We start from the raw sequence: 71,795 nt of genomic DNA, 5'->3' as shown, positions 1-71,795 counted from the left end.
TAATTGATCTTTTTTTTAAGTAGTTGTTAAACTGTTGCTGTTGGACACATATAGAAGAGGTTAGTGAAAGTAATGCTATAAGTTTCTGTCAGAGGTGATTTAAGTCCACTTCTAAAAGTCACATACGAGATTTAAAATAATATTCGCATCTCATATAATTTTCACAATTCTAACAATCCTTTCTGTAACCCTCTCTATTCCAACGACCCTCTCCAACGATCATCTCTATTCCAACAGCCCTCTCTATTCTAACGACCCATTAGATTAATCACACCCTAGTATCATCCTTCTGCATCAGCATCATAAATCGCCTTTGATTTTGTATCTCAAGGTAATTTCTTGATTTAGTTTTTGTAGGGTGATAATTTTTTAGGTATTAATGATGATAAAATTGTAATAGATTAGGGTTTGTGTTGGGAGATAGATTTGTAAATTTTTCCAATGAATCCTTTAATTTATGTTTTTGTACAAGTTATTCGTATTATTTTCAAATTTATTGTTGTATTTTACTTTTAGCTTGTCTAATGCTAAGCTTCATTTTCACTTTTTTTTTCCTCTAAGTTGAAAATCACGGATATCTCATAAGGCCATTAATATATGTGATTTTTTTCATTTGAATTTGAAATTTTATATTTAGGAATTGTATTTTATGTTTGTTGGATTCTTTAAAATTTTATCTATGAAATTTCTTTAATTTAGATAAATCTTGCTTCATTGTGTAAACTTTTATACATTATTGAATATGATCAAATCATGTAGACGAATTCATGGATTCGTCACCAATATTTAGAAATTTAAAAAATAGTTTTTTTTTTTTTTGGCAAAATCTTATATTGGATTGTCAATATTAAGTGATCCGGTGGCAAGGAGCAGGGGCCCACAGAGGAAGGGGTCAATGGTATGAAAAAGTCAGGTTCGGCCGAGCAGGGAGGAATCTCTTGGCCGACCGGCCTGGGTAGACCCCGGGCCGGCACGAAGATAGCTTGACCTCGGGTCGAGCTTCCGACGCTCACCATCTCTTATAGAGGAACCGCTATGCCGAGTAGCTGGGCTGCTAGGCCGAGCGGCAGAACAACTAGCTGGTGCCCCCATCCGAGTATATGACCGATCGGCCGGCTTGCCCGATCCGGGGCACGTGCATACCCGGGCGTTCAAGAGGCCGAGCGATCTGCCCGACCGGCCCGGTTAAAAATAAAGAGCTTAGAAGAGGACAAAAGGGGCAGCTAGTGATGTCATTCTCGAGACGTCTGTCGCCGACAAGCAGCATGTCGGTAGTCGGACCGTACCAAGGATCGTACGAAGGAAGTTTCCGCTGCCATGACAGAGATATGCTCGGACAATTGAGGTATGATGTCAGGCATGCTTTTCTGATACGACCATTCCAAGGTATGCTTGGAGGAGCGTGCATGCCTTGGGAAGTGTGCACGCTCCTCTTCGGGGTCCTATATAAAGACCCTCGGACTTCGACGAAGGTATAATTTTCTCCCATTCTACTGTAGCCACAGTCTCTGTTCTACTTGTGATTCTTCTCGTCGTCGTCTGACTTGAGCGTCGGAGGGTCGTCGCCGGGAACCCCTTCCCGGCCCGACTTGATTGCAGGTTCATCGGAGGCTTACGTCGCCGTGAAGATCACCGGAGAGCAGCAGGGAGCGCCACGTCCCCAATTTCTATCGACTCAGCGCACGGACAGGATCATTAAGAAATAAAAAAAAAATTAACATTTTTTTAGCAAAATCTTAGAATGTTACGACAAATCTATGAATTCATCACAACATTTACGATGAATTATAAATTCATAGAAAATGTTTTTCGACGAATCCTAGATTCGTTGCAGATGTTTGTGACAAATTGTTTTTCATCATAAATTAGTAATTAAAAACAATGTTCGTCGATACTTAGCAACGTATTCTGTGATGAAATAAAATTTGTTGCTCATCTGCAACGAAAATTTTTTGTTGCTAATTTCATTGCTGATTTATGATGATTTCTCGTTTTGTCACTAATTTTGTTGAAAATTTGAGACAAATATTTTTCGTCGCTAAAATTCATCACTAAATTAATATTTTTTTAGTAGTTCTAAGCATTCACATAACTAAAGTCAGTAATATTGCAGGCCACTACTAAGGATGTATGTCCAAATATTCCGGTATTCATTAAAAACTTCAATCAAATGATCAGGACAGATTAGAAACATATAGTAGGGTGGGTTCAACATGAGCAATGTCTTTGTTTTTGCAAAATTTGCTTTTTAATGGTAATGCGTGTGTGTCTTATTTTTGTCTGCTATGGAAGAGCTAAAAACAAAACAAAACAAAAAAAAAAAAAAAAAAAAAAAGGACATCGGTATAAGAAAATTAACAGTGATCGATAAAGCTATTGTAAAAACAGAATCAATAAAATTGGTCAATGTTAACCACTCCTAAAATGATCAGTTGATCTTTTATTGAACCGGTTGTTAAATCATTGTTGTTGGACACATATAGAAGAGGTTAGTGAAACCAATTCTATAAGTTTCTTTTAAAGGCAGTTTAAGACCACTTCAAAATGTCACATACTAGATTAAAAATACATGATCGCATCTTATATTATTTTCACAACTCCAGCAACCTTTTATATTTCAACAATCCTCTTTGTTCAAGCAACCCTCTCTTTTCCAGCAACTATCTTTGTCCTAGCAACCCTCTCTTTTCTAACGATCTATCAGATTAATTGCACCATAGCATCTTCCTTTCATATCAACATCATAAATTGCCTTTGATTTTATTTCTCGAGTTAATTTCTTGGTTTAGTTTTCGCATGGTGATATTTTTTTTAAATATTAATGGTGATAAAATTATAATCGATTAGGGTATGTGTTGGGCAGTAGATTTGTAAATTTTTTCAATGAATCCCTTAACTTATCTTTTTCACAAGTTATTCGTATTATTTTTCAAGTCATTGTTGTATTTTACTTACAACTTGTGTATGATCTTAAGCTTCATTTTCATATGTTTTTTTCCTTTGAATAATATCATGCATTTCTCATACAGCCATTATCATATATGATTTTTTTTCTAGTGAAATTCTTCTATACATATTTGAAATTTTATATTTAATAATTATATTTTATGTTTGTCGAATTCTTAAAAATTTATATTTGAAGTTCCTTTAATTTTGATAAATCTTACCCCAATGTGTAAACTTTTATAAATTATTGAACAGGATTAAATCATGCATAAGGAATAGATTGGCGACTTATCAATGGATTCGTCACAAATTGGTGATGAATCTATGGATTCGTTGCCAATATTTAGAAATAGAAAAAATTAGTAATTTTTGTAGCAAAATCTTATATTGGAGACGAATCCATGGATTTATCACCAATATTTAAAAATAAAAGCAAATTTAATATTTTTTTAGCAAAATCTTATAATATTGCGACAAATCCATGAATTCGTAGCAACATTTGCGATGAATTATCAATTCGTCGCAAATATTTTGCGACGAATTCTAGATTCGTTGAAGGTGTTTGCTATGAATTTATTTTTTCGTCGTAAATTAACGACGAGAAACAATGTTCATCGCTACTTGACAACATATTCTGTGACGAAATAAAATTTCTTGTCAATCTACGACGAAAGGTTTTTGTTGTTGATTTGCGACAATTTCTCGTTTTGTTGCCAATTTTATTGGAAATTTACAATCAATATTTTTCATCGCTAAAATGCATCGTTAAATTAATATTTTTTTAGTGCTCTAATCATTCACATAACTAAAATCAGTAAAATTGAAGGCCACAAATAAGGATGTATGTCCAAATATTCCGGTATTCATTAAAAACTTCAATGAAATGATCAGCACAGATTAGAAACATATAGTAGGGTGGGTTCAAGATGGTCAATGTCTTTGTTTTTGCAAAATTTGCTTTTTAATGGTAATGCGTGTGTCTTAGTTTTGTGTAGAGCTAAAGAGGCTGAATTCATTAGTTATACAACAGTTTGTTATGATTATTTTGGCAATGGAAGAAACAAGTGCGCTCTCTTATTAAGAATAAATTATTGCAATCTTTGAACTACTTAACTAGAATATAGATCTTAACGTCTCATGTACTAGAAAAGTAGATCATATGCTGGTCTCCAAGTTAGTACAGATCACTATATAAATTAAGTGTTTCGTTCTCTGATCGCAGGCAGTGTCAAAGTACCTGCCAGTTTCTTATGAATATCTTCGTATTAGTGGCTATTAATATCATCGCCATATTGTTCCTGCCTGATATCATTGGAAAGTGAGCCGTTAATGAGGTATCGCTGATCTTAACTAAGTTGACATAATCTATGAGATCGTATACCCGAACTGAAACGTTGAGATGGATGACACCGGTATAATCACTATGATCTCAGAGGATTTCAACAAATCCGTTGTTGACACGTTCAAAATTTCTTAGCCATTATTTTCATTCGTATCAGAAGCTCACGGAACTTCATCTCGGTGAGATTCTTATTCTCTAGATCCTTGATCGGTGAAGGAGGTCCAGATTTAATCAAATTTCAAACATCAAGTTTATATATCTCGGTCTGCCAATCAATGTCATTTTTAAGGATTGACTCAGTGTTCACCTTCATTGTTGAGCCTGATTTTTTATCTTATTCTCTTCCTGACTCAGTGGACACTTGGGATTTGAGGGATCAAGCTCATCATATTTTCTATCTGATTCCGTGGACGTCAAGGAATCGAGGGATCAAGTCATTCTCTCCCTAAGCATGATCGAGTCTATTACATTTTCACTCCCCGACTCCGCGGATGTCCGAGAGTTGAGTGATGGAGCATATTATATTCTCTCCCCAACTTCGTGAGAATTCAGGAGTCGAAGGATCAAACCATTTCTCTTAGTAGGATCATATTATTTTCTCTCTCAGCGGGATTGAGTCTTATTACATTTTCTCTCCTTGCTCCGTAGACATTTGGGAGTTGAGGGATCGAACATATTATATTTTTTCCCTTACTCTACAGGCATTTAGGAGTCAAAGGATCAAGATTTGATTAGTAGGATAGGGTTATTCTCTCCCTCAATGGGATTGAATCTTATTATATTCTCTTTCCAACTCCACATATGCTCAAGAGTAAAGGTATTGAGCTATTCTCTCAATAGGATCGAGGTATTCTCTCCCTCAACGAAATTGAGTCTTATTATATTCTCTTCCTGACTCTGAGGGCGTTCGGGAGTAGAGGAATCGAGCTATTCTCTCAGTAGGTTCAAGTTATTATCTCCCTCAGTAGGATTGAGTCTTATTCTATTCTCTTCCTGACTCCACAGACATTTGAGAGTCGAGGGATTAAGCTATTCTCTCAGCAGGATTGGGTTATTCCCTCCCTCACCGGGATTGAGTCTTATTACATTTTCTCTCCCCGACTCTGTGAATGTATAGAAGTCAAGGGATCAAACTCATTATATTATCTCCCCGACTCCCCAAACATTTGAGAGTCAAGGGATTAAGGCGGTGTTTAGTTTAGGGGTTTGAAAATGAGGGAATGAATTCATTCCTAAACCTTATATTTGGTTAATGAAAATGGAATTAAAATTTTAGAATGAAATCTAAAAATTTGGGATTGATGAAACTCACCTTCTTCCTTGAGTTTTGATGGAAATGAGAATGAGAATTAAGTTTTGGACGAAAATACCCTTAATATATTTGTTCAATTTTTCTTTCATATCATTTTCTGTCTCCTTATTCTCTCTCATCACACTTTCTTTCTCTTTATTCTATCATCACACTTTCTCTCTCATCATACTTTATCTTCCTCAATCTCTCTCATCAGATACTCTATCATTTTCTTTCATCACACTTTCTCTCTCCTCATTCTCTCATCATACTTTTTCGCCCATCACACTCTCTTTTCTTATTTTTTTCTCATCATTATTTCTCTCTCAGCATACTTTCTCTCTCCTCAATCTCTCTCATTACACACTCTCTTTCCTTATTTTCTCTCATCATACTTTCTCTCTCTTCATTCTCTCCCATCATACTTTCTCTCTCATATTTTTTCGCTCTTCTCATCCTCTCTCATCATGCTCTCTCCCATCACACTCTCTTTCCACATTTTCTCTCATCACACTTTTCTTTTTTCATTCTTTCACATTATATTCTCTCTCATCACACTTTTTCTCTCATCATATTTTTCTCTCACATTCAACTTTCTCTCACATCTAATTTTTTCTCTTATTTTCCTCTAAGGGTAAAAAGAAAATTTTGATTTATTCCGATAGAAAATATTCAACTAACTAAACATTATTTATAAGAGTGATATTCATGCTCATACTCATTTCCATTCCACAATACTATGATTCTCATTTCTATTCTGATTCCTAAGAAAGAACAAAACATCACCTGAGTGTATTATATTCTCTCTCCAACTCCATAGATGTTCAAGAGGCGAGAGATCAAGCTATTATCTCCAGGACAGTGACAAGGTCACCTTAAAACTAACATTAGGTTCGAGTGCATATAGTTATATCTTTCGAAAATGAATTATAGCTCTTCTTCGCAACTTTACTTGAAGATGCCAATAAGCCTCTTCCAATTTGGACATAGTCACGGATCGAGCATGATAACCCTTGTCTCGAACCAACGATCTCTATCAGCAATTGTCCTTTTCATGACCATTCTCTTCCTAGCTCTGACATAATCAAGATTGAGCTTATATTTGCCAATAACCCTCCCCTAAGCATGATGTTGGTAAGTCTCACCCGACTCAAACATACTTGTGGATCAAGCACGATGACAATGGTCTTAGACCAACAATCTTTATCAGCAATTGTAATTTTCAGGGTCCACTATCTTTTCGACTCGGACTTAGTCAGGATTGAGCTCATATTTACTGATAAGCTTCTCCTGAGCACGATGTCGTTAAGCCTCTCCTGACTCAGAAATAGTTGCAAATCAAGCACAATGACATCTTGGACCAACGAAATTTATCAGTAATTATCCATTTTAGGGCATAATCTCCTCCTTGTAAGTACCCCGTGGTAGTTTTGATGTAATAACTCAGACAAGTTAGGTCCTGTTGTGTTTTAATCCTTGTGTCTAAGTGTGCATAAACTTAAGAGCACAAGAAGTCGAGCAAAAGACGCAGCTAATGAAAAGAGTCGACAGGCTCAATGCGTCCAAGGGACAAGGTGTTGCGGAACAGTGTTCTGTCGAATGAGAAGGGAACGTGTAGCGTTTCCGAGGGATGAGAATCTGGAATAGAAGATTGCTCGAGGAGAAGGCTGGAAGATGGGCTTGAGTGAGGCCAATTCTCGTTGGCCAATATCACCCAAGCGACCGAAGAAGGTGCCTGGTCCGGGTGCCCGAACCACCAAGGTGCCTGAATGGGCCCCTCGACGTTGTGGATCAACTTCTGGGTCCGCATCAACAATGGTCTGGGCGCCCGGAGCGAGTTCAAGCACTCAAAGAAGGATAAAACTTTATCCCTTATCAATTGCATAGTCGTTTGCAAGAAGATGAGATTTGCCAAGCTAGGGGCACCCAGAGAGGATCCGGGTGCCCGGATCATGCCTCGTCAGCAAATGACCAGTTTCGACCAGTGGGATATAAATACAGCCATGGTCTTTTCATTTTGAACAACATACTTTTGTACTTCGAAATTCGTTCTATTCTTAATTTCAGAGTTTTATTTTCATGTACGAGCCTTCTCTTACGACGTTTTATTCTAGAAGGAGAATTACATAGTGAGCTTACTTTCTACGGAGTAGCAATTCTCTGATTGCAAACTCAGTAAAAATTGTTTGTCTCGTACTCTTTTAATTCTATTATCCTTTTGATTAAGTGTATAATTATTTTAAGCCCAATAGTTTGAGAAAGGTATTTGTTATTTTTATTATGCAAGGCAATTTACCCCCCCCCCCCCCCCCCTTGTCGACCGCAAGGGACATACAATTGGTATTAGAGCTCAACCGCTTCAGAAGGACTAATCGTCAAACGAAGCATAAAAGACAATGGCTGAAACAAGCATCTACTCACCGAAGTTCGAGGAAGACTTCGCCCACTAGAAGAAGAAAATGGAGGTATATTTCAAAACCGATTTCGATATATTTCTAATTTTAAAAAATGGTTTTGCAATACCTACCAATAGCAACGGGGAGCTAAAGAAAGAGGAAAATTTGACGAAGAATGAACAAGCAAAATTTATGGCTAACGAAAAAGTAAACTTCTATCTGCTAAGCGCGCTGCCACCACAAGAGATCAACAAAATTGGAGTCTACAAATCTGCAAAAGATCTCTGGAAAAAATTCCTGAAGCTTCATGCCTCCGAAGTCAAGCTCACAAGAAAAGATCTACTTTGGAACCAATTGACGAATCTTCGACTAAAGGAAGGTGAAATGGTCCCTCAACTGCACTCCAAGCTAAAGGAGCTAGTCACTGAACTCACGAATCACATAGAAAAGGTAACTAATGCGGTGATAAAGGGGGACCCGCCCTGCGTGGGTCAACTATAAAGTGAAGGTCAAAGTCAAGGTGGTCAATGTCAGGGTGGAAAGGGCATGCCTATGGTGGACGAACGGAGGATGATTGCATCAGCCGATCAGGGTAGTCAGTGTCCGATCGGCAAGAACCATATCTAAGTAGACCACCTGTCCAGCTCAGGGTAGTGCGGTGAGATGGCTAGACATTCTGTGGAGCAGCAAGATGTTGAGACTGAAGAGCTTGTCCGATCAGGAGGGGCCGACTACCGTACCCAGCCATCGTACAGAAGAGCAGCCTAAGCTAACCGAGCGAGGGAGTCTAGGCCGAGCGGCTACCCTACTCGGCCAAGCAGTGAGACTATTGGCATATCTCTCGACATTGTTTTGGGAGATAGTGTCGCTGACACAAGGCAAGTCGACAGGCAGATCGTACGGCGGAAGTTTCTACTGTCTTGACAGGGATATGCATGCCCTATTAAGGTATAGTATCAGACGCACATTCTTGACAAGTCCTTTCATAGGGCACATTGGAGAATCTACCTATGCCTCGAGGAGTGTGCACATCGCCCACCAGGGCTCTATATAAAGGGGGGTCCAACACCTGCGGAGGTATGCGTTATTCACTATTTGTGCTAGTTCTACTATTTCTCCGCTTCCTTCCACTATTCTGGTGACTGACTTGAGTGTCGGAGGGCCAACGTCAGGGACGCCTTCCCTGGCTCGACACTGACGTTACTTATTTTGTAGAGCGAAGCGAGGTCTACAATCGGTTAGTGAAGTTGCCACATCCCCAACTTTCCACCTTCCCACCTTCGAACAGGATCATTTTGGCACCGTCTGTGGGAATGTAGCCTGTATCTGAATGAGAACATGGAGGATGTTGGACGATTCACAATGGTGACACTGATGCAAGAGGAGCTCAACATGCTGATACAAGCCTGATCAACAAAAATAGTGGAGCAATAATAATAACAGGAGCTGGCCGAGTGCTAAGCATAGGAACTCACAGCATCGGCCACAAGTCAACCAGCTGAACACGGAGACCGAGCAGACCAAATATCCGCTCAAGGGAAGAATAAGAAGCCAACTAGCACATATGTGGAGACGCCTAATGCACTGATCCCCTTCTATCGGGTGTTGTTCGAGACTCCATTGGAGGAACGAGGCCGAGCGGACAAGAATCAGGGATCTTCCTCGGATGACGTACTCATTCAGGATGCAAGGAAAGGGAAGGCACTAAGGGAAAATGATTTGTCTGAGCGAATTAATCAGCAATTGTCCGTTCGGCTAGACTATCAGGCAATAAATAATGAAACCGAATATGAGGCCTTGATAGCCGGCTTACAGGTAGCTCGGCACGTCAAAGCAACAAGAATCATCATCCACTCAGACTCTCAGTTAGCTGCTCAGCAACTATCTGGGGCATTCGAAATAAGCAACTCCTAACTCAAACTATATGCAAAAGTCTTCAAGAAGTTGAGGGTAAATTTCCAAGAAGTTATTATACAGAAGATCCCCCGACCGAACAAACAAGTCGTGGATAAGCTGGCTAAATTAGCTAGTTTATTATCGTCGGTCGTGATAAGCCAGTCGATCGAGCAGGTTTCACTGGTGGCGCACATCAATCGGATGGAAGGAATAGACTTTCTGAGCGACTGGAGGGCGTCGTTAATAGAGTTCTTCCGATCGAGTAGCACCCCAGCCGATCAAGAAGTGACTCATTTATTGAAAAAACGGGTCAGATGATTTACTCTGATTAGAGACCAGCTTTATAAACGAGATTTCGGTTGGAGCAATCCTAGTGGTCTGTGCGACCATGTGTTTTAGTGTTTGGACAAAGGGTTTAAGTTAGATTCACCCTTGCTATTTAATATTGTTGGACCCCGTGGTAGTTTTGATGTGATCAACCAAGTTAGTTAGGTCCTGCGTTTTGTCTGAACCCTGTGTCTGAGTGTGCAGGAACTTAGGAGAGCAGGAAGTCGAGCGGAAGACGCAGCTAGCGAGAAGGACGGCACGGGAAGGGAGCCGACGGGCTCGGTGCGTCTGAAGGACGAGAGAGCTGCGGAAGAGTACTCCGGTGGAGCGAAAAGAACGTGCACGGCGTTTGAGAGACGAGAAGCCGGACGGAAGCCTGCTCGAGGAGAAGGCCGGGAACTAGGTTCGGGTGAGCCCTATTCCGGATGGCCACAATCACCCAAGGAGCCGAACCGGAGCAAGTCAACTGGAGTTGACTTGTCAACGGTTCGGTCGACCGAACCTATTGATCGGTCGACCGAACCCTTCATTAACCGAAGCCAGCCGTTGGTGACACGTCAGCAACACATCTGCCAACGGTGAAGTGATCGGTCGACCGAACCTCATGATCGGTCGACCGAACCCAAGTTTATCCAGATACTGAGTCGAGCGTTTTCATCGGGCTAGCGCAGAGGAAGACCGTTGGCCGATCTGTCGACCGAACACAAGGATCGGTCGACCGAACCTGAGCTCGATCAACAGAGACTGCACCTGGACGGAAAGTCGGGCAGGTACAGCAGGTTCGGTCGACCGAACCTGGGGATCGGTCGATCGATCCCTCTCGAGTCAAACCTGATCCCGAAGGATCAGGTGATCTGATAAGCTCGAGAACCCCTATATAAAGAGGGTCTCGGGCAGCTTTAGAGAACAACGATTTCATACGAAAAAAACCAACTCTGTAATTCATCTTTTGCAACTTCTGTGCTTTCAAAGTGTAAAAGGCTTCTCCGCCTTTACAGAATGAGTTTTCTTACTGAGCCTTTCATCGCCCTAGATTAACAACCCTCTTGGTTGTAACCAGGTTAAATTTGTGTGTCTATTTATCTGATTATTTTATTCTCAATATAGTTGCATTTATTTTAGAGTTGAAATTGCTCGAGGAGGGTATAGTTTCATTTGAAGGCAATTCACCCCCCTCTTGCCAGTCCCCGCTGCACCAACAAGTGGCATCAGAGCCTGACAGCCTCAGAAGGACTAACCGCCGTCTGAAGCACAAAGATCAGAACAATGGCCGGCACGAACATTCATCCCCCAAAGTTCGACGGAGATTTCGCTACATGGAAGCGAAAAATGGAGGTATTCTTTAAAACAGATTTTGATATTTTAATTACTATGAAATATGGTTTTGCAGCTCCTAAAGACAAAGAAGAAAACACGTGGAGCAAGAAGGAGCAAGCTGATTTCGTCGCCAACGGAAAAGCTGAATTCCACCTCCTCAGCGTTCTGCCACCTCAGGAGGTAAGCCGGATCGGAAGCTACAATTCAGCGAAAGATCTCTGGGAGAAATTCCTGGAGCTGCACGAAGGTACCTCTGAAGAGAAGCTGGCGCGACGCGACACCCTCCGGACACAACTAACAAACCTCCGGATGAACAACGGCGAGAAGGTAGCGCAACTCCAAGCAAGAATCAAGGAGCTGATAATGCAACTAACGAACCTTGGAGAAGAAGTAACCAACCGGGATTCCATCCGATACGCACTCAATGCCTTCCCGAGGACTTCAGAATGGGCGTCCTTAGTAGATGCTTACTACATCTCTAAGGACTTTGAGGTAAGTAGTTTAGAAAACTTGTTTTCAACTTTCGAACTTCACGAGTCTCGACTTGCAGAAAAACCAGTAGAGAAGTAGAACCTCAACGTTGCCCTACGAGCTGAAAAGGATGATCCCGACTCCGAAGCGTCAATCAACGAAGACGAAGCTACGTTAATGGTAAGGCGTTTTAATAAGTTTTTTAAATCTAACGAGTTTAGATCACAGTCAAGTAAGCGTCATCAAAAAGGAAGGACAGTCCGGTGCTACAATTGTAACGAAGAAGGGCACATCAAGGATGATTGCCCAAAATTAAAGAGCAAACAAAAAGATAAGGAAAGAAGCAAGAATCCAGCTCGACCCAAACACAAAAATCTGAAGGTGACGTGGGACGACTCTTCATCCTCCGAGTCAGAAGTCAAAGAATTCTCGGGACTAGCACTGATGGCCAATCATCAGCTAGAAGAAACATCTAGCTCAGAAATGAGCATTGATGAAGGGGGAGGAACATCAGAAGAAGAAAGCAGCAGTGAAGGGGGAGTGTCACCAGACCAGGTAAGTAAGGTGTGCAATCTAACCCCAACTCAATCTTTTAAATTTATTAAAGCTCTTTCTAAAGAATTAGATAAAGTAGAAAAGGAGAATGAAAATTTGAAATCAGAAAATGAGGTTTTAAAATTAGAAATTAAAAAATTGAAAACTGATGCATGTTTCAAAAATAATTTTCCAAAATCAAAACATAAAATTTATGGAAAATTAAACTGGTATATAAGGAAGCATCAGGGTCAACTTAGGAAAATTCCTAAGAATTATATACCCCCTAAGTTTTTTACTAATCCTGTAGGAAGGAACCTTTATTGGGTTCCAAAATCTGTGCTAAACTAAACTCTTAAAATTAAAAGCTTTATAGAGAGAAAATTAAACATTTTTTCCTTATGAAGGCTTTGTCTAAGGAAGTAGTTGTTGCTCCAATAACCAAGAAGGCCTAGTGCCTCGCCACGACCTGGAACCTGAAATATTGAAACAAAATGTTTAATTAACTTTCTGGAAAAGCATTAAAAGTAAAAGTAAAATGCTTTGAAAGTGCACAAACATTTTTTTTCTTTTCTAAGTTTTGGACTTTTTGAAAAAAAATTTAACTTAGAAAATAGATTTTTAACTTAGAAATTCTTTTTGAAAATTCTAAGAAATCATATTAGAAATTTTTTTTCTATGTTAAGAACTTGCTTCCCCGTTTTTGCTGTGATCAAAGGGGGAGAGAAAAGTACAAGTTTAGGGGGAGTTAGGGGGAGTCAAGAAATTTAAAAGAAAATTTAAAAGTTTAAATTTTTAATATTTTTTCTAAATAGTGTTGTAATTTTACTTATTGCAAAACTTATGCTTAATATGCTAGTTTAGTAATTTTTCTTTAAAATTACTTTTTGTGTCTGTTTTACCCTAACTTGAACTTGGGTTGATGCACATCAAAAAGGGGGAGATTGTTGGACCCCGTGGTAGTTTTGATGTGATCAACCAAGTTAGTTAGGTCCTACATTTTGTCTGAACCCTGTGTCTGAGTGTGCAGGAACTTAGGAGCACAGGAAGTTGAGCGGAAGACACAGCTAGCGAGAAGGACGGCACGGGAAGGGAGCCGACGGGCTCGGTGCGTCCGAAGGACGAGAGAGCTGCGAAAGAGTACTCCGGTGGAGCGAGAAGAACGTGCGCGGCGTTCGAGGGACGAGAAGCCGGACGGAAGCCTGCTCGAGGAGAAGGCCGGGAACTGGCTTTGGGTGAGCCCTATTCCGGATGGCCACAATCACCCAAGGAACCGAACCGGAGCAAGTCAACTGGAGTTGACTTGTCAACGGTTCGGTCGACCGAACCCTTCATTAACCGAAGCCAGTCGTTGGTGACACATCAGCAACACATCTGCCAGCGGTGAAGCGATCGGTCGACCGAACCTCATGATCGGTCGATTGAACCCAAGTTTATCCAGAGACTGAGTCGAGCGTTTTCATCAGGCCAGCGCAGAGGAAGACCGTTGGCCGATCGGTCAACCAAACACAAGGATCGGTCGACCGAACAAGAGCTCGATCAACAGAGACTGCACCTGGACGGAAAGTCGGGCAGGTACAACAGGTTCGGTCGACCGAACCTGGGGATCGGTCGACCGATCCCTCTCGAGTCAAACCTGATCCCGAAGGATCAGGTGATCTGATAAGCTCGAGAACCCCTATATAAAGAGGGTCTCGGGTAGCTTTAGAGAACAACGATTTCATACAAAAAAAAACCAACTCTGTAATTCATCTTCTGCAACTTCTGTGCTTTCAAAGTGTAAAAGGCTTCTCCGCCTTTAGAGAAGGAGTTTTCTTACTGAGCCTTTCATCGCCCTGGATTAACAACTCTCTTGGTTGTAACCAGGTTAAATTTGTGTGTCTATTTATCTGATTATTTTATTCTCAATATATTTGCATTTATTTTAGAGTTGAAATTGCTCGAGGAGGGTATAGTTTCATTTGCAGGCAATTCACCCCCCTCTTGCCGGTCCCCGCTGCACCAACAGATATGTGTATGTAAGTGTGCAAATTTGCAGGATACACATATGACTCAGGTTGATGGTTTCGGGTCCGGTGAAGGATGGAGCATCTGAGGGACCGTGGACAAGGCAGCAAGGACAAGCGCCGAGGAAAGCGACTTCGAGACATTTGCAAAGCATGACATTGGGGACAAGAGTCAAAGGAAGTAGGCTTGAAGGCAAGAGGTCAAGGCTGCAAAGAAGCATCAAATGAGTCTTAAGGGTGAGGGTCCGAGTGCTGAGAGATTGTACTCAATACCAGTCCACTGGTGGTTCCATCAGTCGACTAGTGTAGTCGACTGGGCAGTCGATTGGGAGCAAACAGAATACTTCTGTTCACTCAACCAGTGTGGAGCAGTCGACTGGTAACTTTTACCAGTCGACTGGTATCGATCCGTTGGGATGTAACGGTCGAATTTCCACAAGAGGGTAGTCGACTGATGATTTTGGCAGTCGACTGGTAGGCAGGGTTTTCCAACCAGCGACCTATATAACCAAAGCTTGGGAGCTTGGTTAGAGCTGACGAAAGTAGTGGTGGTAAACCCTAATTAGTAGGCTACTAGTTCTCAAGTGCTTGTGAGTGTTGTGGTGAGGTTTCTCCACCCACAAGGAGCGACTTGAGATAGCCGGAGTTTGTTGGGGGCTAATCCACCGACGGATAGGGATCGTCCACCTTACAAACAGTCGTAGAGTAGGAGCCCTAATCTCTTATCCACGTTAAACGAATGTGTTAGCGGTTTGAATTTCTTGTCTTGTATTTAGATTAGCTTTCTACTTGTTTGTTTGTATTCCGCTGTGTAACTGACAAGTGTAGGAAGAAGCGATCGATTTGGAGGTACCGTCTATCCAACCCCCCTTCTAGCCAGCCACTGATCCCCTACACTTTCTCGAGGCCCCTGCTCAAGTGTGTAGGATCAGAAGACATGGAGTATATCCTCCAAGAAGTACATCAAGGCTCTTATAGAAGTCATCCGAGCGGCCGATCACTAGCTCAGAAGATCCTCCTTGCCGGATATTTCTAGCCCACACTGTAAGAAGATGTCGCTCAAACAGCAGCCACATACCTGTCATGCCAAAGATATCACAATATCCTGCACAAACCGACCGAGGAGATGAAAGCGTCGACGATGTCTTGCCCATTCGACCAATACGGTGTGGACATCGTTGAATCGTTTCCCATGGCAAATGCTCAGCGAAGGTTCCTGCTCATCACGGTGGATTACTTTTCAAAATGGGTGGAGGCCAAGCCGCTAGCAAAGATAACTGAATAAATGGTCAACAAGTTTATCTGGCAAAATATCTTGTGTCGGTTCGGTATCCCTCGCCTGCTCATCTCGAACAACGGGAGATAGTTCGCTGGTCGAAGGCTCAGGGAGTGGTGCGAAGGCTATGGTATTTAGCAGGCCTTCATCTCAGTGGCTTACCCCTAGAGCAATGGACAAGTGGAAATCACCAACCGGGAGATCCTCAAAGGTTTATGAGCTCAGTTCGACCATGCAAGAGGCAGCTGGGTCAACGAGCTCCCCAGTGTCCTGTGGGCCATTCGCACTACTCCAAAAGAGGTGACAGATGTAACACCATTTTATCTAATATACGGCGGTGAAGCGATGGTCCCCGTGGAAGTCGGAGTAGAATCTAATCGAGTGCAGCTCTGCGACGAGAGGAACGCCGAGCGGAGACTCATGGAGCTCGACTTGGTGGACAAGGCGCAGGATGAGGCTGTCGTTAGGCTGATGGCGTACCAACAATGGATGAAGTAGAACTACAATAGAAGGGTGATCCTGAGGTCCTTCCAGGTCAGTGATGGTGTGGAAAAAAAATAAAGTCGGTCGGAGACATCACCAAGCTCAAAGCCCCATGAGTGGGACCTTACAAGGTCATGCAAAAGTTTCGCTCGGGAGCCTACTACCTGCAGGACGAAGATGGAAGATAGCACGAGTAGCCATGGAGCGCGAACCATCTCCAACCCTATAAGTTCGGGTGAGAGGTGCGCGAATAAATTTAGATGTACCTGTATAAGTGCATATATATCTTTTGGATGCAGGAAAAATATGAATAAAATCACAAGTGTTCCAAACTTTTGTGCCGATCGGCCAAGTTAAAAGTCGATCGGCGACTATAAACCCTAGTCTTCACCAACGGTCAAGCGGTGACCTTAAACTCTTGTCTACGCAAATCAATGGTCGAGCGACAACCTTAAACCCTCATCTACGTAAATCAACGATCGAGCGGTGACCTTAAATCCTAGTCTTTAACAATGGTCGAGTGACGACCTTAAACTCTTGTCTATGTAAATCAACAGTCGAGCAGCAACCTTAAACCCTCATCTACTCAAATCAACGGTCGAACGGTGACCTTAAACCCTCGTCTACGTAAATCAATGGTCGAGCGATAACCTTAAACTCTGGTCTTCGTCAATGGTTGATTGGCGACCTTAAACCCTGGTCTTCGTCAATGGTCGAGCAGCGACCTTAAACCCTGGTCTTCATCAACAGTCGAGCAGTGACTATAAACCAGAGAGTCAATGAGTCAATAGTCGAGCGGCAACTATAAACCTATGGCTACAACGAAAAATAGTTGATCGACCGTTGAGGCTACTCTGAATGAAGAGAATCGACGAATATATAAGCCGAAGACAAGGCCGACTAGGAAATGTGTTGCTCCAAGAAGCAACATTTTTCACTAAAAGAAGGACACTCAGCGGTATTGAAGTGATCGCTCGAACATCCCAGTGACTAGCTAGTTACGTCGTTGATCGGTAGGCCATGGAGCCACACTTAGAATTTTTTTACAAAAACTGTAAGTGGTTCATAGTCCTACTCCAGTAGAGCGGCGATGAATGCACAAACGGTTGCAACAAAATCAAAACAAAGAAATGTCGAACGATGCAGCATGATGGAGTAACATTAAATAAATAGGTATGTCAAATGGGCGACCTTACATTAACACTTAGAAAGTTTTTACATGATAAGAAGGGGCAGTACAAAAAGATGCAAGTTTCACAAGAGGATGGCTCACTCGAGGTAATCCAGCACATCATCGAGCAACAACTCGGTTAGTTTGTCCCGACTGATGACCTGGTTGGTCAGAGTGGCGAGGATATGGCCGCCGCCCTTCAGCTGATTGAGCGTCCCATCGATGGCCAAGTTGAAGAGACGAAGTGCTCGATCAGTGAGCCGGTCATTGAAAGGGTTCGAGCAGAGGTAAGACTGCTTCTGGATCTCGAACTGGCTAGACTCCGCGTTTTGGTAAACTTCCAGGGCCAATCGAGATGCTTCTAAGTCCGCCTTTAAAGTGGCCAGCTTCTCATCTTTTGCGTCGAGCTAGGCCTTCGCTACAGACCGCTCGACTGACCGACCCTCCCGCTCTGCATGCAGGGCAACCTCCGCCCCTTCAAGTTCTAAGCCAAGAGTCGAGCCTCTTTATTGTTGATCTCTAGGTCCTCGATGGCTCGAAGCTTCCTGGTGTTGGCCGAGTGGATCTTTGACTCAAAGGAGGTGGCATGCTTATTGAGCCATGCTAGCTGCGAAGCCTACTCAGTGCTCTTGCCCTTCTCTGCCTCTAGCAGCTTAGAGTTATTCTATAGATCGGCCTTTAATTGGGCTACCTCGGCACTCATCTGCTCCAAGCGCGCCTGCGAAACTACTGATGGGACGCTCAAGGCACGTAGCTACTAGACTTCATGCTCTAAAAATGTGAGCCTCTGGCACATGGCCAAGCTCAACCCAGTACTTCAGCGATAGAGAAATTATAATAGCCGAGCGGAAATAAACAAGTGCACATAAAGGTAAAATACTTACCCCAATGGACATCTGAGTATGGCTATTCGCTAGCTCCCCCAGAGAAATGACCACCGCAAGGGCCTGAGCGTCGGCCCATATTTGTGCGAGCGACCCTTGAATCCTTATTTGGTACTCGGGGGTCCGGGACGCAATGTCGTCCGATCTGCACCACTCGTTTGTCAACAAGTGGATGATTGTCGTTATTTGGCGCTGACCACTCAGACCGGATGGGTCGAAGGTCTCTCTGCCTAAAGATTGGGGCGTTGGGGCTAGTCGGATGCGAGATACTTGGGCCACTGGCAATGATTGAGGCAGCATGAAGGCGATCGACAGTGCACAAATGGTCTCTTGCGGCAGCCCGAACAAGGACGGTGTCCAGTCGGATGAAAGGGAGGTGTGAAGCGTTGTGGCCTCTTGTTCAAGAGGAGAAGGCATGGATGTCTCGCCCTGCTCGGAGGATAGTCGTGAGCTGCCTCGTGCTAGAGTCTGCAGGGCAGAAGTGGTGGAACGAGAGGACACTTCTGTTCGGTGTCTCTTACGCTATCGCAGGGGTTCACCGAAAGTGGCTAACTCTGAAGCCACCACGATCGAAAGCATCGATGGTCGTTCAGGAGGAAGGTCCGCTGTAGTAGCCTCTCCATCGGTAGCCGTCTGGCTAGCTCCCCCTCCGCTCCCCAGTGCTTGTGTTCCCTCTTCGTTACCTAGTGGATCCTCGTGGGAGTCGACCGACTTCAAGTCGCGACTCTCCAGCTCGGCCATGGCCGTAGCATTGATCTCTGCGTCCGTGAGCTTGCACTTGCTGACTAGACATGCTCGCAACATGATTTAAACTACAAAAGAGGAGTAAAAATCAGTTAGATTCAAAGTTGGGGGAAGAAAGAGCATACCTAGGCCGGATGGAAGCTTCGTACAGATCAGGCTCAAGAAGAACATGTAAAGGACGCCCTCCAGTAGTAGCTTATGAATGTGGTACTTCTGACCAGCCAAGCTTGAAGCTACTTGGAGATAGTCTGATCAGCTCTTATACTTCCTAAGGGATGGTGGGCTCATTACTTCCAGCTGGTAGCCGGTCGAGAAGTCTGGCTGCTCTAGAAAGCGAACAAAGAAGTAGTGATCCCTCAAATGCTTATTGGAGGATAGCATTTTGTCAAAAATACAGCCACTCGGGCTTGGAACAAAAAGGTCTCTGGCTCAGACAATTTTGGATAATAAAAGTAATGGAAGAGCCGAGGAGTCAAAGGAATATCGTGCAAGCAGAACAAAACTACGACCCCGTATAGCAGCCTAAAGGAGTTTGGCACTAATAGATTAAGAGAAATATGGAAGTATTTATAGGTTGTAGAAAAGAAAGGATGAACAAGGAACCGCAAACCGGCGGTGAACTGATTCTTAAAGAAACATTAAAAATTTGATGGTGGTTCATGTGGCTGGTCGAAGGCAGAAGGAATAGCGATTTGGCAGTCTGATGGAAATTGGTAAGCAGATTTTAGACTCTCAACGTCATCCCCGTTGAACCTGGACTCGGTGGAAGTATACCAGAGCCCAGGAACAAGGATGAGGGGTTGCGAGAAACTGGTCATCAAAAGCAGAGTCAAGGAAGAACAACGAATAAATTCAAACAAGAAAAAGTGAAGGAGCTTACAGGAAAGATCGCCGGAGAAGAAGAGAAGGTGGAGCATCGCAGAGAAGCTCGAAGATGAAGGCACGTGAAATGAAGAAGACGGCGACGCATGCGAGGTTTATAAACCTCGTGGTCGATTAACCTGAGCTGTCCAATCCAGGGTTACGAAAAACTAGGAGAAGATCCAACCATTAAATTTGAAAAGGTGTCTGTCACATCACCAGTGGATATCTGTCTGTCACGTCAAACGTGCGGTGGCAAAAAGTGGGATACATGGCGTTTAGTGACCGGAAGACATTAATGAGACTTAATTAAAATGTATGGTCATGTGCTCGACTATAATGATCAGAAATTTACACGGTCTTCAAGAAATTTGGATAACGGTATCTAAAGTCGCGCTCATCCGAGGGAGCGCGGGGAAAGGAGAAATTTTGCTAAGTATTGTCGCTCATCGTCCCGATCAGCACAGAGAATGGATTATCACATAGCCGAGCGACCGAGGCACTTTCTGCCCTAAGAGGCGTGATTTGAGCGATACTACAAACCTGGCCCAGTGAAATGAAGCCGAACGACATAGACATATCGGAGCATATATGATCCAATTGGACGTGAAAGCCACCAAAGACACAACTTGTCCATTTAATCGAACTTGCAGCCTCCTTCGACTAGACTTGAGGGGGAGGCTTCTGATGTGGTGATAAAGAGGAGCCCGCACGACGCAGATCAACTACCAAGGTGGAGGTCAAAGTCAAAGTGGTCGATGCTAGGGTGGCAAAGGGCACGCCTATGGTGGCCTAGTGGAGGATGATTGCAGCGGCCAGTCGGGGTAGTCAGTGTCTGATCGACAGGAGCCATATCCGAGTGAACCACCCGTCCAACTCGAGGTAGTGCAGTGAGATGGATGGACGTTCTGTGGAGCAACGAGGCGCTAAGGAGACCAAAGAGCTTGTCCGATCGAGAGGAACCAGCTACCGCACCCAGCCACCGTACAGAAGAGTAGCCGAAGTTGACCGAGTGAGGGAGTCTTGGTCGAGTGGCTACCTCTCTCAGACAAGTAGCGGGACCATTAGCATATCTCTCAACATCCTTTTGGGAGATAGTGCCACTAACACTAGACGTGGTCGACAGGCAGATTGTACGGCAGAAACTTCTACTATATTGTCAGGGATATGCAAGCTCTGTTAAGGTATGATGTCAGACGCACTTTCTTGACAGGTTCTTTTATAGGACACATTAGATAACGTGCCTATGCCTTGAGGAGCATGCACGTCGCCCAACAGGGCTCTATATAAAGGGAGTCCAACACTGACAGAGGTACATGTTATTTATTGTTTACGCTAATTCTACTATTGCTTCGCTTCCTTCCACTATTCTGGTGACTGACTTGAGCATCGGAGGGCCAACGTCAGGGACTCCTTCCATGGCTCGGCACTAATGTTACTTGTTTTACAAAACGGAGTGAGGTCTATAATCGGTCAGCGAAGCCGCCACATTCCCAACATTCCACCTTCCTGTAAGGAAATAGGTTGCTAAACACGCAAACGCGCAGTGGAAAAACCTATTTCCTCCAGAAGATCCATGCGAAGGGAGAAGAAAATATATACTAAGTTTACATAGGATAACATGAGAGATTATACCTTTGTAGCGTTCTCACGGACTCCCGACATCTCGAATCACAGCACGATCTCGCGTTCGCGCCTCTAGGGTATCCACACGAACAAGCATTCGTTTGTCTCACAAACTCACAAGATGGAGAAAGGTTGTGCTAGCAACCTATAGAGTGGATTTCGGCCAAGAGGAGAGGAGCAATGAGAATGAAGAGAATTAAGCCAAAATGAAGAGAAAAACACTTAAGTATTTTCATCCAATGAAAACACTTAATTAGCATTTACACTGCATTAAGGACCACACACTTGTAACTCCTCATTTCAAATAACTCTTCATTTCAATTTCGAAAATTGAATCAAATGTATCATTGAATTTCAAAATTCAATGAATGTCTCATTAATCCTCACTTGAGTCTAACTCAAGTCTCCTCACTTGAGTCTAACTCAAGTCTAATTCACTTGAGTCTAACTCAAGTCTAATTCAATCGAGTCTTACTCAATTAATCACATACAATTCAAATTCAATGAATCACATTTCATTAATTTGAATTAACTCCTTGAGTCTAGTTTGAATTAGACTTAATCCAATAATTAGATCCAATTGAGTCTAACTCAATAAGTCCAATTCGGATAAGACTTAATCCAATGATTCATCATATGAAACCATCTCCAAATCTGCTTGTTCTTTGTGTGTGACCCAATAGGTTCTCGTAACATTGACAATGTACCTAAATCAACATTTAGATACATAAGCAATGAGTGGCATCTAGCAAGGCATCATTGCTACCCAAGTGACGAGAAGGTCAAGATCCGACCTAACCTGTCTGTGGCTATTATCTTATATTACTTGGTCCCTCTATCCTTGATATCTAGATTGATCAATGAGGCATAGACCGTGTCATCCTCTTATCAACCTTTGTGTTTCTTGATCTCTAAGTAGATACACTCAATCAAATAAGCTCAATATCTCATATTGACTCATTTGAGCATGGTCATGCTTTCTTTGTGTCCTACTAATCAAGGGGCCCATAGATATCGCTTCCGTCATATGGAAGGGATAGATCCCATCTACATCACTCACACCCCTCCGCATAATTCATTGCATACCCAGTGATCAACTTTATTATCCATCTTGTTACAGGTGACGTTTGCCGATACCAAAGTACACAACTCCTTATGTAGGGAACCGTAGTGACTTCAGGTCTAAGGACTATTCATACCAATAGTCACATGAGAATGTTTATAATACTTATATAACGATTCATGAAACATTCTCATGGCGGGTCATCCAGTATATATTCTCTAATATATACCCATGTGTCAATCTGATATCTCATATCCATGACTTGTGAGATCAAGTCATCCGTTGACCTACATGCTAGTCTCAACATATTAATATTGTCCTTGTATATTAATGCTCGACTAGGAATAGTTAAGAGTAGTGTTCTCTACAATATCTCACTATTAATTCAACCAATTGATATACTGTAGATAAGAACCTACTACCCAAGGACATTATTATACTTATTCAATTGGCACTGAACTGAAATAAATATAATAACAAACTTTTCTTTTTATTAATAATGATATATGATACAAAATGAGCCCTTTACAATCATCTCATAATTGATACTAGAGCTAATACTAACACTTCCCACTTTCGGACAGGATCAATAACCAACCGAAATTCACTTATCTATGCGTTTAATGCTTTTCCAAGAACACCTGAATGGTCAACTCTAGTAAATGCATATTACATTTCTAGGGACTTAAAGGTACGTAATTTAGAAGAATTATTTTCTACCTTTGAAATTCATGAGTCTAGATATGCATATCTAAAGAAGGAGCCGAAGAAGAATATTGCCTTAAAGGCAAAAATGGATGAACCAGATTTTGAAGCATCTCTCGACGATGATGAAACGACATTTATGATAAGAAAGTTTAAAAAAATTGATTTAATAAATTCAATCAAGTGCATGCCAAAAGAAGAAAAAGGAGAGTTAGATGTTATCATTGCAATGAAGAAGGGCACGTCAAAGATAATTACCCAAAACTGAAGAATAAGGAAAAGGACAAAAAACTGACCTAGACAAAGTACAAAAACCTAAAGGCAACGTGGGATGAAACGTTGTCAGAGTCAGAGATTGAAGCCCATGCTGGACTTGCGTTGATGGCAAGTCACCAAGGAGAAAACAAAGTAAGCTCATCCGAAGTGAGCATCGAGAGCATCGATGAAGGGGGAGCAACATCAGAGGAAAGCAGCACTACAGGGGGAGCATCAGATAACGAAATAAACAAGGTAAGTCAGGTACGATCTCAACCTCCTAACCAGTTATATAAGTTTATTAAAATGTTATCTAAAAATTCTTGTCAATTAGAAAATGATAATAAAAAATTATTAAAGGAAAACAAAGAGCTAAAAGGAAGTTTAGTAAAATCTTGTCGACTAGAAGATTTTGACAAAATAAAAACAAAAAATGTAAAATTGAAAGAACAAATAAACTATTTGAATAATTTTGCATGTTTGAATTTTGTTACTTCAAATCTTAGAAATTATCAAATACTAAATTGGCATTTTAGACATCATAAGGGTCAAATTTAAAAATTATCACAAAAACATCAACCTAAAAATTTTTTGATTAATCTAGTAGGTAGGAACCTATATTGGGTTCCAAAATCATGCTTAGATTAAAATTTTTATGCATGTTTTATTTTTAAGTTGATTTATTTTTTATTAAAATTTTCTAACAGTTACAAATAAATTGTTTAGTATAAATTCTTTTTGAAATTAATTAGATTTTAATTTTTCTTTGAGAGATTATCTCATTTCTTATTTGTAGAAAAAATTTTAATTTTTTTTAACTATTGTATTATTTTTTATAAATTTTTTAACCAAAATTATATTTTTTTTAATTTTAAAATATTTTATAAAGTTATTTTCACAAACTTTTTTTTTTATGAAAATTTATTATATTCTCTATGTAAGAAAATATTTTTAAAATTGTTTGACCATTACTGAATTTTCTATGAATTATTTATCTAAATGCTAATTTTTAATACTAAGAATTTTCAAAGATTTAATTTTTGAAAATTTATTTTTTTTTACAATAAATACTTTCTCTATTACATTAAATTTTTCAAAATTTTTGAGTTTAGAAACTATCTTTAAGCATTTTTAAAAGAAGCTACAACTTTCTATAGAAAATAATTTATTACTATTTAAATTAATTTCATTTTTTCTGAAAATTTTATCACTACTTTAGAAATGTTTGCTTAATTGATATAAAAACTTTTAAAAAAATTCAACAATTAAAATAAATTTAAAATTATTTTCTCCAAAACTGCTTTATAAATCACAAAAGTAATCAAATTTTTTCCCTTAGAGATTATTTCAGATTTATTTTAAAGTTATTTTCAAAGATTTCTTCTATTTTTAATGTGATCAAAAGGAGATAATTAGAGATTAAGTATAGGGAGGATACATTTATATTTTGCATTACATGTTATTAATGGCAAATTATGTACCTGATATTTTTTTATTTTTGTTTTGTTTTACCCTAACTTAACTTGGATTACTCACATCAAAAAAGGGAAGATTGTAAGTACCTCATGGTAGTTTTGATGTGATCAACTAAGTTAAGTTAGGTCCTGTTGTATTTTGATCCTTGTGTCTAAGTGTGCAGGAACTTAGGAGAACAAGAAGTTGACCGAGAGACGCAGCTAGCGAGAATGATGGTATGGAAAAGAGTTGACGAGCTTGGTGCATCCGAGGGATGAGGTGCTACGAAAGAGTATGCTAGCGAACAAGAAGGGAGCGCATAATGTTTCCAAGGGACGAAAAGCCGGAGTGGAAGATAACTCAAGGAGAAGGCTGAAAGATAAGTTCGGGTGAGTCTAATTCCTGTTGGTCGAGATCATCCAAGTGGCCGAAGAAGACGTCGAACCATCAAGTAATTAAACAAAATTATTCAATACAAGTATAATTTATTCTATAAAAATCTTAATCCAAAAATAAAGTAGAAAATATGATATAAATCTTACCTCAAGTTATGTAGCGAGAATGTCTTATATCATCCGAAAAATCAATGAGATAACTGATGAGATATAGAGATGGATAGATGCGAGTTAGGGGCGGATTCAGAATTTTAGGTTTGGGAGGTCGCATACTAAGTGACGAAAATAATTATTATACATTGTATTCGAATGCCGCATTGTTAAGACTACAGGAGAGCAGGCGGAAGGTGCCTACAAGCAAGCAAACTGAACCGATAACAGAGATGGGTCTTGGGGAGGTTTCGACTGCCAAAGGAGTAGAACTCGATGGAAATGACCAAGTGCCAAAGGAGTAGAACTCACATAAAAATAGAGTGAACGACCCATGATCCACTTAATGAGGAAAAATCATCTCAATTTGGCCGAAATATATGAACACGCGAAAACCTTCAAAAGTCTTCTTTATGCGCGAAGCAAATGCTATGAATTTATATAAACTTATTTTGATTGCTCATATAACATAAAAAATTTTCTCTAGAACCAAAGTCCTATGAAATAAATGTGACGCTCATTTCTTCATTAATTTACTTAAGAAGTTTCATATTTCTTACCAGTATTGAGCCGAAACTCTTTCTTGTATATCATTCGATTTTAGATAAATTATTTCAACAAAATTATTCTCATAATTTACTCTCTTAAAATTCTCATAAGAATTTGTATTCTCTTTTAAGGAAACTATCGTAAGCTCTTCTATGGTATCTTTTAATTATTTTTTAACATCATGTGCTGAAAATAATTTATGGCAGTAATCATTAATATAATATAGTATAACTTTGATCTAGTTCGTAATGTGCAATATAATATCAATAGATATACATAATTGAAGAAACATCACATGATATGCAAAAAGTTATGTAAGAGAACAAATTATGTGGCAAAAATAGGCAATTTGTTCACCCTAGCGTACTCGTCAATCCGTCCCTAGGTTAACATGGAGGAAGTAATCATGGATGATTACTAGTAAAAATTATAGTAAGGAGAAAGTTATAATAAAAATTGACAAGGGGAAGAGAGAACGATAAAGAACCTATGAGGATTGAGACGGTTACTAATAAGATTTGAAATTATTTTCGATATGAAAAAAAATATTAATGTAACTTAAATTTGGATTTCATCAAACCAATTGAGAATTGATTATTAAAATATCTAAATTTTTAATTAAATAGTAAGAGATATAAATAGATGAATGAAAAATAAATAAAATAATAAAATTAGATACGGGGCTTAAACTAGAGTCGTAAAAAAAACTGATAGGAGTGGCTTGTTTTTAATCCAGATAATGAAAAGCATAAATAAGTTAATTAACATTGCATAACATTACTTTGTACTAAGATTAGACTCTGTTTGTTTTATTCTTTGAATTTTAAATGAACAAATATTTAAGTTAGAATATTTTGCAAGGTATATAAGTGCAGTTATTGATATAAATATTGTACGTGCAATAAAAGAAAGTAGGAGCCCTCAAGGGCAGACGCATGTTCATGTAATAATATCGTGTTAGTTTTGGGACGGATTGACAGGAATATTGAGGACGAATGTATTCATCTTTTATCATTATATTCATGTAATAGTGTTGTTATATATAAGTTGGGATCGATTTTCAATGGGTACGGAAGTTTCACAGATTATCTTATCTCTATTATATGCACTATTGTTACTGGTAAAATATTTTATGATTTATCTGTCTGTATGTAACGGATGTATCGGAGATATTGCATTGCCTCAAATGAGTGTTATAGTATTATCCCAGGTTGCCATAAAATAAAAGAAAATAGGAGTAAAATAACCAAATATTTGACAAATAAAAATACTAACAGCTCAAGAGTAATTGAATATTCGGCAAATAAGAAAATTTTAAAAGTAAAATTTATTGGTATGTCAAATCCCCGGAGAATAATATTGTGTAAAATTAAGAGTTTAGTACGTTTCTATAAAAGGGTTGATTATGGATAAGATTGAATGCCCTATTTATTTGAGAAGACAAATTTAAATTTAAGAACCGATAAAAAGTTTTTCAGTGTTTATTTACTATAAATAATAGACGGGCGGATTTTAAAATTTATGTGTGGAATAATTTTTTGTTACGATCAGTGTAAGATACAAGGGGTGAAAGCTCTAATTTGCATCAATGGATTGAGCAGTAGAAATTTGAATCAAAACTGACGTCACATGTATAATATTTATATTTTACTTAGTTCACTACATCTGAGATAGTTACTCCAAGATCTAGCTCTAGCAATCTATCACTATAACCTTTTTCTTTTTGGGCATCTTCTAAAGATGGAGAAATTTCGTACGAGCTATTTTTACAAACAAAGAAACAAACCAAACACAAATACAACCAGAGTATCAAGCTGAAATGAAATGAACAGGGTTACAAGAGAACTTGGCTTTCGAATGCTTCTTATTATTTAGATTTGCCTTTTGTTAATTTGGCAATGCAATAGCATTTTACCCTTAAACTCCCAAGAACCAGCTTCTTCAAAGCATCGCAAAATTCTCTTTTATAAGATTGTTGTTTGGATTGATTTCTATCTACCAGTCGACTGATAGCTTCTATTAATCACCTGTCGTATCGAATGTTCGACAATCTTCCGGAGATATTTGAGAATTTAGTCAAAATTAAATTCAATTTATCTGTCGAAATGACCTGAGCTAATAATCTCAGGCTGCCAGCAAACGTTGGTTTCTACTAAGTGTCGAACGCAGACAGCACAATGACCGAGCAACAGAGCGGGTTGAGAGGTTGAGCGTCAAAGAGGCCGAGCGAGCGAACGGCCGAGCAGAACGAGCATATGGTCGAGCGAACCAAGAGTCCGAGCGAGTTTATGGTCAAACAGGCGAGCAACCAAGCAACTGAACGAGCGAACGAGCGGGCGGCCGAGTGAGTGTGCATATGACCGAGCAGACCAAGAGTCCGAGCGAGTTTGCAGTCGGATGGGCTACAAGCCAAGCGACCGAACGAGCGAACGAGCGGACGGCCGAGTGGGCAGAGAAGTCGAGTAGATGAATAGGTCGAGCAAGTTTTCGATCGACCAAGCAAAAAATCCATGTGGTCGAGTGAGCTTGCGGCTGGACGAGTGAAGGAGGTAAGTGGTCGGTCGAGCACGCAACCGAGAGAATAAAGAAGGCAGGTTTCTGGTCGGGTAGAGCAGCAAAGCGACCGAGGACTGCGATGATCGTTGTTTCTTTGAGACAGATTCGCTCCATCACCAGTTGTGCTTCGACGTTTACCCGAGTCGTCTATTTCCTAGGGTACAACGATTAACTGTGATTTTCACTAAGCACTGGTGGTCACAGCGAACTAAGTAGTACCCGACTACTATTACGGGCACTCCGCCGAGCTAGAGTTGCACGACAGAGGAGGAGGGGAATGGAGGTGGACAACTACTTCTTCTTTTTGTGTGTCTTGCTCAAGACCATGGTCTCCCTTTATATAGGAGCACCATCCCTTCCCAGCATTGAATGGCGAGTAATAACCATTCAATACCCAGGGATTAATGATAGCCGACGACCATTATTATCCGGGAGGTTATGAAAACAATGGTTAATGCTTCCGTTACCTTCTTGTGTTACCTTCTTGAGCAGCAAAAAGAATCCACGTGGTAAAATGCAAGTTGTTCCTCTTAGGCAAATTTTACCCCTACCAGTCCGGCATTCGGCGTGTAAGTCATGGTCGCACAAGAGTCAACATGGTTCAGTACAATCCGAACCCCGAAACATACAACACATTGTTCTGAGGTTGCTAAGTTCCCCATGAATAGTTTATCTCCATTGACTTCTTCAAAGTTGTGGAGCAGCTCCTTGTTATAGTAGATATATCTGGTTGCCCCAGTATCTGTTAGATTTTGAGGGATGTCCTAAGACAATCATCTTATGATTTTTACTAAATATAGATTCATTATTTGAGTGCATATTATATGTTTGATTGTCTTAAACTCATTTACTGAATATCCATAATATAATTCATAGTATGAGAGCAATTATGATTAGATCACAACTAGTAATTATCTCTATATGTGTAATTATGAACGTATTGGAATTTTCCTAGTCGTCGAATTGATGTATTCGGACATCATCAATTCTGTAAGACTAGCATGGATTATACTCCTTTGTTCGCCAAGCATCTATTTTCTCACTAGTTAGAGATATTGAGATGCCGATAGTTAAACGTGGATTCTAGTTATGTTAACTAGTTCATTGGAGTGACTCGCTATAAGACTTCATATGTCTATCTATATATATGGATATGTCTGTGAAGCTCTTACTGCAGCTCGAGTGAAAGTTTCCTTCGACTTGAGGTATACAAGTCATCTTGGTTATCGAGACTTATACTTTGACATCTTATGCAAACATATCATTGAGGTATAGACCTGGGAGGATTGGGTATAAGTCAAAATACCTGAAGATATTTGGATAACCCATAGAGGATTCATCGCTCTATGCGAGAAGATGCATTCCCTATGGTCATTCGTTAGGATTATTACTCAAAGTCTTTGGCCAAAGCATCATATGTTAAGAGTACGACATATATAATTAATTTAAATCAGTAGAATGAGGAAGTATTACTTGGGCTAGGTGTGACGTAGTCAGTCTAGTGGGGGCAGACACATAGACTATGTCCTGAACCAAGTAGGGATAAGACGAGTGAAGGAACAAAGCACGACTCACTGTAGCTGCTAAAGGGTTTAGAATTAGTTCTAAGATCAACGATTATTTTTCGGCTAATTGGGGATCATGATGTACTACTAGGTGTCACTCATGATCGTTCTATAATTAAGTAGTTAATTATGGACGATCAAGATGAATCGGGAACCTATTGGGTCGCACGTACTAACGAGTCTCTAAAAGACGTAAAATAAGTTAAAGAATATGATTCTTAAATCAAGAGATAAATATTTGGTTGGATCATACATAAGAGAAATATGAAAATATTTATCATAATAGAAGCGCGGATGGGCTACATCTCTTATAGTAGAGTTGAACTATATTTGGTTTAATCATGAATTAGTCATAAACCAACTTAGTTTAGTTAAGAACCAAACCAAGGGGTTAATGGGCTAATTTTTTGTTAAGGGATAATGTGTTGGATTTGGGCTTTCTATATATGTAATTAGGAGAGAATTAGATACAAGTTTCATTATTTGGTGGATTGGATTTTGGAAACCTAATCTTCCTCTCCCTCTCCTTTCTCTCCTGTCGCCTGTTGGTTAGTCCTAGGAAAATCGTACCTGCTCCACTGTACAAAATTTTGTACAAGTGTCGAACCTTTCCTTAAATAACCTATTGTGTTCTTTAGAAGTTAAATTAGGAATTACAGACGAACTTAACATCATTGATTCTAAATTTAACTTATCTGTTCTTAATGGTTTAGATTTGAATCGCAAGCGGAACTTAACACTATTGATTCAAATCCACCTATGTTATTAATTTCATTAAATATTAATTTCTAAAATTGGCTTCCAGGACTCATGGCGAGGCACATGGCCTTCTTGGATATGGGAGCAACCACCACCGCCTAGACAAAGCCTTTTAAGGAAAACTAATATTTAATTTCCTTAAATAACTCTAGGTTAACCAAAAAGAATAATCGAATCACAAATTCGAAAAAGAAGAAAACACAAACTCAAAAAAACTAATTCGAAAAACTATATCTAATGCCTCTTGTGTTTGGAATTCTTACAAAAAGAAATAACTAGCATGATGCGGAAACCAATTGCTAATTATACATTCTCTTTGTATGCTAATGACCTCGAGATCTTCTGTCATATTCCTCACCTCGTCTTGGACGTCATGTGGGTGACGATCCTCCAAGATGAACATCACCCAAAAGCTTTCTTCCTCTTCCTCTAAAATTCGGCCACCACCACCACCAAGGAGAAGAGAGCAAAAGGGAAAAGAAGAGAAGAAAGAGGGAGGGTCGGCCACACCAAAATCTCTAAGCAAGAGAATAAGAATTGTATCACATGAAGCCTCCTCACCCCTTCTTTTATATTAGTTGCCCAAGGCAAATAAGGGAAGAATTTTTACAAAAATTAAAATCTTCCTCTAATTTTCCTTTTCCCTTTTATTTTTCCTTTTCTTTCCTCTTGATTGAATCAATCACCAAAAATTAATTTGATGATTTTATTTTTTTTTCAATATGGCCGGTCACCTTGCTTGGGCACCAAGCAAGGGTGGCCGGCCCCCATAAGAGGAAAGGAATATTATTTTTATAAAATTTTACAAGAAGAAAAACTCTTATAAAATTTTACAAGCTCTCTTTCCTAAAGTAGGAGTTAAAAAAGGAAAGTTCTAAAAATTAAAACCATGTTTTAAAATTTAAAACTTCTCTTATAAAATTTCCATTTTTAACTTGATGATAGAAAATTTAAATTTTAAAACTTATCTTCCTTTTTTCTTAAACCATGAAGATGGTTAAAAAAGGAAAGTTTCAAAACTTTTAAAACTCTCTATTAAAACATGTGGCCTAATTCAAATAAGAAAAGTTTTTTAAAAAAAAATCTCTAATTAAAACTTATAGTTTTCTACAAAGAGAAGATTTTAAAAATTCAAAACTAACCCTCCTTGTTTGAATTATTGTATTCCTCTTCTACCGTATTCCTCTTCTAACCTCGGACGTTGTGTGGGCAACGATCTTCCGAGATGAGAACCACCAAGCACCTTCTTCTTCTTTGCAAGGTTCGGCCACCACAAGACTCCAAGAGAGGATGAGGTTCGGCCACCACCACCAAGCTCCAAAGGATGCAAGAACGAAACCTCCTTTCTCTCATTTTCTCCAAGCTAGATCCGGCCACCACAAGGACTTCAAGAGAACAAGATAGTTCGGCCACAAGAAGGAGAAGAGAGAAGAGGAAGAGGCCGGCCACCACACCAAGGAAGAGAGGGAGGAAAAGAATAATAGAGTCGTCTCTTTTGAAAGCACCTCTACCTCCTCTTTTATATTCCTTGGTCTTGGCAAATAAAGAAATTTAATTAAAAACTTCCTTAATTCTTTTGCCATGAAAAAGAAAAATTAATTTATTAAAAATCAATTTCCTTATTTCAATAATATTGGCTGGCCACTTATTTCCGCAAAACAAGGAGAGTTTTAATTAAACAAGAATTAAAACTTCCTAATTTGTTTCCAGAAATTTATAAAAATTTCTCCAATAATTTTATCCCTTCATGATTGGTTAGTAAAAGGAAATTTTATAAATTAAAATCTTTCTTTTAATTATGTGGATAATTTTCAAGAAAGTTATCTCTAAAAAAATTAAAATCTCTTTTTAATCTACAAATAAGGAAAGATATCAAATCTTTTCTTAATATTTGTAGAAACTAATAAAAGAGAATATTTAATTTTAAACTCTCTTTAAATCATGAACATGGTTAAAAAAGGAAAGTTTTCTCAAAATTAAAATCTCCTTTCAATCTACAAATAAGGAAAGATTTCAAATCTTTTCTTAATCTTTTGTAGAAAACTATAAAAGGAAATATTTAAATTTTAAACTCTCTTTTAAAATCATGATATCCACATAAGAAATAATTTTAATAAAAATTCCTTTTTAATATGATGTGGCTGGGCACCTAAGCTTGGGCTCCAAGCAATTGGCCGGCCACCTTAAGGCTCAACCTTTAGGCTTGGCCGGCCCTAAGCTTGAGCTTCAAGCTTGGCTTGGCCGGCCCCTATAGGTTGGGTAAGAAGGTAGGTATGTGGTGGGTATAAATCTCTATATACAAGAGGCTACGATAGGGACCGAGAGGAGGAATTGGTTTTGGTCTCCTGATGAAATTAAGCTTCCCGTGTTCGCCCCGAACACATAACTTAATTTCATCAATAATAATTCATTCCACTAAAGAATTATTATTGAACTACCGCATCAATCCCAAATTACATTTTGGGCTCCTTCTTATTATGAGTGTGTTAGTCTCCCTGTGTTTAAGATGTCGGATGTCCACTAATTAAGTGAGTTATTGACAACTCATTTAATTAATATCTTAGTCCAAGAGTAGTACCACTCAACCTTATTGTCATGTTGGACTAAGTCCACTTGTAGGGTTTAACATGACAATCCTTATGAGCTCCTCTTGGGGATATTATCAACCTAGATTACTAGGACACAGTTTCCTTCTAGAATCAACAAGTCACACTATAAGTAATATCATTTCCCAACTTATCGGGCTTATTGATTTATCGAGCTAAATCTCACCCATTGATAAATTAAAGAAATAAATATCAAACATATGTGCTTGTTGTTATATCAGGATTAAGAGCTCACACTTCCATAATAACTGAGGTCTTTGTTCCTTTATAAAGTCAGTATAAAAAGAAACGACCTCTAATGGTCCTACTCAATACACTCTAAGTGTACTAGTGTAATTATATAGTTAAGATAAACTAATACCTAATTACACTACGACCTTCCAATGGTTTGTTCCTTTCCATCTTGGTCGTGGCTACTGTTTATAATTTATAAGGTGTTGATAACATGATCCTCTATGTGTGACATCACACACTATGTTATCTACAATATAAATTAATTGAACAATCTACATTTATCATAAATATAGACATTTGACCAATATGATTCTTATTTCTAGATAAATGTTTATATCAAAAGCTAGACTTTTAGTATACATCCTAACACTTGGGGGCATTCTCAACCTAGATTACTAGGACACAGTTTCCTTCTATAATCAACAACACACACTATAAGTAATATCATTTCTCAACTTATCGGGTCCTTTGATTTATCGAGCTAAATCTCACCCTTTGATAAATTAAAGAAATAAATACTAATTATATATGCTTGTTATTATATTAGGATTAAGAGCACACACTTCCATAATAATTAAGGTCTTGTTCTTTTATTAAGTCAGTATAAAAAGAACTTACCTTAAATGGTCCTACTCAATACACTCAGAGTGTACTAGTATAATTTATTTGTCAAGATAAACTAATACTTAATTACACTACGACTATTCCAACGGTTTGTTTCTTTCCATCTTAGTCATGAGCAACTGTTTATAATTTATAGAGAAATGATAACATGATCTTCTGTGTGTGACACCACACACCATGTTATCTATAATATAAATTAATTGAACAATCTACACTTAACAAATAAATGTAGACATTTGACCAATGTGATTCTTTTATTCCAAAAATAAATGTTTACAAAAGCTAGGCTTTTAGTATACACTCTAACACAGGAGTGGTCCAAGGATTCTGGACCAAAGGATCCCTGTCTAAAAATAGGAGGTTGCACTGCTGTTGCTCCCCATGCATTGCATGCAGTGGTGTTTGGGAAAGATAAACTATCATCATCTCGATGGATTTATAGATTGATAGATAGATTTCACTTGACCCCTTGTGCGAAGGGTCATTGTACTGGTGAAATTTTTGTGATTTACCTTCCCTTCATATAGCATAGGATAGTCTTGGAGGGTCTCTCGAAGTGAGGATTATCATCTTTTACTATTTATAAGGTGAGTATGGAAAGCCTCGCTCCATGTGTCCCCAAGAGTCATGATGAGTGTCCCCAAGAGTCAAGCATCATGCATAGATGGAGGTCAAGGTCAATAAGTCAACATAGGACAGATTCGTTCGGGTAGTCCTCTTTAGCCCCGATTGAGTGAGCTTTGCCTCTCAACCCTGGTTGGTCCCATTGATCAGATGTAGAGATGATCACGGATCGGGTTGGTTCAGTTATTGGGATAAAAAATTATCCGGCCCTACTAGATCAAATAATGTAATATCAAGACCCTACATCCGACCCTATATCAGCGGTTCTTATATATCAGATATCCGGTGGATTTTCAATTTTTTGGATATCCAACCCTATATCCAATGAAATATAAATATAAATACAATAAAAATATAAAATATTTTAAAATGATAATTGGCATTGCTGATTACACGCTATAACAGCTAATTGGCAGTAGTTGTTACAACGTATAGTTGTTTATTGACAATAGTTGCTACAAGTAGGGGTAATCGCGGATCGGGTTGGTTCGATTATTGGGATAAAAAAATTATCCGGCCCTACTAGATCAGATAATGCAATATCAGGATCCTACATATGGTCGTATATCCGGCGAGGTTTTTTTCGGTTCGGTTTAGGCCGATATGAGCGGGTTGGTCGGTTTGGCGGGTTGACTGCTCACCCCTAATCGGATATGCTCTGCTTCTCCCCAGTCAATCCCACTGATCGGATGCGCTCCGCCTCTTTCCAATAGGTTACACCGATCAAATGTGCTCCACTTCTCCTTAGGCCGTCTTACCAATCAGCCCAACCAATTGGGGGTACACCACTCGCACTGACTAGGCTTGCCCTGTTCATCTCCTCTTAGCTCTGGTAGTCCGATGCTCTTCCACTTGCAGACCCTCAACCTCCAGCCCAATTATCTCATGGCCCAGGGTCTTATGAGCTGGCCCATCATGAGGACAACATCTGCCTTAACACACCATGTGAGTTGTCAAAGCACATGGGTATCATCCCCGTATCTTGATCTGCAGTATACTAGTAGATACGATGGGTCACTCCCTTTACTGTAGCCCAGATCCTCTAGTCCGCAATTTCTGATCTCTTCCGCAATTTACACGTAGGATCGTTGTGGAAATCTGACCAAAATTGGCTACGATCTCCCTTGGGTTCACTTTCCCACCTAGGTTGTAGTTTTGGGCCGCTGGAAGCCTCCGGAGGATGCCGGAGTTGGGTGGGCCACCTCTTGCTTGGCATCATACAGTATGTCCACCGCCGACGGCCTCCGGCAGTCTGCCTCAACCCAAAACTACAATCTAGATGGGAAAGTGAATCTAAGGGAGATCGCAACTAATTTTAACTGGATTCCAGTCGTGATCCGATGTACAATTGCTGAACGGATCGGAAAGGGACTAGGAACTATGGACCAAAGGATTAGACACGCTTTTGTAGTATGATATGCGTCATATCATTAATTAATATGTCATTAATACATAGGAGAGAGATATCCAACAACAGTGTTATAATAGGGGTTCACACCCGTGGATAAAGGTATCTTTAATCTTTCGTCATTCTACTGTTCATTTTCTCCGTTTTTCTCCACATCTCTCGCTGAAACTTAATTCTACGTCGGAGTGGCAACACGGGGACACCCTTGACTATTATTCTAACTCTCTTCTTCTCCTTTTTGTCATTAGGATTGGTCTACTTTGCGGTGGACCTCCTCCCTTTGGCATTCAGCAACTTCAGTCAACATCGCCTCCAGTTGTCTAATGGCATGTCCCTCGAAGGTTTTGAAGCGGGAACAACTGTGACCTGCAATAGATAGATTAATGGTAGTCATAATATGGGGGCAGACCGTCCATCCCCAAGATTAATTGGTATACGTTGGATAACTGATATAATCTGAACTGCACAAGCATAGCACGCGGACGGCATTAAATAAGTTAATTAGCATTGCCATAATTAACTTTGCGCTGAGATTAAACAATTTATTTTTGCTTCTTTGAATTTCTTATTTGTCAGATATTTTACTACTGAATATCTATTCGAATTCGTTAATCTATGAAGATAGACACAAAATATCATTAATTATTATTTTTATATTACCTTGTAAATAATTTTGTGGGGAAATTTAGCATGTATAGATGATGATTTTCAAGAGACCTACGTAATAACTAGCAAAATAGCAAAACATCACTTACACTCTTGATTTTCCTTGAATTTTTGTTTTTATTTTTTTTATTTTTTAAAGACTCTTTATTGATTTGTGCAATCAAATTTTTAATTAGTTTTGATATTTGGATACTTTTGTTTTTAAGAGAATATATGATCCGATTGCGATCATGATGGGTTGACTCCAATCGATCCGTGGTGAGTTGAATCGGCTCCTATCAGATCAGATCAGCTTGTGTCAAGTCGGCTATTGTTGAGTCATCTTTTACCGGTCTACAATTGTCAGATCGGCTCTTACTGGTCGGCGTATAAAAGCCTCCAGGGCACCCGGCGGAATTAAGATCCTCTGTCCTAAAAATAATATGTCCTTGTGTCTTTTCATCGATCAGACAGGTTAAATCACTTCTCAAAGATACAATATACATTACGAGGATGTCATGATCATCGATTAATGAGAAGACACGGAAACACAGACAGAAGATGTCAATTACACTCAGTGAGAATACTCTGACTGAAGGTCTTATTTTTATCCTCTCCCCGTCACTTTTAACCCTTCTCAATTACAAAGAACAAGTTTTTGGTAAAAATACTACGCTTCGTACCTTTTTTTTAAAACAAAAATAGTATTAATTAAAAATTGTTTTAATAGATATGTTATGGAATGATATGGTTGGATAATTAATTAATGGAACAGCTTATCTGTCATTCACATGGTTCTGTCTTTCGATCTGAATAGAGGTTAGCTTAATTTTGTCCATTTCTAACACTCATGAATGTCTTGTCAAACAATAAATTAATTTTATTTGGCTGCATGTTCATTCTTTCTTTAATTCTTGTTTTGTTTTCCTTGTTCGAGCTTATTTCTGTCGGTGCCAAAATCATATATTTTTTTATTCTCGCTTCAATTTCCAAATTTGTTAGCACAAGATATCGAAAAGCTAGCCGTTGTTTCGGTAAGATCATACCCATGAAAAATAAATACAATAACAAATAACAAAATAGAATAGAAACACGTACGTACGTACGGTCAAAGTCTACTGAAGATGAATGAATATCACACATTTAATTAATATTATATATATATATATATCTATGCTGAGTGACACTTAATACGGGATCGTGAGTAAAATTCGACGTGAATTATCTCGTGATCAAAATCTACTTTTTTTTAATCTCTCTCATCTGCATACAACAACTTTTCTCTCTCATCTGCATGTAACAACTATAAAATTTTTTAATCTCTCTCATCTGCATGCAACAACTTTTCTCTCATTTTTTTTTAATTAAAATGATATTTTATCTTTTCTCTCCTATTATTACATGCAAAAAATTATTATAATAACGATGATACAATGTTGTAGCAGCTACTATGCAGTAGTTGCTACAACTTATAGCAGTTACTATACAGTAGCTACTACAACTTGTAGCATTTATTATACAGTAGCTAGTATGGCTTGTAGCAGTTACTATGCAATGCTACTACAACGGTGCAGTAGTTGCTACAACGGTGCAATAGCTACTATAAAAGTGAAGTAGCTGCTACAACGGTGTAGAAACTGCTATAACGGTGCAATAGCTGCTACAACGGTGCAGAAACTGCTATAACGGTGCAATAGCTACTACAACGGTGCAGAAACTGCTACAACGATGTAGTAGCTGCTACAATGGTGCAATAGCTGCTACAACGATGCAGTAGCTGCTACAACGGTACAGAAACTGCTACAACGGTGCAAAAGCTGCTTCAACGGTGCAGTAGCTAAGAAGTTGCTACAACGGTGCAATAGCTGTTACAACGGTGCAGAAACTACTACAACGGTGCAGTAGCTGCTACAACGGTGTAATAGCTGCTACAACGATGCAGAAGCTGCTACAATATAGTAGTTACACAATAACACTGTCACACGTTATAACAGCTACTATACGGAAGCTGCTACAACATGTAGCAACTATTGTGTAGTAGTTGCTACAGCGTTGTAGTAGCTACATCACCTTTAAAAATTAGCAGTACGGTGATTGTTGCATGCAATCAGATGAGAGAGATTAAAAAAATTTATAGTTGCATGCAGATGAGAGAGAAAAGCTGTTGCATGCAGATAAGAGAGAGATTAAAAAAATTGGGTTTTGGCCGCGTCAGATAACCCACGTTGGATTTCGCTCACGTTCGCGCACAAAGTGTCGCTTAGCATATCAAATCTATATATATATATATACAGATTTGATATGCTTGGCGACGCTTTGTGCGCGACCGTGAGTGACACGCAGACGTGGTGTTTAAAATCTCCTTCGCAGCTTTCCTACTCTCGCTCCCTCCGTCTTCGTCATCCGGCCGACCTCATAAGCCACCGGGAAAATTTAATATTAAAATCTCTCCCTCACCACTCTCTCTCTCCCTCGCTCGCTCCCTCCGTCAACTTCCTCTGTCGTCCATAGTCCGTCGGACATCGTCCCTCGGTCGTCGCGCTCCTAGCGGGAAAGTTTCACCGGCGTCTTCAATCGCACAGCTACTGCAAGAGCTTACCACCTCTCTCCATTCGCAATGGTAAGTCGTTTCATTTTAATTTGATAATCCACACCGTTATAGCCTACAAATATTAGAAGGGTTATTGCTATAACGTTCAGGGACGACGCTTTGTACAAATGGCTGCTAGTTATAGCCATGTGGGTTGCAGTGTAGCTGCTACATGTTAGAGTAGTCACTTGGTAAGTCATTTTTTTGGCAGCTACAATTGCTAGCATATAGTACCCCTAGAAATATATGAGCTTGGTAAAAAAATAGTTAAAATTATTGTTTAAAGATGCAACGTTTTTGCTTCGCTTCTAAACGTTACATCAACTACTTCAAAGGAAATCGTCCTTGTAGCTGCTACAACTTGTAGCAGCTAACTTGGATTGATCGTCGTCGAAGGTCAGATGGATTTATACTACGACGTGGAAGGGCGACGGCTGCAACAACCGGTTGCAGTCACTTGGACTTTCCTTTGCTACTACAAGTTATAGTAACTATATGGAGAGGTAGCTGCTACTATGTGTACTGGTAACTACTACACAATGTAGCAACTAACTCTACGTGTAGCTGCGACACCTTGTAGTAGCTAACTTGAAAAGACGTTTTTCTAGTAGCCTTATTGTCTCGCATAGATTAATTCAGTAGATATATTTTTGATATGTTGTATATCAACTTGTTAAAAAATGAATTAAAAATATTCCGTTGAGCCAAAATCATATATTTTTTATTTCCTCTTCAATTTACAAATTTGGTAGCACAAGATATCGAAAAGCTAGCGTTGTTTCGCTCAGATCATAGCCATGAAAAATAAATACAACAGCAAAATAGAATAGAAACACACATTCTTTCGCTCGGATCAACACGGCACGACACAACACCTAGAATAGTTTAGTTTCAAGAACGTCTTAGAATTAAGACACGCACACAATCACACATGCAGGTAAATTAAATTATTCATGGATGATAATTAACGGCAGCGGGGGTTCTTGATCAATTATTCATGGAGGAGGAGTTCGACAATAGAAAGAGTCACTACAACCTCGTCTGTTTGTGTTGCCGGACTTCGCACCACACTGGGACGGACTGCCGCGTTTAGTTTGACAGGGCACCTGACTTGCATCCAGAGCTTGATGGACGACATCGGAGGAGCCACTTCCGGCGAGGAGTCTTCTGTTGATCTCTGAATCGAACTGAAACTCCTCCAAGTCCTTCCTCTCCTCTTCCACTAATCTGCATCGGCGACCACCACCCTCTATCTCGTTACAGCCCGCCGCCCATCGCTCGGGAGAAGTGGCGGCGGCGGCCGGTTTCCAGCATGGTAGTGACGCAAAAAGAAAGAGGAGGAAGAAATAAAAGAAGGCTGCTGATATGCTCTTGCTCCCCATTGCAATGATGTGATTTATTATCCTGTTCTCAATAGATATCATAGATATATAGAGAGATAAAATAAATAAATAAATAAAATAAACCACGGCTTTATTATAGTTGCCACAACCAGCTGATTAAACCGAGTCTCTTCTCACGTCGTATAATTGGGCCGCATAGAGACTTCTTCCCAAATTAAGCCTGCGAGTCTGCGACTGCTGTGAGTAACAAAAAACAGTCAACAGCTCGCTAATGTCTCCAAGTCAACAGCATTAAATAAGTTAGTTTAGCAGTAGAAAGACAAGTCCTGATCCACATGGAAAAAAGAACTTGACATTCAAACCTACTGTAGCTTATTTTGAAGGGAACTTGCCTGTCAAAAATGATCTCTAAATTCTTTTCATCATATAAATCAACCCGAAATGATAAGACAATAGTAGAACTCGTTTGCCACAATCTTTATATCATAGTTTAGCAGACAACAAGATAATTTTGATCCATTCAATGGATCACAAGGTAAAAAAATAATAGTAAAAAAGAAAAATGAAAAGAAAATTTGAAGGGGAAAAATGGTGCTGCTGCCTCCATTTAAGTATCTAAATCTCAAACAGCTCCAGTTTGAGATAAAAATTGTGGAACCGAAAGAGAAGCTTAAATCTCACGCTAGAGTGTCTTCTCATTCTCATCGATTAAGATCTTCTTGCAAGCCTCATAGCACATGAATGAGATCCCGGCGGCCGGTACCAGCTTCATACAACTTGGCCCCAGACCTTTGTAAAGCCCCCCGATTCCCTCCTGTTCCAGTATGCTCAGAAGAGCGTGAAGCATATTCTTGTAGACCTGCCTACCTCCGACAGCTCCGACCTGCATATGCTTCCGTGCAACTTCAAGAGGAAATGTAGCACTGCTCGAAATAGCACCGGAGGCCGAACCGATCAGAAGGGTGGCGATGTTTCCTATTTCATCTTTTTTGAAGGTCTTCCTGTAAAGTTTCTTTAAGGAGTCGTAAGCAAAGTAATTGGTGGCGGCATATGGCACGACTCCTATGAGGCTCGGAGTGAGACCTCTAAAGAGCTCTGCGGGACCTTCCTCTCGAACAATTTTCACAAATGCGTGCAGAAGATTGTCGTAAACGTCTCTCTGCATGAGAAACAGGAATTAGATGAGAGATGCAAGTGTTGTACTGATATCGTGATGGCTGTCACCGACCTGTATGGTTAGTCGCGTCTTTAGTAGTTCTAAAGGATACGTGCATAGGGTTGAGCTGACTCCAGCAAATGCCCCAGCAACCAATGAGGGGGGAATCGGAATCTTTGGTTGTTCGCCTTCCTTGGGAGTCAAAACCTTCTTGGCTGTATCGAAAGCGAATAACTGCAAAGAGATACAAAGAATGATAAGAATCAGACAATAAAGAAAAATAATTAGCATGCATGAACCTGGGGAAAATGTGAAGAATAACAAAACAATTAATCATACAGCTATAAACACCGAGAAGAACACACAAGACATCACTAGGTCGGTTGCAGACGCATGAAACATTGTTTTATCATTATTCATCTGAATTTGCACCATCTACATGCCACAAAAATCACTCAATCCACACCCTAGTAGTGTTTCATTGATCTGAATAGAGAGAAAAACAGGCACCTCCTAGCCTATGCACAAGAATCTATTTCCATGTAGAGGTTATATTAGCTCGTTGTTGATAAAAGCCTAGAAGTTAAACCCATAAGAGGCAATATTCATCTATTCACCTATGAAACGAGATGCAGATGCAATAATACTAATTTTGCTCTCCATTAGTTGTTTTCTTAGTACATGGATAACAAAAAACTATAATAATGTACCACAACAGGCTCATCAAAGCATAGCGCTAAATGATGGTTGTGGAAATATCTAAAAAGATTTAGTTTGCAGACAATCAAAATATTTAATAGGAACAAAAACAAAACAAAAGAAAACATGTGTTCTAAGCATTCACATAACTAAAGTCAGTAAAATTGCAGGCCACTACTAAGGATGCATGTCCAAATATTCCGGTATTCATTAAAAACTTCAATGAAATGATCAGGACAATTAGAAACATATAGTAGGGTGGGTTCAACATGAGCAATGTCTTTGTTTTTGCAAAATTTGCTTTTTAATGGTAATGCGTGTCTTACTTTTGTGTGCCAGGGAAGAGCTAAAAAGGCTGAATGTCATTAGTTATACAACAGTTTACTATGATTATTTTGGCAATGGAAGAAACAAGTACGCTGTCTTATTAAGAATGAATTATTGCAAGCTTTGAACTACTTAACTAGAATATAGATTTTAACGTCTCATGTAATAGAAAAGTAGATCATATGCTGGTCTCCAAGATAGTATAGATCACTATATAAATTAAGTGTTTCGTTCTCTAATTGTAGGTAGTGTCAAAGTACCAGTTTCTTATGAATATCTTCAGATGAGTGGCTACTAATATTATTGCCATCATCAAGCCATGTTTGACCCAACTATTTGAGACCGATTATATGAATCTTAACTATTCCATCAATTCTTTTCTAGGTAATAAAATCACATTTCATATATTCAGTTTTCGAGTTCTTATCTCAAAACCTTTTACTTTCTGAATTTTTTTTTCCACACATAAAGCTTCAGCTTTAATGCAATTACAATCTCATCAGTTAACACAAAGTCGTTTTGCATAACATTCAACAAGAAAGTTCATCTTGGTGGCTAATCAATGTATAAATAACAGTCATGAAGTATGCCAACTATAAGTTCAAAAGAGGTGATAAAAAGTTGCAAGATCAAAGACTAAAATATTTGTTTCAAATTTTTTGATGATCGTAATTATTGCTAAATGAAGAAATTCTTAACTTCTAAAGCATTCCAAGAATCAAGAAAACTAAGGGTGCGTTTGATTTGTTTACATTTTCATTTCATTTTCTAGAAAATCGTATTTTCTCATTTTTCAGAAGGGGAGCCTTGGCGCAACGGTAAAGTTGTTGTCATGTGATCAAAAGGTCACGGGTTCGAATCCTGGAAAGCAAGGTAAGGCTGCGTACAATGGTTCCTTCCCTGGGACCCCGCATGGCGGGAGCTTCATGCACCGAGCTAGCCTTTTTTTTTTTTTGACTTTTCCACGTTTTTCGTTTTCTTAGAAAATGCTCTCTTTTTCTTGAAAACGAACGTGGAAAATACAAACCAAAGACGTTTTCCATTTTATCAGAAAATAAAAATAGAAAATAACATCGAAAATGCAATCCAAACGCCCCCTAAAATTTATCAAAAGCATGATGTAAAATATCACCCCTTGTTTTCCAATTATTTCCATAAATTTAAGTTTGTTTCTTCCTTATTTTCTACCACAATCTATGTAAGTTTCTTCATTAAGATTTTCCAAATGCTGTCTCCAGTTGAATGAACCTACGTGCCAACATTTGTAATCTAATAAACATAGGTAGAAATGCTTTGAAAACTGCAATGGCAATCAAAATTTACAACAAGCCTATGGGGGATGGTCATATCTACTCCTAACTGAACAGCGAGTCAATGAGTATAATTGTGTACAATTAGGACTCAATTGCTAGTTTAGGCATCTATACATACTTTCACTAATCAAATAAAATACCTACCATAGTAGCACTAAATTCAAGTTTCTTTTTATAGTACAAAAAGTTCCAGGTGTTTATCCATTAATTTGCATAAGTTCATATCCAGAAACATCATTCATGTGAAGACTGCTAACTTATCAGTATGAAAAATCCAAATCAAATATGCTAACAAAAACACAGGAGAAGCAACCAAAAGGCAAAAGCCATATTAATTGAGTCATACCCTAGGAATGAAAAAATGAATATGATCTATACAACCAAACTAAGAAAAAGCAAGCAAATGCAATAAACCAAAAAAAAGGAGCAGGTATTAATCAAACATGATACTTAAGTTATAAATCTTCCTGTAAATATAATAAAGAAAAGTAAACATGATGAAAACATTCATCTCATCTAGGGATCTTTAAAAAACACAAAAACTATAATTAGCATTTGTTTTAATCAATAGGATAATGCTATACTCAAAGAAGTAGAAAGGAACAATAGTTTGTTATTCAACCGGCAGATAGATATTAAACTAAAAGAGAATATGGTTGCAATCATGATTATATCCCTCACCTCAATGGCCTTGCTGGGGGCAACACGGATGACATTGACAAAATTACCACGAAAGAGGCCCGTCCACCCCTCTGTCTTCATAATAGTCTGGAAAACTTCTGTCGTTGAGTTCCCATTGCTCCCAACCATAAGATGTGTCCTAATTGTTTCCAGAGGTGCGACACAAGTCCGCGACACTGCACCAGCAATTCCTCCACTGAGCAATCTTCTCAAATGAGGATTCCTGACCTTAATTCTTACTTGCAGTATGTTTTTCTTCTTTTTAACCAAAGCTTCTTCCACATAACTGGTCACATCCCCGGTGGACTCAGCGGGAGTCCCAACAACCTGATAACCTGCCTCAGGTGTCACACTAGGAGATTTTGAAGAAACCCCAAGCCCAACTCCCACCTGACCAACACTCGCAAACAAGCCACCGGAGGGCAACAAACCGTCATGAATATTCCATGAGAAACCCAGTTCTGGGAATGGTTGAAGAAGCCAGCCACTATTCTTCTCAACCGCTTGCAATCTCTTATCTGCCATTGTTATCACAGCAGAACTCCAAGTTCCCGTTGTGATTCAGAATATTACAACTTTCAAAATCATCGCTCTTGGGCTCTTATAGATAGGGGACACAATGAGGCAGCGAATGCAGCAAATTCAAATCTTTTTACCAAATATGAGAAAGAAATCAAGGGAAGAACTTTTCTTCAGCAGATTCTGCCGGGGCAAATAAAGAAACAGTAAAATGCAGATTCAGTAGGAGAAATGATAAAGTCGCAACAAAATAATTGGCAAAAAAAATCCGTTTTTCAACGAAACCGGGCAACAGGATGAACAAGTTAAAACCAAAAATCACAAAATCGATTGAAAGAATCGCACCAACATACTCAGATCCATTAAAACAACCGAGAAAAAAACAATCTTTCACAAAAACATATCCGTCAAAACCTAAAAGCGTTCAAACAAATAAATAGCCGGGCATATAACTATCACCTGAGTTTTTCCAGCGAAATTTTTTTTTGAACTGGCCGATCCGAAATCAGCGCGAGCACTTCCCCGGGCGACCTAATCCGAGTCTCCCTCGTCGATCTCGCGGTGGGTTGGCGAGCGATAGAAGCGAAGAAGGGGCGGCGGGCGAGAGACGGAATAAAAAAAAAAGGCAGAGCACCAAACGCAACCTGATCAATACGCACAACCTGCGCTGCATATATTTATTGATGAACGGGTGAGGATCTAATTGCCATTTCAATTAATTTTGGATTTTTTTTCCGTTAATTAATAACTAATCTTGAGATTTAGGAAACCACAAGAACCTTTCTGAAAACTATTTATGTTGCCAAAAAAATAATAATCTATTTTCATGTTATTTTTATTCAAAGACTGTGTCTCGCAATATTGAAAGAATTAAAAATGCGAAGAGTTTTTAAAAATAATTTCCTATATTGATGGAGAGAATTATGAAGATTTGTTTTAATTTAAATTTTGTAATCTCTAGAAGAAAAAATAAATAAATAATCCATTGGTTTAATTTGTTTGATCCGGTTTAATTTTCATAGGATCGCTAGACCAAGTTCGACAAGGTCAACGATTGTACAGTGAAGAAATCGTGATGAGTGATACGTTGACTTGAAACGATGGAGTCAAAGTTAAGTAGGCCACTTCATTCCTCCGTTGAAGTGCCGTGCTAAATCGGCCAAGCAAGAAAATGCTCTCCGGTCAACGCGCGTTTTACATAAAAATTAAATGCGACATAAAAATTAAAATTAAATATAAAAAATACGCAGGAATAAGTGTCCAATTAGAGTGAAGGTATCATTGCAAATGGTGTTTAACTATTACTAAATTATATTTTAAATAATATAAAATTATATTATTATAAGCATTATTTAATTAAAACTTAGGCAGTCTCCAGCTTACTCCTAACTTTGCCTTGCCCTTATGAGATCTCCATCTAACTGGATAGATCTCCTTTCAACTTAACTTCTCGATAGCCGCTCCTTTTTTTTAATTAAAATTATTTTATAATTTGATAACAACTCTTTTTGAAATGTAAAATATAAATAACATATAAAATACACTATCAGTATAAATAAAAAGTGAAGTTATCGAAAGGTTTTTTTTTCAGTGGATAAAAAGTGAACCAGATATTTGGCATTGCAGAGGGAAAAAAACTACAACAATTCCTACTTAGGAGATGCATTTAAAAAAAAACTAAATAATTATTGAATAAATCTCACATGCAATTTCTACAATAGAGTATATAGTCAGTAAAAGTAATATAGAATTATTTTTTAAAAACGAGTTAAATATACGTGTAGATTATCTGAGAATAAGATGACCGTTTTTAGATATCTCAGGATTGAATTTTAATTTTAATAAATTAATAGATAATTTTTTTAATAAACAGTTAATCTAAAAATACTGAATTAATTGGCCGCCTGCTAAGAACGTTTCCTGAAAATATTCATGGGACTGGCATATTAGATATATGGTGCCAAAAAAAAATTTGAAATCATTCTCCACTATCCAAGAGAATAAAAAAATTGTTGGGATCATGTCAAATCGCACTTGGATGGAGTCCATGTTCATCCTTCTACCTGATAAACAAGAGTATCGTCAACGATTGGATAAACAAAGTGGGAGCCTAAAAAGATATGACGTTTGTGCTCAAACCACACGCGCATGAAGATGAAGAGCAAATGCAAATGCCAAGGTCGACTAATCTCTTTGATTTTTAAACTCACCTCCATGATCACTATCCCATAGAATCCAATGAGATAACTCGAATGTGATGTGATGAGACCATAATCCACACCATCGTTAGCAGTCAGTTTCATATCTTGGTTGCATGGCTGGAAATCTGTGTTTAACACATGCTGAAACACAAGTATTCTTATCTGCCGACTGTGATGAACAACACATAAAAAATCAATGAGAAAATTGGAGTATAAATACGGGGCTGAGGGGTGTTGCTCGATACAGCATGGCTTGTTCAGTGATTGAGAGGTCCATGGAGGCAATGCTGCTGCTTTTGTTCTTCCTAAATCATTTCACTGAAGTTGCAGGGGATGTAGGCACTGCTGCATCATATGATCCTCCATATCTTCGTAAGATTTTATGAAACTAGCTGATGCATATATAGAGAGAGATAGAAGTGCATAACAATTTGAGTTTACCTCTAGTAATTGTTTTCAGAAGTCCATAACAACTTGAGTTTACCTCTAGTAATTGTTTTCATGTTTCAGCAACAAAGTGCCCGGACTACAGCAGCTTGGATCAGTTGCCAGAGACCGGGCTGTTTGTGGCGGCTGGCAGTGGCGTGTGGGACAACGGTGCAGCCTGCGGCAGGAAGTACCAGGTCCGGTGCCTCAGCGGCCTCCGACGGCCCTGCAAAGATGGCTCCATTATAGTCGAAGTAGTCGATTACTGCAGGTCCAGTCCCTGCCCTGCCACCTTCCTTTTGTCCAACAAAGCCTTCGGCGCCGTTTCCAGGATTCCCAATGCAAAGATCAACATCGAGTTCACGGAGTAAGTGACCCTCCCTCCCTGTCCAAATTCAACAAACAGCAACTGTTTCCAGGGATAGAATTCAAATTGTTGTTGAACAAATGAACTGTTTTTGTTTTCAGAGTATGATGGGGAGCCATATGGATTTGGATGGAAGATGTATTCAATGTCTTGGCACAATAATAGATATGTAAAATGGTAAAGAATGATGAACCTTCACAATGTGCTATAATTTGAGGAAACAGTACCAGAGCATCAATCATAAACTTGTTGCTATACTCGAATAATGTGTATCACAATCAAGAATCAACAGATTTATGAATTATTTGCATAGCTTCCTACTCTATCAAAACTATGACCCAATGTAAGTTGCCTATCCCCGATTCCCCTGCAGCTATTCAAGGATTAGCATGAAAAGCTGTTGGAGCATCCAACCATGAAGCCAAAAGCTTCACATCGCAATTGAGAACGGCGTCCCATTATCCATGTCAAACACAGTGCTGCTCGCTGAAACCATCTGCTGAAATAAGACTGGTTACTAGAGCTTTAAGCCTCTGAGCACCTGGCCCTGGCCTGAGCTCAGCTACATTCTTAACTATGTAATGTTGGTCACTGCTAGTACTCGTCTCTAGTGTGTTGTGCCATGCGCTTGGAGTAAAACCATCAGGATCCTGGCATAGGAGTTCCTTGTCAATCTTGTCCAGTACCGGATCATCCCGACCAAACTTCCTTGCAAACGGAGCATTGCTACTGACCATACGTGGGAAGTCGTCTAGTGTTAGGAAGTGTGGGTGCTGCTTTGGAGGGTTATCCCAAGATATGAAATGCAGGTCATGGTTGATGGTGGTGTTGCGGAATTCAGGTGCATTGCAGATAACAGTGTGGAAGTATCCTTCAGGCGACGAGAGAAAGTTTGCATAATACATTAGGACTGTTCTTGGAAGGTTGTCCCATCCCCATATGAGATATTCAACAAACTGATGTGTAAGCATCATCCAAGCAGACCCTGCAAAGAAATCAATTGTTGGTGAGGTATATTCATACTTTACTATTTCATCATAAAAATAGCAAATGTTATTATCATCCAAGCACTGCGTTTCTAGCTTGTTCCATATTTTAGAAAGAAACAAAACCTATCATAAATCATTTTAGTGAATCGTAAGATTCAAATAAATAGCAAATGTGATCAATCAGATTATGCATGTAGACAGCTAATGTGAATTCTTCACTGGCCATACATACAGCTATATTTCAATTTTATGCATCTTTAAATGCTATTACACCAGCTATCCTCTGAACATACACCTAACAGTGTGTGTCATTTTAACAAAACAATGGTCCTTGACAAGTGTTTAGACGTCCTTGCACATTTACACATGTGAAAATCATAGAAATTGAAACTCCATGAAATTCCTAGAATCACTTGTAGTGTAGGCATCATATATACAAACATCGGTTGGTCAAATAAAACATTATGTGCATCAGAAATCTGGTAGTCCTAAGTTTACCAATTATAAGTTTCAAGTATGAAGTTCAGAAACTAACAACAATCAGATCTGATTGATTTATCTTATGCATTATTTAGATTCTACAAAACACTGGTGAACTTGAGAATGTAATATTGAACCCACCAGCCACAGAGAAAAGTTGTTAAATGAAACTAACAGACCTTGATTTGTATGTCTCTCTCTAACTTTATAGAGTATCGTAAACAAAATCAGATTCTACAAGTAATCATCCTGTATCCTCCTAGATGTACATGATTCATAGTCAAATATCTTAGCATAGTATTTATTTTTGAATAATCCAAGACGCCTTAATCATTTACCTTTTTCATTTTAAGTACATGTAAATACTTGATCAGATGATGGCCAACAGTTTATCTATAGGTCACAACAAAAACAGGTACTATATTTTGGTAGAATGTTCAGATACAAGAAGATGCTGCAGGCGAAATGGTTCTCAAATGCTTCTTTACACCACACAACATAAGCATATCAATCTGGCAGGCACCATGATAGATAAATGTTATATCAATATTCATATACAAATTGAATCTGTGTTATTAAAACCACTAATAACATAGATGTTTCTCCATCGTATTCATGCCACATGAAATATAGTGCGATAATTAAGCAGCTACTAGTTGCAGTCCCACTTGCCTACAAACGTGACTGCTCAAAGCATCAACAACAAATGTGCAATCAACTGATTGAACTAGGTGCTTGATACAAGAAAAGTATGTGAAACAGATATAGAATTCTCTATGAACGATTTACTCAATTTTAGGAGACTAATACCTGTAAATAGCTTGAATGCAGAAGGCACATCCCTCTTTTCACTAACCCAGAACACATCTTCCTTCTGTAAACTATAAAGCCCAGGATCTATAATCAAAGGCCTAGCCCTATGGAACCTGCAACAACAAAATATAGATTCCATTTAGGAGAAAATTAGTGAAACCAACCACCATAGAACTTTGCTTGGAGAAAAAGATATATAAACGCAAATGGTGATTATAATGTAACAAATATTTACATACTCCTTCCATCCAATGTCGCTAGTGTGCTCTATATAGTTGAAATCTCTAGGCAAACTTGATAGCGTGTAGAGTAGATCTGCCAAACAAAAGAAAGCTAAATCAGGAAGTAAGCAAAATGAAGTCGTTGGGTATACAAGCATCAATCGTAGGGTAAATCACTATGGAATATACCTTTCATGTACTATGATTTCTAGAATCTAGGACAAATAGGAAATATGATTAACAGATGGACAAGAACCAACAAAAAAAAACTTGAGAGTAAATAGCACTAGGTCAGCAGATAGATTCAGTTCTTTGTAAGGAGATGCATAACAGTGAAGAAAGAAAGACTGGTCGCTCTGATGGTATAGAGCACCCAAGAGAGCAAACATAGGCAACAGATAAAATTGGAGGGTAAAAAATAACATTGAAGCTAGTTCGATTAAAAAAAAAAACTTTTGTTTTGATTATGTTGTTTTTGTTGTAAAGAAATTTTCACTGATGAAGGTAAAGCAAAGTTCTACTCTAGTTAGCTTCTCACTCGACTTAGGAAGGTGGAAGCGAAATCTACCAACCAATTTGTTTGTTTAGCGTTTGACCAACCATGATACTGGTTCAAATTCATATTTTTAAGGGAGGGAGGAATGTACCTACCCTATAAGATCAGATTCTAGGAACAGAGCATGAAATTGGGAAAATAACGATCTGGAACCAATATTTTTTTATAAAAAAATAGCAAATAATTGAGCAGCAGGATCTTACCGTCCTGCGTCATGAGAGGATAATCGGAGGCGCTGAGATTGATGAACCAGTCCCAGTCGCCGCCCTCCTTGAGGAGGATGGAGGCGGCGTGGAGGGTGTTGGCAACCATGGTGGGACCTCGGTAAGTGACGAGGTTCGCACGAGTGACCACCCTGACGTTGCCGAAGCGAGAATACACAGGGTCGCCCCGGATAGCTGTCACGAGGTCTAGCCGCTCCGCCGCCGGGGCCTCGAGATCGAGGTGGAGAACGTACTGGTTGGCTGGATGGTAGAGCGCTCGGAGGGTCCTCCGGATGCTGAATCCATCGCCGGATGAGCCAGAGATGAGGTAGGCCAGCCGGGGAACAAGCCGCGCCGGGGAGGCGGGCGCCGACAACTGGCGGAGCTTGGACTCGACGAAAATTGAATCGCCGTCGCCCGAGGCAGGGATCTGCGAGAAGGAGAAGAGGAGAAAGGCCTGGCGAGACCAGGAGGAGGAGGCGAACGAAGACGAGGAGAAGAGGAAGGCCGAGATGAGGAGCGAGGAGAGGAAGAAAGAGGCGAGCAAAGGCACCGCCCACTTCCTCCGCCACTGCTGTGGCGTCGATGCCAGAGGTGGCTTCGTCTCCATGGCCCTGATCCCTCACTCCGCCACCGCCACAACCACCACGATCCCCAGCGGAAGCGAATTCAAATTCCGATAACTCGCGGCGAGCGAGCAAGAGCTAGAGAGAAGAGAGAGGGAGATGTGCCGAGGGAGGTGAGCGGATCTTGATCGGACTGATCGATATCGGTGGTTCGTTGATTGGCGGAACTCGGAAGGCGACGCCACGCTGATATCGACGGGCGACTTAAGTCACGACTATGGCCGCGAACAGTGCGGAGTCCGAGAGACGCGGCTTAGATGCGACGCGATCCGTGACTAAATTACCTAAATATTCCAATTTTTAAAAAAACATTCATTAATTACGAATACTTTTGGATAAGGCAAAATTTGCATGCACAATTTTACATGCATTTCTCATTAGAAAAAATTTTTATTTTCACTCCCTAATCTAATATACTTATCTAATTACTCCTGATATTTTAAGTATAAAAAATTTAAAAATAAGTATAAATCCTCTTAAATTCAGTACATTAAACTAGAATCTAGTATATTTTCTATCAAATTGAGTACGATTCTTTTTCCACCTCAATTGGATGGAAAATATATTAGATTTTCTTTAAATGGTACTCAATTGGATGGAAAATATACTAGATTTTCTTTAAATGATACTCAATTGGATAAAAAATATATTAGATTTTTTTCAAATGGTACTGAATTTAGGAGGAATTATATTAAATAAGAAAAAAGTCGTACTCAATTAAATATAAAATATACTCAATTCTAGTTTAAAATGTTGAATTTAATAGAAATTATACTCATTTTTAGACTATTTATACCTAAAAATATTAAGGGCAATTTTAACAGAAAATATACTCAAATATATTAGATTTTCTTTAAATGATACTCAATTTGATAGAAAATATACTAGATTTTCTTTAAATGATACTTAATTGGATAGAAAATATACTAAATTTTCTTTTTACATGGTGCTGAATTTAAGAGGAATTATATTAAAACAGAAAAAAAAATATACTCAATTTAATAGAAAATATACTCGATTCTAATGTAAAATGCTGAATTTAAGAGGAATTATATTTATTTTTGGACCTTTTGTACCTAAAAATCTGAGGGGCAATTATGTCACAATATTTGCATGAGGGAGTTGAAGTAAATAAAACTTTACATGTAGGGAGTGGAAATAAAAATTTTTATGAGTGGGGATGGTATGTAAAATTTAAATTGTCATTAGGGATTTTTATAATAAAATTTTAAAAAAATTAATTTAGTGTGGTGCCTCTGGCCGTGCCCTGACCCCACCTGTGGCTGTTGTTGGTGGAGGCAGCCGGCTATAAAAGTAGCCAGTCGTCTGGGAATGGCTCCGCTTTGGTATTGAATTAACTTCGGCAAATGGATGCTGACCTACCTTTGTTGATTGGTCAATAAATTGGGTCCCACCACAGGAAGGATTCGATTTAAGTTGCGTACCGAATCTGAATTGAGTAGAATTTGTGAGGAGATAAATTAAAAGACGCCTTCTATTTTCATTAACATTAAAAGAAACAGTATTTTAAAAGTAGTTAATAGTTAAAATTATTTAAATATTAATAAAAAACATTTTAATTTTATTAAAACTAATTCAATCTACAAAATAGTGCACACATCTGACGGCTAAAACTTACGAAAAATAATGTTGCTTGGATGAAAAGAAAAGGTGCATTGCTATTTGGTGAACTTGTAGTTGAATTTGAAGCGACTCTATCTATTTCATTGTTGATAATGTATATGATGGCTTTCATTCGAAATCTAAGAAAAATCTTGGCACCTATCATGTAAAAAGCTTAAAGCACTTTAATTAAAATAGTATCTTCTTACATATATTTTTTTAAATTTATTAGTACCATTTGAAACATAACATCACATAGGACATCAATGCTCTCTGATTGCATTCAAGCAACAGTCAATTTATTTTCGTGTGTCCTAATGGTGCTCTCCTCAGGTGTGTACCTCAGTCTACTATGGACATTAGTGTGCATGTAGATTATGACACTAATACTTTTTCCTCAATTATGTGGCTCATTTATTGAGCCCAGCTGACAGTGGATTCCCCACTGTCATGACAAATCTGTCCCAGGTTAACTAGTTGATGTTTAGCTAGGGGGGCCTTGCAATGTAACCATCAAAGTTAATAACTATTTTAACAATTAATAAAAAAGTTAAAACACTCATCTTACTTTAGGGCTTTGATGTCTTACTTTGAGCACTTCATGGTTGCCCACAAAGTGATAATACCAGGAAGATGTCTTACTTCAACACAGCGATATCAAATGTAATGTAATGTTTGCTTGTAGCCGGGAGAGGAAACCCACAACTTAGAGCATATTACACATACTCGAACAAAACTGAAACTGTCTTGCATAAGAACTATTGATATGCTTTGGCTTTGATCCTGAGTGTGTTATTGTGAGAATTTCTGGCTTTCAGGTTCGAGTGGTTGGACAATTTCAGCTTCCAGTGGCTCTGAGTTTTGAGGTGAAGAAGAGCTGCTTGCTGCTTTATGTTGCACATTGGCAGAAGTAGCTGTCCATTTGCCAGCGAGAGAAGTACCCATCATCTCATAGATCTTGCTACTTAAGTCCGAGGCATTTTCCGGCTAAAAAATAAAGCGGACAAAAAAACAAAGTTAAAGGAATTAGTAAGAATAATCTCGTGTAGTTGTTAGAACATGCAATAATTAGGGAAAAAAATACTCACCGTGAAACCACTTGAGATTAAGGCTGTGTCATACAACAAGTCTATGGCTCTCTGCGCCTCAGGATCATCAGGGTTACTCCTGCATGCCACCTGCATTATGACATTAGAGATCAGTGGAGGTCAACGAACACTAATATCTTATGAAAGGAATGATGAAGCTACTAAATAGAACAGGCAGACGTACATTCAAATCCTTAATTATGGAATGCCCTGGATTGATTTCAAATACTCTCCTTCCTCTCATAAAATCCAAGCTAGTGGTGTCTCCAAGTGTTTGTGCCTTCATCAACCTGCAGGAACCCAAAAAATTTTTTGTCAATGTGATATGTTCCCAAACACAAAATGCAACTTGCATGGAGCTGAAATGTCACTTTTTTGCATACCTTTCCATGTTGGCAGACCATCCAAACTTACCTGACACCAGTACGCATGGGGAGGTGCTAAGGCGACTGGATATCTGGACATTAGCAACCTTCTCACCCAACCTCTTCTTGATCCAATCACACATATGGCCAAATTCCTGCTTGATTTCCTTCTCCTTCTCCTCGTCCTTCTCACCTGCAAGGAGAATTTGCGTAGAGTGTAAAGAAGGCAACAGAAAAGATATAGCATACTATTATGCAATTTACCAGAATAATGATTACTATCTACTGTATAACTTCAGCAGTAGTTAAAAAATTTCTGATATTGCCTATGATCTCCCTGCTATAAGTATTCTTTTACTATCTTGTTCCCCTATGTTTAGGGTAACAATTACGACAATAATATTCTTTTGGTGAAAACACGTAAAACAAGGCATTCATTGACGTTTTGGTAGAACAGTATAGCACTTTCAGAACCATGGAACGCTAAATTTTATATATTGCACGTTTCTTTTCAGATATATTTTTAAGCATTGCGTTTAAATTGTTATCCAGGATATAAAATTTAAGATTTCATGTTGGCCACCAACAATGAAAGGATAGATATAGATCAGGAAGGACAACCTAGATCCAGGTCTTCTTTGCTGATGTCAACAAAATTCTTTTCCTTGTAAGATTTCAGATTCTGAATAGCTATCTCATCCATAGGATCAACTAAAAATAAAACCTGGAAAATAAGAAATTCATGTCAACAAAGTTAGAAACATCACCAAACTAATAAAAAAATTTTCAAAAATGAGCATGCCCAAAAACCATATTGTAAAATACCTCATAATCCTTCTCGACAAGTCTCTCCAAGAAAGGTGTATTCCTAGCGCTAGTTAAACTGTCTGCCGCTATATAGTAGATATTCTTCTGTTCTGGCTTCATATTCTCAACATACTCATCCAAGCTAATAAGCTCATTCTCAGCATGAGAAGAAAAGAATCTCAGAAGTGGAGCAATGCGTTTGTGATTTGAATTATCTTCAATGCAACCTAACTTCAAGTACTTGCCAAAATTTTCCCAGAATTTCTCATAATCCTGAAGTTACAAGGAAATGTTAGCAAAATTCAAGTCAGAATAAGAGGAAAACTGTTGACAAATAATTATTTTTATTTTTCCAGAAAACCAGATTTGAGGCCAACAAAAAGACTGACTTCTTTGTTTTCACTCTGAGAGATGCCCAGTATCATATCAAAGGTTTTTCGAACTAATCTTTTTTTCATGATTCGCACCTAGAGAATAAATGAGAATCAGTGATGCAAAGTCATACAAATGGAGAGACATTTCTTACAAAATTTACAATTTGCAGGAACACTTACAATGCGACTCTCTTGAAGGATCTCACGTGACACATTCAAAGGAAGATCATTTGAATCAACAACACCCTTCACAAAGCTTAAATATTTCGGGAACTAATAAAAGCATTAGAGTGTCAGTATAGTTTTCAGTGAAATGAAATCAACATGTTCAGGAAACAGATCCATACCAGTTCCCCGTCAAAGTCATCAGATATGAAAACACGCTTAACATATAACCTAATATTCTTGGTTTTTGTGTTCATAATTTCATCCTTCTTGAAAGATGGAACAAAAAGGATGGACCGAAATTCCACCTCACCCTGCAGCAAAAAAAAAAAATATCAATCAAAGCACACATAAAATATAGGTAGGAAACTTCAAGATCTTCAAATTTGACATATTTAGAAAAAAAAAAAAACTTGAATGAAAACAAAGAGCGACCACTATTGCAATTTATAAATTATAACAAAAAAGATTAAGCCAATTACATCCTAAGAACAACAGAAACAACTTGAATCTTTTGATAAACTCTATATGGGAAATCAATTTAGAAGCTTTTTTAAATCTGAAATTCTCTCTAGTAAAAATGAAGCCCGCGCAAGTGTATATATGGCCAGCTCTTTGATTTAAAATAATACATGATTAGCTAAAATTCAAGTGGGTAATAAAACAAATACCTCAGTGGTGAAGTGTGACGAGGCTAGAGGATCAACATACTCATCAAAGGTCATCCTGTAAAACGCATTGTACTCTTCAGTAGTCACATCTTTAGGATTTCGTAGCTGCAGAAACAGAATGTTTATTAATAAACAAAGAACAGTTACTAAATCATATTGGACATTTTATATCTCCGATAATGCTCACCCATATAGGTTGGGTTTCATTAGTGAGCTCCCAGTCCCAATATCTTTCAACAACTTTCTTAGTTTTCTTCTTCTTCTGTAAGGAACATCGGAGCAAACATAGATAGACAAATTATTAGTTAAAAATACCATGAAATGTGCAAAATCACAAAGTGACCACATTATAGATACCTCTACATTTGGATCTTCATCACCTTCTTTTTTGGATTCACTTGGATCCTCATCTACCTCAACCTTGTACAAACAAAGCCACAAACCCAAGACTGTTAGGAAGAAATCAACTTAAAATAAATTCCAGGATTGATTGCAAAAAGCTGGAAGAAAGGTTTAAATTAGTTTCTTAAGGTTTAGATTAATTTCACAGTATTGTTTGCACCAACAGACTCTATTAACTGGTAAGCACTTTTGCAATGTCCAGTGACAGCTTGACCCTTACCTCTTTTGTAATACCCTTCTCTTGCCATGTGTAGATTGGGAAAGAAACAAACTGAGAATAGTTCTTCACAAGGTTCTGAATCCGTTCAGGATGAGCAAAACCTTTGTCGTCACGCTACAAGAGTAACAGTCAACAGTAAGATCGAAACCATGACAAGCAAAATAGGAAACTTTGCTATCTTCTACAAATCAATACCACAGACCTTAAGATACAATGTCAAACGTGTTCCTCTCGGAAGTAACTTCTCTGGGTCAGTTTCTTCCCTAATTGTGTAAGAGTTGGCATTAGCTTCTCCCTCCCATACATACTGCTTGTCAGACTTCGGACTTTTTGTTGAAACAGTTACCTATTAGGAAACAAAGTAGACCTATGCTTAATGCTGTCATAACTAAAAGTAAATTGGCTCTTACCAAGTCAAAATTACAAAAAAAATGATGGATATACCTTGTCAGACACAAGGAATGATGAATAAAAGCCCACACCAAATTGACCAATTAAATTGCTATCGACACCAGCATCTTTGCTATCCTGTAAACAAGGCAAAACACATGAGACATTAAAAAAGATAAGATATGCAATGATAATAAATAAAAGAAAAGGAGAATAATGGGTGCATATACCTTCAAAGCCTTCAAAAATTTGGCGGTTCCACTTTGTGCTATCGTACCAAGACAATCAACAAGCTCTTCTCTAGTCATACCAATCCCAGAATCACTGATGAAGAGAAACAATCATGGTTCAACCATGGTTGTTCATAAATGTCAAAAAAAAAAGTGATTACCATGGCCACTCGTATTTTTCAGCAGTAGTACTTACGTGATTGTGATAATCCCATTGTCTTTATCACTTTGAATACGAATGTCTAGATCAACAGCATCCTTCAAAAGTTCAGGCTCCGTGACACTTAGAAAACGTAACTTATCAAGGGCATCACTTGCATTACTGAAATTGTGTTGAACAAGATTACAAAAAATGCAGGAAGCAAACCAGCAGAATATCAAGGGAAATAAGTACTTACATTAATGAGATAACAATGTTTTACAGGATGGAACTTTTAATATAGAAAGAGAAAGATATTCAATGATCATTTCAAAGAGAGAAGCATATGAAGATAAACAAGATTTTTCATTTTAATATTTTTATAATTGTTTTATTTACTATTTTTTATCTGGAGATTCTACATTGCTTCAAATAAAATCTCTATATCCATGCAAATGACATTCTTCAAGTGTTAGATAAGCAATTTAATTATATAATCATAAGTAACCATTTAGGCCTACAGGTAGAATGGGTTCTAAGGAGAAAATGACTTCCTCTATGCATAATTAAAATATCAAACAAAAACTGTATCATTTCAAAGTTCTATTTTCAAAACAAAGATAATGCATGATTAACATGAAATAGAATTTCACAGGTAAAATTGAACATATCTCAAAACAATGCTCATTTAAACATACAACAGGCTTGGGCACATTTTGTTGGAGTTAAAAAAATAAGAAAATGAGATAATAGTGCTAAGATGCACAGACATATGTCAAAATACACCCAATTAACATAACAGCAAAAAGAAACTACATGTAAGACAGTTATCAAAATTCAAGAATATCACCTCTAGAGTTACTGTGATTTCATTTAACTTGAACAGAACCCATTTGTAGCAACTTTGTTCTTCGACACTAATTAGATAATTTAAGTGGGAATTTGGGAATAGTTAGGACTCTATAATAACTTATTCCTAGGAACAAAGTTACAACAATGTCTCAGAATGTTCAAAAATATTTAATGTCTCTACTACTAGAAGCATACTTATTGTTTAAATTCATAAATACCAATAGTATCATCAACAAGATAAGTGGCAAACATGATAAGAAACTCAGTTTACAAAAACATTTAGGTATGTAAAAACATAGTGCAAAAGAGAAGCAAACACCAACCTGATCAGTTCTCGCAGGAACACTTCCTTATTACTGTATAGGCTGTGTACTATGAGGTCCATTAAGCGGCTAACCTGTTAATTATAAGAGACTCAGATCAGTTTGTATCTATACAGAATTATAGATTAGGCCCTTCAATTAGCATACCTCAGCCTGATACTCAAACTTCTCACTTGGCGGTTCAGATGAATCAGATGCTGCTGCAGTTGATTCCAGACGGTTACAAACAAGCATGCTGTACCTCGAGCTCAAGTGCATCCCAAACTTGGTTCCGTTACTTTTAGGTGCAGAGAGTGTCGAAAGGAACCTGTATGGTGCAACCTCTGGAATACGGTATTCAGTTTCAGTTGCCTGAAAAATTAGAAGACGCCAATTATATTACTCCGACTAAGCTATAATTATGATTATTTTATATACTCAACATAAGTTCATGCACTTGACTGATTGTGTTAACTGGGTAGCACAAACAGTAAAAGTTTCACCACAGTGTCCGAGTAAAAAAGAGAACGATATCATCATTTACTGCTAATATATTACCCGATTCCAATAGTCGAGGAGAAGGAACAGATCATATCACAAAAGCTTTCCAATTCATTTTATCAAGTAGATGAACTTCGCCACAGAAGAAATTTTCTATTGACTAAATTTAAGTTTCATCTCAAAAGAGAGGAACTACGTTGACAAGCCTAATCAGCATCAACCACTCATATCAGCCAACAACCTCAACTTTTGGGAAGCATCTAATCCTATCTCCCGTGGAAATGGGCAAAGCTGCAACATTTATTGAACTCACCGAAGGAGACGAGGCGGAGAGAAGGGGCACCACGGCGCGGCAACGGACTCCGGCGGATTGCACCGCGGAGACCATCGATCGCCTCGAAGCGCCGAGCATCTCTGCTACAGCCGGTGTTGTCTTCGCCGATGGTGCCTAGGAGGAGGGAGACAGTGAGATGAGGAAGAGCGGCGACGACGTAAATGGGGGCGGGTTTAGGGTTTTAGCGGAGCAGTGGAAGCTTCTGGAGTAGGGTTTGGTTGTGCGGAGCTCTGGCCTCTGGGTTCTGCTTGTGGACGCTTCGGAGACTCATGGTCGACGTGGCGCGATCGCGACCGTTATATAGTTCATCCAATCAGAACAGATTTTATAATATTTATATTGTATTCTCATAATTTATAAAAAAAAATATTCCCCATTTACTGCACATATGAGTGACATTACGACTTATATTGTATTTAATTTTGAAATACTAACTTGTAACTTATTTTATATTTCTCTAATAAATTTTTCACCCCTTTAATTATTTTTTACTTTAGTATAATCTTTTCTCAAAATCTAAAAATAATAATAATTTCTCACACGTAACTATGTTTTAAAAGTTTTCTTACTTTTTTCCTTCATAATTTAATTATTTAAATTTTTTACCTATTTTAATTTTAAAAAATAATATATAGTGAAAAAAACTCAGAATAAATATATAAAGTGATAAGGCCTAAAAAAATAAAAATAATGGATCATTAATTTATATATTTATCTTGAATTTTTTTTCTAAGATTTTTTATTACTTTTTTATTTATTATCTTTAATTAAAAATTACCATAATTATAGATGCATTACTTTTTTGTATTTGTTATTAATGATAAGATAATATTATTTATATAAGAACAATAAAAAAAACTTCAACCTATTTTTTTATTAAAATATATTTATTAACTTCATTAAAAAAATTATGACTAAAATTATCTTATACATTACTTTAATAAATTATAATAATAATATTTGTTATATGATATAAAAATGGGGAATGGCTAAGTCCTCCGATTAAGGAGGGCAATTGATCGATTTTGAATTTTAAATCTTTCGTTCTTAAATCCATTTGTATAAGATATCCTATGAATATATCTATCATATTTATATAATTTTTCTTCTTTCTATTCCACTATTATTTATATATATATATATATATATATATAATGCGGTGATAAGGAGAGGCAGACCTTGGAAAAGGTCTTCGTCATAATGGATGTCAAAGTCAAGACGATCAATGCTCCTATCATTGGGCGAGCGGACGAGTGGTTCGTCCGACCGAGATATAAAAGGTCTAATACGACATCATCACTAGCTCGGCCACCAGTTGAACTAGGATGCTCAAGACAAGAATGAACGTCAAGTGTCTGCAAAAGCAGACTGAGCGGCTATCCCGCTCGGACTTACATCAATACCCGGAACATCAGCAGAGTAGAGTCATAGTCGAGCAGCCCACACATGAACAACGCTACTACAGTCAAGCGACTATCCCTTTCGGTCAAGGTGCGCGTACAACAATCGGACAGTGGAAGTATCGACCGAGCGACCACCCTGCTCAACCAAGTAGTAGATTCATCGGCCAGACAACGGAGACTCCAACCGAGGAACTCTCAGTCGAGCGGTCATCCCGTTCGATTGAGCAACAAACACTGCGGGATATCCTTCGATATTTTTTTGGAAGTTAGTATCGCCAACAGGTGGCATGGTCAGGCAGAAAATCGTACAACGAAAGCTTCCACTGTCACTTCAGATATATGCTCGGGCCGTTAAGGTAATGTGTTAGGGACACTTTACTGATATGTCCCCTCAGGGAAAATTTGGGACAGTGTGCCCGCTTTAAGAAGCATGCACACACGCTACAGAAGCCCTATATAAAGGGGGGTACAGGCATCGACAGAGGTATACTTTTCTCACGATCTCTGCAGTTGCGCTACAGTTTCCTCTGCTTCTTGCTTCACTGGAGACTGACTTGAGCGTCGGAGGAACATCGTCAGAGACCTCTTCCCTGGCTCTGCACTGACGTTGTTTGTGTTGCAGGCGATAGCGAAGTCCCTTGGAGGTCAGCAGGAGCGCCACGTCCCCAACATCCACCTCCTTGACTTTCGGACATGATCATATTTGGCACCGTCTGTGGAAACGTCACCTAAATGCAAGCCGAGGAAATAGAAGACGTTGGATGGCTAACCACTGTGACACTCACGCAAGAGGAGTTGGAGATGCTCGTGCAAGCACGGGCAGCAAAGATGATGGAGCAGCAACAACAAGCGATAGCCGATCGGCTAGCACCGCAACCGGCAGCCTCGGCGGCCGATCGGCGAGCGGGGCAAGAAGACCGAGCAGAGCAACTCTCCGTATGGGGATAGAACCGTAGGCCGACCAGCGCCCAAGGGGAAGCACCGCCCGCGCCGATCCCCTTCCATCGGGCTCTGTTCCAAACCCCCTCGGAGATAGCTCAAGCGCATCAGGAGCGGGGGGCATCTTCTGACAAAGGCGCACATGCGGGATGAGAGGAAAGGAAAGGCGCCCTGGAGCGTCGCATCCCCCGAACGGATCAACAAACAGTTCTTAGAGGAAATCTTGCAAGACCCTCTGCCTCAACACTACACCCCGTTGCCGATCGAGACGTACAACGGGGCAACCGACCCAGATGATCATATGGATCGGTTCGACAATGAGGTTACGCTTCACCAGTATATAGACGGAGTAAAGTGCAGAGTTTTTCTCACAACTCTCTTCAGATCGGCACAGTGATGGTTCAGAAGGTTGTCGAACGGCTCTATATGAAGTTTCAAAGACTTCCGAGCCACCTTCCAGCACCACTTCACCAGTAGCCGACGCTACCAGAAGACAAGCGTCAGCCTCTTCACCCTAAAACAAGGGCCCAGGGAAGCGCTTCGAGCGTACATCCAGTGCTTCAACCATGTGATCATGGATATCCCCTCGGTCTTGTCTGAGACCATGATGAATGCCTTTACCTAAGGGCTCGCTGAAGGGGACTTCTTTCGCTCGCTCATCCGGAAGCCGCCTCGGGACTTCGATCACATGTTGAAAAAGGTCAACGAGTACATCAATGTGGAAGAGACCTAAGCAGTCAGAAGGAAGGAGGTGCTGACCGAGCCTTCAGCACCGACCAAGTGTCGACTGACTAATAGTCATATGTCGCCCAAAGGACCGTGGGCTGACGGAGCACGGCTGCATTAGGAAACCAGAGCACACGTCGTACAATACGTAGCGTCTGGTTGGCCTAAAGCGCCCAAGGACAAGGTATGGGCGCTTATGTTTTGTTCGTTCCACCAGTCAGCAATGCACAACACACGGGACTGCCGAGAACTGACGTTAATCGTCAGCCGACCGGCCCCCAGGGGATATCGCCGTCACTCTCCATCTCCTGATCAACGAGATCACCACCGCTCAACCGAACGACGAGAAGAAAGAAGGGAGCCCGAGCGTCATCACCATCAGCGGAGGGAAGAAGTCGATCCATCAAGGTCCAGGCCGAACGGAATAGGTCATCCGCCCGGGAAGAGGAAAATAGAAACAACGCTTCCCAGGGAGAGATAGGCATGATTATCGGAGGACCGACCGGCGGAGACTCCAACCGGGCCCGAAAATCATACGCTTGGCGGTTGGAGATCCACGCTGTCGGATACAGTAAAGGGAAGGTCGAGGGGCCTCAGATCAGCTTCGGCCCCGGCGATCTAGAAGAGGTCGAAATCCCTCATGATGATGCTTTGATCATCCGAGCGGTAATCACCAACTACACCATTCACCGGACCTTCGTCGATACGGGGAGTTCAGTGAACACCATTTTTAAGAATGTGTTTGATCAGCTGTAGATCGATCGCAGCGAACTGCTGCCCATGGTAACCCCGCTCTATGGGTTCGCGGGCAATGGAGTCTTACCGATCGGTTAAGCAAGACTGGTCCATGTCGTTGGGAGAAGAGCCATTGAGGAGGACCCGGACCACCAACTTCATAGTTGTGGACGCACCCTTAGCCTACAACGTCATTTTGGGCCGACCGACCCTCAACAAATTCTGAGCGGTAGTATCCACTTACTGCTAGAAGATAAAGTTCCCAGTAGATGACCAGGTGGGCGAGGTCAAGGGCAACAAACTGGCCGCCTCGCGATACTACGTGGAGATGGTCAAGGCCGAGGCCAGAGCAGCACGGAAGGCTCCACGGCAAGAGGTGAACATTATTACCGAGAAACCTCCCACCTTGGTATATGAGGAAAAGGAAGAGGTATGGATCTACCCAAGCAGGTCGGAAGCCATGACTTTTGTAGCTGCCAACCTGGAGGAGAAGCAGAAGGCGAAATTAATCGTCTGCCTCAAGAAAAACCATGATGTGTTCGCATGGTTGACACATGAGCTACACGACATCTCCCCGAGCGTGGCCCAACACGAGTTGCACGTCCGACCAGACGCTCGACCGGTCAAGCAAAGGAAAAGGGATTTTAGCGAAGGGATTTCAGCGCGGAGCAGAACGTGATCATCTGGGCGGAGATAGAAAAGCTGTTGGAGGCCGAACACATTAGGGAAGTTCAATTCTCGATGGGTCTGGGCCTGGGCAACAAATTGTGGGTCTGTATCGACTTCCATGATTTAAACAAGACATGCCTGAAGGTTTTCTATCCTCTGCCCAGGATAGATCAGCTGGTAGACTCGACGGCAGGCTGCAAGCTGATCTGTATGCTTGATGCATATCAAGGATACCATCAGGTGCCGCTCGGCCGAAAGGACCAAGAGAATGTTAGCTTCATCACGGCCGACGAAACATACTGCTACAACGTCATGTCATTCAGACTGAAGAATGTTGGAGCCACCTATCAAAGGTTAATGAATAAAGTATTCTGACGGCATATCGACGGTAATATTGAGGTATACGTTGATGACATACTCATCAAATCCCTCCGAGCGGATGACCTATACATAGATATTGACGAAACTTGTCGGACGTTAAGAGCATACAGGATAAAGCTGAACTCAGGCAAGTGTCTGTTCGACGCAAAGAGTGGTCGCTTCCTAGGTTACATTGTCACCGAGTGGGGCATCAAAGCCAACCCCAGTAAGGTCCACGCTCTGCAGAACATGCCTTCGCCTCAAAACTTAAAGGAAGCTCAGAGGCTGACCAGTCAGATCACGGCATTGTCCCAATTCATATTCAGGTCATCCGATCGGAGCTTGCCATTTTTCAAGATACTGCGCCGAGCCACAAAATTCTAATGGGACGCCGAGTGCGACTGATCGCTGGAGGAGCTGAAGGCATATCTTAGATCACTACCTGTTTTAGCCAAGCTAGTCGCGGGTGAGATGCTCTGGATATATTTGTCATCCAATGAACATGTCATTGGATCGACTTTAATCAGGCAGAGCGGCTAGGATCAGTAACATATATATTTTCTGAGTCATATATTGAAGGGCGTTGAATTTCGCTACACCAGTCTCAAAAAATTAGCCTATTCATTGGTACTCGCTGCACGAAGGCTTCGTCCGTACTTCTTGGCGCACTCAATAATAGTGATAACTAGCAACGCTCTGAGAAGAGTTCTCCTCAATCCCGAAGCGTCCGGACGGCTAATCAAATGGACAACCGAACTTAGCAAATTCGACATCCAATATCAGCCCTAAGCAACGATCAAAGCTCAAGCCCTGTCGGATTTTGTTATAGAAGTCCAGAGTAACAGACCACCAATGACATGGAAGATATATGTGGATGGCTCGTCCACTCGGCAGGGCAGCGGGATTGGCTTAATCCTCATCTCACCTTGAGAAGACCGGATGCAGCTGTCCGTCCTGTTGGACTACCGAGCTACCAACAATGAAACAGAGTATGAAACATTGATAGTTGACCTGCAAGCAGTTCAACACGTGAGAGATGATAAAGTCCTCATCCACTCGGACTCCCAGCTCGCCACCCAGCAACTATCCAGATCCTTTGAAATAAGTAGTACACGACTAAGGCTCTATGCAGAGACCTTTAAAAAGCTGAAGGCCAACTTCCAAGAAGTGGTTATACAGAAGATCCCCCGATCAGAGAACCAGACGGTGGATGAGTTAGCAAAGCTAGCCAACTCATTAACACTGATTGTCATAGGTCAGCTGATCGAGCAAGTATTGCTGGTGGCCCGCATCGACCGTATGGAGGGAATCACCTTTCCAAACGACTGGAGGGCGGGCCTAACAGAGTTCTTACGTTCGGGAACTGTACCTACCGATCCAGAGGATGCTCGCATGATAAAGAAGAGGGTCGGTCGATTCACGCTGATCGGTTACCAGCTCTATAAGAAAGCTTTCTCCCGACCCCTACTCAGGTATGTCAGACCAGAAGACATCGATTACATCTTGAATGAAGTGCACCAAGGCGCTTGTGAAGGTCATCCGGACGACCGCGCATTAGCCCAAAAAATACTTCTAGCTGGATACTTCTGGCCGACCCTCCAGCAGGATGTCGCTTGGACGGTAGCCACTTGCCTGTCCTGCCAGAAGTACCATAACTTGCTACATCAACCGACCGAGGAGATGAAAGTGTCCACAGTATCGTGCACGTTCGACCAATGAGGTATGGATATTGTGGAACCTTTCCCTATAGCAACCGGTCAGCACAAGTTCCTGCTAGTGGCGGTTACTTCTCAAAGTGGGTCGAGGCCGAGCCACTAGCTATAATCACCGAACGGATGGTCATCAAATTTATCTGGCAAAATATCATCTGCCGGTTCAGAACCCCACGCTGACTTGTATCTGACAATGGGAGGCAGTTCACCGGTCGGGAGCTTAGAGAATAATACGAAGGCTATCACATCCAACAATCCTTCACCTCGGTGGCCTACCCCCAGGGCAACGGACAAGGAGAAGTCACCAATTGGGAGATTCTTAGAGTCTTGCGTGCTCGACTCGACCACATGGGGGGCAGTTGGGTCGACGAGCTCCCCATCGTGCTATGGTCTCTTCGCACGACTCCGAAAGAGGCGACCAGCGTAACCCCATTGTAGTTGGTGTACGGTGGCGAAATAGTCGTCCCAGTGGAGGTTGGAGTGGATTTTGATCGAGTGCAACTCTACGACGAAGGGAACGTTGAACGGAGGCACATGGAGTTCGACTTGGTGGACGAAACGCGGGCAAAAGCCTCCATTTGGCTAACGGCCTACCGGTAATGTATGAAGCATAATTATAATCGGCGGGTGATCCCAATGTTGGTGCGGGAAGCATCCGACAATCGAACCCTAGTTTTGATAATGGCAAAGGGATTCAAAGTTAAGGTTATTTGTTATCTGATATGTTGAATGAGTTTGTAGGAAAGTCCTAACTGTGGTTAGGCAGGTAAAAAATCCTAAGGGACGGTAACCTTAGGTCCTAGGGGGTGATAACCCTAGGTGAAGGAAATTCTAAGGGGGGATAACCTTAGGTCCTAAGGGGTGGTAACCCTAGGTGGCGAAAAACCCTAGGGGATGGTAATCCTAGATCCTAGGGGTGGCAACCCTAGGCGAAAAGTCTAGTCAGTTTGGAGGACCGGACTGGCATCAAGTATGTGTTGGAGTGTATACTGAAAGCCTAAGCTTTGTAAACATTCATTATGAATAAAGAATCACATTTGGTCTAATTATCTACATTTGTTTGTAGTTGTTCATTTAATTTATATTGTAGATAACATAGTATGTGGTGTCACATACAGAAGATGATGTTATCAGTACCTTATAAATTATAAACAGTAGCTCACGACCAGAATGGAAAGGAACAAACCATTAAAAGGTCGTAGTGTAATTAGGTATTAGTTTATCTTGACTATATAATTACATTAGTACACTCAGAGTGTATTGAGTAGGACCATTTGAGGTCGTTTCTTTTATACTGACTTTATAAAGGAACAAAGACCTCGGTTATTATGGAAGTGTGTGCTCTTAATCCTAATATAATAACAAGCACATATATTTGATATTTATTTCTTTAATTTATCAATGGGTGAGATTTAGTTCGATGAATCAATAAGCCCGATAAATTGGGAAATGATATCACTTATAGTGTGTGTTGTTGATTATAGAAGGAAACTGTGTCCTAGAGATACTAGGTTGATAATGTCCCCAAGAGGAGCTCATAAGGATTGTCATGTTAAACCCTGCAGGTGGACTTAGTCCGACATGACGATAAGGTTGAGTGGTACTACTCTTGGACTTAGACATTAATTAAATGAGTTGTCAGTAACTCACTTAATTAGTGGACATTCGATATCTTAAACACAGGGAGACTAACACACTCATAATAAGAAGGAGCCCAAAAATGTAATTTGGGATTGGTGCGGTAGTTCAATGATAGTTCTCTAGTGGAATGAATTATCATTGATAAAATTAAGTTGTGTGTTCGGGGCGAACACGGGATGCTTAATTTTATCGGGAGACCAAAATCAATTCCTCCTCTCGGTCCCTATCGTAGCCTCTTATTTATAGAGTTCTATACCCACCTTCTATACCCACCCAATAGGGGCCGGCCAAGCTAGCTTGGGAACAAGCTAGGGCCGACCTAGGTATAAAATTGGGTGGCCGGCCCTAGCTTGAACCCAAGCTTGTAGGGCCGGCCAAATTAAATTAAAAAGAAATTTAAGTTTAATTTTTATTATTATGTGGAAGATATAATTTAAAGAGAATTAAAAATAAAATATATCTCTTGTAAAAGATCTACAAAAGATTAAAGAAAGAGATTAGATCTCTTTCCTTATTTGTAGATTGGAGAGATGTTTTATTTTCTCTTTAAAAATTATTCACATGTTGATAAAATTAAAATTATAGAAATTTCCTTTTATCAACCATGAAGAGATTTTAAAGAGAAATTTTATTTTTTAAAATTTCCGGAAATAAATTAGGAAGTTTTAATTGTTGATTAAAACTTGTCCAATTTGTTCTCCAATGATGTGGCCGACCATTGAAGTTTGATTTGGAAAATTTATTTTATTTTTCTAAATTAAATCATGTCAAGGAAATTGAGGAAATTTTATTGTAATTAAATTTCCTAATTTGCCTAGGCCAAGGAATATAAAAGAAGGGGTGAGGGTGCCTTCATGTGACAACCCTTATTATTTCTCTTCCTCTCTTATTCTTTGGTGTGGCCGGCCAACACCCTTTCCCTCTCTTCTTCTTGTGGTGGCCGAACCTCTCCCTCTCCCTTGGAGCTCTTGTGGTGGTCGGATACTACTCGGAGAAGAAGAAGAAGAAGAAGGAGAAAAAGCTAGCATCTCTTGGAGCTTGGTTAGTGTTTTTATTTTCTTCCTTGGTGAAGCTTCCTCTTTGTTGGCCGAACCTAGCTAGGAGGAGAAGAAGGTGATTGGTGGTTTCTCGTCTCGGAAGATCGTTGCCCACACAACGTTCGAGGTTAGAAGAGGAATACGGTAGAAGATCAAGAGGTCTTTCTAGAAGGTATAACTAGTAGTTTTTCCTTTTCCGCATCATGCTAGTTATTTATGGAAATAATACCAAATACAAGAGGCTTACGTTCTAGAATTTCGAATATGTTTTTCGAAGTTGTGTTCTTTTGTTTCTTTCTTTTCCTTGTGATTTGATTGTTCTTTTTGGTTAACCTAAAGTTATTTAAGGAAATTAAATATTAGCTTTCTATTAAAGGTTTTGTCTAGTCGGTGGTGGTTGCTCCCATATCCAAGAAGGCCATGTGTCTCGCCACGTCAGTACTGGGAACCTTTTATGGAAATTAATATTTAATGGAATTAATAACTTAAGGAGACTTGGGTCGAACGTGTTAAGTTCCGCAGGAGATCCAAGTCAAAACCTAAAAGAACAAATAGATTAAGTTTTGGATCAAACATGTTAAGTTCCGCAGGCGATCCAAAATTTAATTTAAAAGAACACATGGTAGCTAGGAAAAGGTTCAGACCTTTGTACAAATTTTTTGTACAGTGGAACCTATAGGTTTTCCGAGTAGCAACCAACAGTATGCTCTCCTGAGTGGAGTACGTGAGAACGCGTTCCCCGGAAGATAGAACAGTAGACGTCGGTTCGACCTAGGGTTTCCGGTCGGAAATCCGAAGTCAGAACCTGATAGTCCGTGACTGTCAAACTTTCCCATTATTATGTTTATTGTGTGTGCTAACTTTGTTTTGCAGAATATGTAGTTGGTTTGTGGACTAACATGTTTTGCAGGGACAAAGGAGCAAGATTAGCTTCGGATGAATGGTACCCGAGGCACCCTCATGGAGCTTGAGGCACCTCGAGTGCAAGGCAGATGCAGCGCACGCAGCAGAGCTGGAGGCACCTCGGACGGAGCTGGAGGCTCCTCGGACGGAGCTGGAGGCGCCTCAGACAAGTTTGGAGGCGCCTTCAAGGGTGATGGAGGCGCCTTCAACCAGATAAGTTGTGACCATTTCGGTTCTAATTCGCGCGGTTAACTCGACAACCTGAGGGCGCCTCGAACAAGCTTGGAGGCGCCTTCAGCAGGCTACTTAAGGAGTATTCGAGCAGTAGTCTAGACAATCACATTCTAAGCAACCCTTTTTCAACAAGCTACTAACAAGACACTCCGACGAAGCTGCAACTTGACGCCAACGACCCAGAGCTCTAAATTTGCTATTTCTCTTGGCGTTGGTAAACTTAATAGCTACTAATTATACTTTAACTTGTAACACTTTTCGTGATATTATAGTCGTTGCCCATAGTAAACGTTCAACGA

At 39.6% G+C, this 71,795-nt stretch overlaps 4 protein-coding genes across 4 annotated transcripts; 1 reads left to right on the top strand and 3 right to left on the bottom strand.

Annotated features, from left to right (window-relative positions):
- Positions 1-40,513: 40,513 nt before the first annotated feature.
- LOC122046153 (adenine nucleotide transporter BT1, chloroplastic/mitochondrial-like) lies at positions 40,514-46,439 on the bottom strand. The gene is made up of 4 exons (XM_042606699.1): positions 46,252-46,439; positions 45,274-45,975; positions 42,326-42,487; positions 40,514-42,256 (listed from the first exon to the last, which is right to left on the bottom strand). The coding sequence occupies exons 2-4, from the start codon at positions 45,796-45,798 to the stop codon at positions 41,780-41,782; spliced, it is 1,164 nt and encodes a 387-aa protein (XP_042462633.1). The 5' UTR covers positions 45,799-45,975; positions 46,252-46,439; the 3' UTR covers positions 40,514-41,779.
- A 1,791-nt stretch (positions 46,440-48,230) lies between these two features.
- LOC122046152 (EG45-like domain containing protein) lies at positions 48,231-49,026 on the top strand. The gene is made up of 3 exons (XM_042606698.1): positions 48,231-48,365; positions 48,504-48,786; positions 48,888-49,026. The coding sequence occupies exons 1-3, from the start codon at positions 48,242-48,244 to the stop codon at positions 48,892-48,894; spliced, it is 414 nt and encodes a 137-aa protein (XP_042462632.1). The 5' UTR covers positions 48,231-48,241; the 3' UTR covers positions 48,895-49,026.
- Positions 49,016-52,907, bottom strand: LOC122046151 (beta-glucuronosyltransferase GlcAT14B-like). Its single transcript, XM_042606696.1, has 4 exons — positions 52,049-52,907; positions 51,308-51,383; positions 51,066-51,181; positions 49,016-49,771 (listed from the first exon to the last, which is right to left on the bottom strand). Exons 1-4 carry the CDS (start codon positions 52,656-52,658, stop codon positions 49,254-49,256), a joined length of 1,320 nt encoding a protein of 439 aa, XP_042462630.1. The 5' UTR covers positions 52,659-52,907; the 3' UTR covers positions 49,016-49,253.
- A 1,897-nt stretch (positions 52,908-54,804) lies between these two features.
- Positions 54,805-61,381, bottom strand: LOC122046150 (heat shock protein 90-6, mitochondrial-like). The gene is made up of 20 exons (XM_042606695.1): positions 61,117-61,381; positions 60,471-60,674; positions 60,324-60,397; positions 59,206-59,331; positions 59,010-59,103; positions 58,834-58,917; positions 58,592-58,735; positions 58,390-58,503; positions 58,125-58,187; positions 57,955-58,029; positions 57,768-57,872; positions 57,279-57,410; positions 57,112-57,204; positions 56,947-57,024; positions 56,576-56,830; positions 56,372-56,474; positions 55,769-55,943; positions 55,570-55,675; positions 55,386-55,475; positions 54,805-55,284 (listed from the first exon to the last, which is right to left on the bottom strand). The coding sequence occupies exons 1-20, from the start codon at positions 61,213-61,215 to the stop codon at positions 55,090-55,092; spliced, it is 2,409 nt and encodes an 802-aa protein (XP_042462629.1). The 5' UTR covers positions 61,216-61,381; the 3' UTR covers positions 54,805-55,089.
- Positions 61,382-71,795: the final 10,414 nt, after the last annotated feature.

This window comes from Zingiber officinale, chromosome 2B (assembly GCF_018446385.1).
Source record: "Zingiber officinale cultivar Zhangliang chromosome 2B, Zo_v1.1, whole genome shotgun sequence".
In the NCBI taxonomy this organism is placed as follows: Eukaryota; Viridiplantae; Streptophyta; class Magnoliopsida; order Zingiberales; family Zingiberaceae; genus Zingiber; species Zingiber officinale.
This window is presented reverse-complemented; position numbering and strand designations above follow the sequence as displayed.

What these genes read in the sequence shown, in the direction of transcription:
- LOC122046153 (XM_042606699.1), bottom strand. Translation starts at nt 45,798, where the DNA reads ATGGCAGATAAGAGATTGCAAGCGGTTGAGAAGAATAGTGGCTGGCTT. An exon ending in CCCCCAGCAAGGCCATTGAG is followed by an intron (nt 42,488 to 45,273) that starts GTGAGGGATATA and finishes ATCTCTTTGCAG; the next exon opens with TTATTCGCTTTCGATACAGC. An exon ending in AGACGCGACTAACCATACAG is followed by an intron (nt 42,257 to 42,325) that starts GTCGGTGACAGC and finishes TTTCTCATGCAG; the next exon opens with AGAGACGTTTACGACAATCT.
- LOC122046152 (XM_042606698.1), top strand. Translation starts at nt 48,242, where the DNA reads ATGGCTTGTTCAGTGATTGAGAGGTCCATGGAGGCAATGCTGCTGCTT. An exon ending in ATATGATCCTCCATATCTTC is followed by an intron (nt 48,366 to 48,503) that starts GTAAGATTTTAT and finishes TTCATGTTTCAG; the next exon opens with CAACAAAGTGCCCGGACTAC.
- LOC122046150 (XM_042606695.1), bottom strand. Translation starts at nt 61,215, where the DNA reads ATGCTCGGCGCTTCGAGGCGATCGATGGTCTCCGCGGTGCAATCCGCC. An exon ending in CATTCCTTGTGTCTGACAAG is followed by an intron (nt 58,736 to 58,833) that starts GTATATCCATCA and finishes GTTTCCTAATAG; the next exon opens with GTAACTGTTTCAACAAAAAG. An exon ending in TCCTTCAAGAGAGTCGCATT is followed by an intron (nt 57,025 to 57,111) that starts GTAAGTGTTCCT and finishes TTTATTCTCTAG; the next exon opens with GTGCGAATCATGAAAAAAAG.
- LOC122046151 (XM_042606696.1), bottom strand. Translation starts at nt 52,658, where the DNA reads ATGGAGACGAAGCCACCTCTGGCATCGACGCCACAGCAGTGGCGGAGG. An exon ending in AGCGACATTGGATGGAAGGA is followed by an intron (nt 51,182 to 51,307) that starts GTATGTAAATAT and finishes TTGTTGTTGCAG; the next exon opens with GTTCCATAGGGCTAGGCCTT. An exon ending in TGCATTCAAGCTATTTACAG is followed by an intron (nt 49,772 to 51,065) that starts GTATTAGTCTCC and finishes ATTTCTTTGCAG; the next exon opens with GGTCTGCTTGGATGATGCTT.